The sequence below is a fragment of the Dermacentor albipictus genome, unplaced genomic scaffold, assembly GCF_038994185.2.
Source record: "Dermacentor albipictus isolate Rhodes 1998 colony unplaced genomic scaffold, USDA_Dalb.pri_finalv2 scaffold_16, whole genome shotgun sequence".
Lineage (NCBI taxonomy): Eukaryota > Metazoa > Arthropoda > Arachnida > Ixodida > Ixodidae > Dermacentor > Dermacentor albipictus.
In genome coordinates, this window is record NW_027225570.1 from 9,475,639 (window position 1) to 9,537,432 (window position 61,794).

General features: G+C 47.6%; 1 long non-coding RNA gene across 2 annotated transcripts; it reads right to left on the reverse strand.

The window, feature by feature from the left end:
* Positions 1-20,454: 20,454 nt before the first annotated feature.
* On the reverse strand, positions 20,455-60,065 carry LOC135901718 (uncharacterized). 2 transcript variants are annotated; one of them, XR_011509617.1, is made up of 4 exons: positions 59,801-60,065; positions 46,755-46,866; positions 45,043-45,498; positions 20,455-20,742 (listed from the first exon to the last, which is right to left on the reverse strand). It is a non-coding gene; the product is annotated as an uncharacterized lncRNA (long non-coding RNA). The 2 variants fall into 2 exon arrangements; XR_010564243.1 differs by lacking the exon at positions 20,455-20,742 and having other exon boundaries at positions 44,756-45,498.
* Between the last annotated feature and the right edge of the window lie 1,729 nt (positions 60,066-61,794).

Consider the following 61,794-nt stretch of genomic DNA (forward strand, 5'->3'; position numbering starts at 1 on the left):
ATTTTTTGTCGACAAAGTCAGAAGGGTTTCCTGCGCCGGCCTAATTACGCGACTAGATCAAGCTGCTTCACATTCTTTCTTTGTACTGTGTTCGCGCGGAACACAGTACAAAGAAAGACAGGAAATCAGAAAGAGTAGCGTCAACAGCACCTGCTACTATTTCTGATTTCCTGTCGCGAAAATCGGTAGGATTTCCTCCTCAGGCCTAATTACACCTCTCAACCTAGTTGCCTGATCCTTTTTCACTGCACGGTGTTCCGCGCCCAAATACAGCACCTGGTAATTTTTCTGGTTGTCTTTCGAGGAAATTGGAAGGATTTGCTCCTCCGGCATTTATACGCCTGCATAGCTAAACACTTCATGCTCTTTCCCTGCAATGTGTTCCGCGTCGAAACATAGCGCCTGCTATTATTCCTGATTTTCATTCGATAAAGTAGGAAGGAATTCTTCACCTGCGAACATAGCAACGTCATCTTGTTTCACTGCATTGTGTTCCGCGTTGGGACACAGCTCTTGCTCCTCTTTCTGATTTTATGTGGAGGCAATAAGAAGCATTTCCAATTCTAGCGTATTTACGCGTTCCGAGCTAGCTACTTCATCATCTTTCTCTGGACTGTGTTCCGCGTCGTAACACAGCGCCTACTCTTCTATCTGATTTTCTTCCAAGAAAATTGGGATCATTTCTTCTCCCAACTAACAATATCTCCCGAGAAGGCTACTTTACCCTCTTTCCCCGCACTTTGCTCCGAGTGGCAACACAGGGCCTGCTACTCATTCTGATTTTCTCTGGAGAAAATTGGAAGGATTTCCTACTCTGGTCTAATTACCTCCCTCGAGCTAGCTACTTCATCCTCTTTCGCTTTACTGTGTTCCGCGTGGTAGCACAGCTCATGCTACATTTCCTGATTTTTGGTCGTGGAAATCGGAAGGATTTCCTGCAGCGGCCTAATTACGCCTCTCGACCTAGTTACTTTATTCTCTTTTACTGCACAGTGTTCCGCATCGAGACACAGCACCTACTCCTCTTTCAAATTTTCTGTGTAGGTAATCACAAGGATTTCCTTTCTGGCTTAATCACACCTCCATAGCTAGCTAGTTCATCCCATTTTTCTGCACTGTGTTCCGCGTAGCAACACAGCACCTTCTACACTTTCTGATTTTATGTCGCGGAAATCGGAAGGATTTCCTCCTCAGGTTTAATTACGCATCTCGACCTAGTTACTTCATCCTCTTTCACTGCACTGTGTTCTGCGTCGAAACACAGCGGCTACTGGCTTTTCAGGTTTTCTGTCGAGGAAGTCGGAAGGATTTCAAGCTCCGCCATGACTAAACCTCCAAAGCTGCCTACTTCATCCAGTTTCTCTGCACTGTGTTCCGCGTGGGAACACAGCGCCTGCTACTCTTTCTGAATTTCTGTCGAGGAAATCGGATTAATTTATTGCTCCCGATAAGCTATGCCTACCGAGCTAGCTGCTTCGTCCTCTTTTTCTGTAGTGTGTTCCGCGTCACCACACAGCTGTGGCTCCTTTTTCTGATTTTCTGTCGAGTAAATTGGAAGGATTTCCTACTCTGGCCTAATGACTACTCCCGATCTAGCCACTTCATCCTATTTCTCAGCACTGTGTTCCACGTCGTAACACAGCATCTATTCCGCTTTCTGATTTTGTAACGAGGAAATTGGATGAATTTCCTCCTCCAGCCAAACTATACTTCCCGAGCTAGCTACTTTACCCTTTTTCTCTTTACAGTATTCCGCGTCGCATATCGGCCCCTGTTCTTCTTTCTGATTTTCCGCGGAGAAATCAGAAGGATTTACATCTCTGGCTGAGTCACGTCTCCTGAGCTAGCTACTTCATCTTGTTTCTCTGCGCTGTGCTGTGCCTAGCAGCATAGCGCCAGCTACTCTTTTCGATTTTCAGTTGAGGAAATCGGAATCATTTCCTCCACCAGCCTAATTTGGCCTCTAGAGGTAGCTACTTCATGCTTTTCTCTGCAATGTGTTCCACGTCGCCACACAGCTCCTGCTCCTCTCTGTCATTTTCTGTGGAGGAAATCAGAAGGATTTCCTGCTCTCGCTTAATCAGGCCTCCCGAGCTCGCTGCTTCACAATATGTTTCTGCACTGTATTCCGCGTGGCAACACAGCACCTGCTACCGTTTCTTATTTTCTGTCTTGGAAATTGGAAGAATTTCCTCCTCCAGCTAAACTATGCCTCTCGACCTAGTTACGTCATCCTCCTTCACTGCACGGTGTTCCGCGTCGAAACACAGCGCCTGCTAGTTTTTCTGGTTTTCTGTCGACGAAGTCGGAAGGATTTCAACCTCGCCACGAGTACACCTCCCGAGCTACCTGCTTCATCCAGTTTCTCTGCAAAATGTTGCGCGTCGCCACACACCACCTGCACCTCTTTCTGACTTTCTGTGGGGGAAATCACAAGGATTTACTACTCTGGCGTGATCGCGCCTCGCGAGCTAGCTACTCTATCCTCTTTCTCTGCACTGTGTTCCGCGTGGCAACACAGCGCCTGCTACTCTTTATGAATTTATGTCGAGGATATCAGAAGGACATATTTTTCCAGCTAAACTGCGCCTCCCGAGGTAGCTACTTCGTCCTCTGTGTCGGAACGCTGTTCTGCGTCGCCACGCAGCTGCTGCTCCTTTTTCTGATTTTCTGTGGAGGAAATCGGAAGCCATTCCCACTCTAGCCTAATTACTACTCCCGAGCTAGCTACTTCATCCGATTTTTCTGCACTGTGTTCCACGTCGTAGCACAGCGTCTATTCCGCTTCCCGATTTTTCGTCGGGGAAATTGGAAAGATTTCCTCCTCCAGCTAAACTATACTTCCCGAGCTAGCTCGGGAGGCTTAATCATGCCTCCCGAGCTTGCTACTTCGTCCTCTTTCTTTGCACTGTGTTCCGCGTGGCAGCACAGCACCTGCTACTATTTCTGATTTTCTGTCGAGTAAATTGGAAGGATTTCTTCCTCCAGCTAATCTATACCTACCGAGCTAGCTACGTCGTCCTCTGTCTCTGCACTGTGTTCCATGTGACAACACAGTGCCTGCTACTCTTTCTGATTTTCTGTCAAAGAATTCGGAAGTATTTCTGCCTTCCCCTTGAGTACACCAACTGAGCTAGGTACTTCAACCTCTTTCTATGTTCCGCATCCCCACATGGCTCCTGCTCCACTTTCGGATTTTCTGCTGAGGAAATCAAATGGATTTCCTACTCTGACCTAATTTTAGAATTAATCCGTCAGCATGTTCCACTCCAGCGCGTTTATTCTTATAATCAAGCTCCCTGATATAACGGGTTCTGTATTATGCTCTCAAATAGGAAGAGTCGCCTTTTTCGCAACGCTAAATGGACGAAAAAGCCTGCACCTTGGTTGGCATATAATAATGCTGCCTCTAACTACTCAAAACTGCAAAAATACTAAGCACCAATTTTCAGCAGAACCCTTTCAGTACTATTCAAAGCCAGTCCAAAGCGCTTTTGGAGCGTAGTAAAATGCAAAAGTGAAAATAATATTGCATTAACACAGTCTGGCAGTCAGGTTTGCAGCTGTCTTTGCGCAGACGTCTTGTCCTAGAGGGCTGTAACTTTCCTCCTATGGACCATATTATATTTGATGCAACAGGAATTAAAAAAAAATAATAGAAAAATTTAGAAAAACTTCTTCCTGCGGTGTCGATGAAAGTACCACCAAATGTTTAATTAGCACAGTTGAATATTCATCTATCATATTGGAATATCTATTCTCGCGATCATATACCTTCAAAATGTACCTCAAATAGTACTCAGTAATCAGTACCTTCAAGAAGGGTGATCCTAATGATATGAATAATTACCCACCGTTCTCCGTCTCACCCATATTTTCAAAAGGCTTGGTGAAGCTTATCTATTATCACCTTTGCTCCTTCTTTGATTTACACCAACTTATTGGAGATTCTCAATATGGATTTAGGAAGAACAAATCGACTGAATTAGCTTTGCTGGAACATAAAGAATTTATTTTGTACGAATTTGGAAAAACTTTGTACGAGTTATTTAGGTCGACTTTTCTAAAGGATTTGATTTCATTCATCACTTAACTTTGCTGAAGAAACTAGAAATTTATGGAGTCCGAAGGCATTTTCTTGAACTTATCACATCATATCTCAGTTTTCGACAGCAGTTCGCTCAAATCGATAGGTATCGTTCTGATTTAAAATCCATAGTTAAAGGTGTTCCTCAGAGCAGAATTCTTGGTACGCTTCTTTTCAAAATTTACATCAATGATCTCACTAACCTCTCTACTAAACCTAAATATGTTTCGTATGCCGACGACGCCAGTATATTTCTATCTGCTCCAGATTGCCATATCTTACAAAATGACACGAATTCTTTCCTTACCAAGCTTAAAACGTGGTCGATACTAAACCATCTATACATAGATATTAATAGAACGAAAGCTGTAATATTTAGATATAGATCGAGGCAGCTAAATTCTCACGTAAGCTTACATTATGTGGCGCACCAACAGAAATCACAAATAATATTAAAATTCTTGGTGTTACATTTTCTCAGAGCATGCTATGGCATGGTCGCATTGATGCTGTCCTAACTAAGTTAGCTCGAGCAGTCGGCATTATTTCCCATTACAGATCAAATCTCCCGTATCAAGTAAAGGTCCTGCTTTATAATTCCCTGTTTACTCTCATATTAATTACTGTTTCGTGGTCTGGGGCACAACCATGTATGCAAGATTGCAGAAGATCTTTATACTTCAAAAAAAGCTTATAAGATCACTTTTTATTCTGCCATAGAACAGTCAATCGCAAGGTCTTTTGTCCAAAGCATACACAATAGCATTATTCAATCTTTACAATTATAAGCTAGCACTTGCATTCCAGCGCGAACTAAAATATTACCTTGAATCTCTGCATGAGTTATTACTGAAAAAGAGCACTGTGTTTTACCCTACTCGTCATAAACAGGAGTGTATCGTACCAACTCGTACAACCAATTGCACGATGAAAATTTATCCCGCACACTTTCAACTCTATTAAACAACTGTAAAAAATCCGGGACGGACCTACCTAAAATGTCTAAACGTGAATTACGACAGCTTCACTGCACACCTTATTAGTAACTCCACCTGTATTCGTATAATGTGTATGCTTAATCCTGTGTTTACTCTACATCTTTATACCCTCTGCACTTACTGCATTGATTACCGTTCTATTTTCTTTGTTTATATTTTTATTTCATTTATCAAATGATCCCGTTATTTTTGGTTCTGCTAAATTGCGAAGAGATTATATGTATACTTGTCTTCACTTCACTTTATTTCCTTAACGACCCCACAAGGGGGTGTTACATAAGGGTTGGGTTGTACAGAGATGCTACAAATGCCACAGGTTTTTAACAAGACAGGTATATGGATACACTTTGAATAAAACGTGATGGACGGGGGATTGAAACAATGTCGTGGGGAAGGCCATTCCATTCTGAAGCTGCGCGGCAAAAGAATGATGCAGAAAAAGTAGTGGTGCCAGAACGGGGTCGGGTGACTTCAAGTGGATGACCCGTGCGGGGGTATGTGCGAGCGGCGGGAGCGATGTAAGGCGGATGGCTGAAAGAACTGTGATAAAACTTGTGGTAAAGTGATAGTGTGGCAATCCTGCGGCGAGACGAAAGAGTGGGCAGACCGGAGTCATTCTTAAGGAATGACACGCTGATATCATATGAATAAGAAGAATGAATGAAGCGAGCAGCACAATTTTGCACTGCTTCGATAGCGTTAATCAAATAAACTTTGTGAGGGCTCCAGATTGGTGATGCGTACTCAAGTTTGGGTCGAATTAGCGATTGGTAAGTTAAAAGTCTTACGTGATAGGGTGAGTGACGCAGATGACGTTTTAGAAATCCTAATGATTGGTTAGCCGATGAAATGATATTCGTGACATGGGTGCGCCAGGAAAGATCAGGGGTTAGGGTTATAGCAAGGTATGTATAGGATTCACTTGTTTCAACTCGTATGTTAGCGATTTTATAGGGAAATCGGAGCGGGTTCTTGCGGCGGTGGTAGGAAACTAATTTACATTTGTTAGGATTAAGGGTCATTAGCCAATGGTTAAACCAGTCGAACGCTTTATTAAGATCATTCTGTTGGGCTGTTTGGTCAGATATGTTAGTTATTTTGCGGTAGATAACACAGTCGTCAGCCAACATGCGGATGTTACATGATAAAATATTAGGCAAGTCGTTAATATATATTAGAAATAAAAGTGGGCCGAGGACAGATCCCTGCGGCACGCCAGACGTTACAGGGAGCGAGTCAGATTTGACATTGTTGAGCGAAATGAACTGAGAGCGGTTAGTCAGAAATTGGGCGATCCAGTTTAGAACGCCGTGTGGCAGATTTAGTTGAGAGAGCTTCATTAGTAGACGTTTGTGTGGTACTTTATCAAAAGCCTTGGTGGTCCAGAAAAATAGCATCTGTTAGTAGGTTAGTTTCGAGGTTAGCATTAAGGTCGTGAAGAAAAAGGGCTAGTTCAGATTCGCATGAGAGGCCTTTTCGAAATCAGAGTTGAGATGGACTAAAAAGCTGTTAGAATCAAGGAACTGCATGACCTGAGAGTATATGACATGTTCCATGAGTTGCAGCACACACTGGTTAGAGATATGTGGCGGTAATTTAACGGACAGTCTCTGTTGCCTGCTTTGTGAACTGGAATGACCTTCCTACACTTCCAGCCGTAAGGGAGAATTCCTGAGGAGACTGAATGGGAAAACAGTAATACTAAAAATTCGGCAGATATGTGCTTAGTGTTTTTTAAGGGCTTGGAATTTATTTCGTCCGTACCAGTAGAAGATGACAATTTCATTTTTTTTAATTAGGGACAGGATACCAGACAAACTAATGCTTATGGGTGGCATTTCAGGTAAACTAGCGGAATACAGTTCTGTTTCAGTAGGGTTAGGTTCAATTGTAAAGAGAGACAAAAAGGCTATATTAAATATACTGGCATTTTCTGAACAACTTGCTTCTTGACCAGATTGATTAGTAAGGATAACAGGAGGGTTGTCATGTGGGTTTAGAATTTGCCAGAAACGTTTGGGTGAATCAGCAAGAATTTTTGGTAGTTCAGTGTGAAAGAATTGGTATTTAGCGTTGCGCACTTCTGTTAAGTATGCCTTTTCTGCAATGTTGTATTTGTCCCATGCGCGAACACTGTTTCTAGACTTGGCGACATGAAAAAGACATTTCTTCTTGTTTTCAAGCGATTTTAATTACTTAGTAAGCCAAGGTTTTTGGCGGGTGGGACGGAAAGTTACCTTAGGGATGAAGTCATCAGCTAATCGCTTCATTTTGTTTTGGAAGAGTGCCCAGTTTTCGTTAATAGGTCGTTCCCAAGAACCGTCTTGAAACGATAGAAAAAAGGCATTACGTTCAGTAATGATTGCCCCGTAGTTCCCCTTGTCATATAGTCGAATTGTTTTCCTGCAAGCTTGACGTATTTCGGGAAGAAAGGCAAAATTAGCATGAATTACTTTGTGGTCACTTATTTCTTTTTGAAATGTTATAGCTCACCTTCTAATGCTCACCTTCTACGGCAGCCGAGTGCCAAGGTGTGTTTATTACTTCGGGGGAGAGAAACTCTGCACACCCTACCGAAATGCGGTACAATTCTGCCGTACCTGTGGCACCGTGGGACACCGCACCGACGTATGTCCACAGCCCGACGCGCATGTGTGCCGCTCGTGCGGGGTGCGGGAGCCTGCCGATGGACACACGTGCACCCCCAAATGCGCCATTTGTGGGAGTGATCATCCAACGGGTGACCGCCGATGTCCCAAAAGACTAAAGCCAGTCAGGCAGATATCAAGACCACGGCCAAAGAAACCAACGAAGACCCAGCTACGGTGGTTCGCCACCGAAGACGAGGACTCCGAGCTGGAGTTCCTTCCGGCCATGGATCGTCGCAGCCGCTCCAGAACCCGCTCGCCGTCGAGGAGCCGATCTTGTTCCGGGCAGCCGGGCCAGAGGAGACGTTCGGCATCCCGACCCAAGGTGCCTCAGCAGCAAGATCAGACGAAAAAGAAAGAGGCCCCAAGAAGCAAGTCACCAGGGATCCTACTGGCATGCAGCACCCCACAAAATAATCAGGTGAGCTGGGCGCAAGTCGCATCTCCCACTGCCAATCCTAAGAATACACCTACACCAATCACAGAAAACCCAGAGTACAAGAAAATAGTAGAAGAAAACAAAATACTTCGAAACAGTTTAGCCGAGCTACGAGCCGAGTTTGAAGCTTTTAAGCGCATGGCAAACAACAGCACATCACAGCAACCCACACCAATTGCAGACCACACTTCCAAATCACCACCGCAGACATCACTGCAACAAAGTACCGCCTCCAGCGCTCATTCGTTAACGCTGGAACAGTTAGCACAAAACATGCAACTAATGTTTGCAGAGCTACACAAACTCAAACGAATGGTAGAGGATGTGCAAACAAAAGCCGCGGCTGTCCCCCGAAAGAGGGTCAGTCAAAGTCCGGGAGCTCCTACCAGGACACCGAAAGCTATAGAGCACACTGATAGCGACAGTAATATCCATGGATAATATGGCAAACAACACAAAGACCGGACACATTGAAATCTGGCAATGGAATTGCTGCACGCTACGGACTAAATTGGCTAATTTCACGCACTACATAGAATCGGCGCCAATCCCTCCCGACGTTATCTGTATTCAGGAAATAGGGAAACAAAATCCAAAACTCAAAGGGTACGAGCTTTATGCTCACCCTGACTACCCTCAAGTAGCCACCTTTGCCAAGAAGGATGTCACGATTAGCGTAAATTATTCTTTTCGGGAACCTATTCAGCATCAGATAATCACGATTTGGCCGCAGAAAAGGGGCAAACCTAAAACAATTATTGTCAACGTTTACAGTTCTCCCAGAGAAAAACAGGCGGACTTTGAAAACGTGGTGGCCACCGCGGTGCGACTCGCTCAAGGTAGGGACAAATTAATATTATTAGGCGACTTTAACGCGCAACACTCAAACTGGGGCTACAATAGAGACAATCCCAAGGGCATATTGTTAGCAGACGTTGTAGAGCGCTACGGAGTTTTCCAGCTAACTCAACCAGATCTCCCAACGCGAATCGGGAACAGCGTGTCCCACGACACTTCCCCCGACCTCACGTTCACCAACAACGAAAGTGAGACGCGATGGACGAACCTAGGTGAAAACCTAGGAAGCGATCACTATATCTTAAGCATATCGGTTAATGCAGCCAGGATTCGAAGAGCTATTGGCAAGGCAAGGCTATCCGACTGGACCAAATTTCGGGAAAAACAGGAAACAATCGGCAGCATAACAGACGTAGGAGAATGGGCCGAGCGGATCCGAGTTATTCACTCTAGGGTCACAAAAACATTTGAAACGACAACGGAGGCTCCAGCCGTGGATCGTCACCTCTTGCATCTCTGGGAAGCCCGGAGAGGCCTCACAAAAAGGTGGAAAAGGCAGAAGCTTAATCGCAAACTCCGGACACGGATAGCTCAGCTAGCGCAGGAAGCTAACGAATACGCACAAAAGTTAAGCGACAGCAATTGGCGTCAGTTCAGTGACTCGCTTCGGGGCACGTTGACTACAAAGAAAACATGGCGCATTCTTCGAAGTATGATTGACCCGGGAGGAACAAAAACAGTCGCGAATCGCACACTCAAGCTACTTGAAAACGAGTTTGAAGGCCGGGAAGCTGACATGATAGACAAAATTAAAGAGATATACGTAGGAACTGTACCGACCGGGCAATCCACCAAACCCGTTTACGAAGGTCAGGACCAACCGGAACTGGACGCCCCCATAACCTTTGAAGAGGTTTACGCAGCGGCACACTCCTTCAAGAAAAACACGACCCCAGGGGTAGATCAGGTCACGAACGCAATGATTCGCAATCTAAGTGATGACACGCTAAAAAGCTTGACCAAATTCTTTAACGACACGGTCTGGACAGAGGACGGCGTCCTTCCGAAAGAATGGAAGGAAGCAAAAATTATTCTTATTCCAAAACCAGGTAAGCCTCGTAACATCAACAACCTTCGACCCATCTCCCTAACGTCGTGCGCGGGGAAACTCTTTGAAAAGGTTGTGCAGGTCCGGCTCTCGAACCACATAGAGCTAAACAACATGTTCCCCTCCAACATGTTCGGTTTCCGACCCCACGTGTCAGCGCAGGACGTTTTTCTACTACTAAAACACGAGGTCCTGCACCCCAACAGAGGGTCGGAAGATAAATTTGTATTGGCATTGGACATCAAAAAGGCCTTCGACAGCATCTCCCACAACGCTATTCTGGAGGGACTGGAAGCGGTGAACTGCGGAACGCGAATTTATAACTACGTGCGCTCGTTCCTCAGCCACCGCACGGCCACAATCGGATTAGGCTCCACGAGGTCCGACACCTTCAACTGTCCCGACAGAGGTACCCCTCAGGGAGCTATACTCTCTCCACTGCTTTTCAATGTAGGGATGAGAAAGCTAGCCCTGGAGCTAGATAAACACCCGAATCTCGGTTGTGCGATATATGCCGATGATATTACGTTCTGGGCTCACCAGGGGTCCTACGGGGACAAGCAAGAAACCCTTCAAAAGGCCATAGACGCAGTCGTGGAATACGCGAGGGCGGCGGACATGGTATGCGCACCCGAAAAATCGGAATTCATTCGGGTGCGTGCGAAATACGCAAGAAAGAAGGACTGGGTCCCGCTCACTCTGACTCTCGACGGGGTGCCGATTCGTGAAGTGGAGACACTCCGAATATTGGGGATGTGGATACAGCAGAATGCTGGAACATCTCACACCCTACAAAAACTAAAGGCGGTCACAGGAAACGTGGCCAGAATGATAAGGAGAGTGGCAAAAAGCAGAGACAGCCTAACTGAGGGAGAGACCATCAGCCTGGTTCACGCATTCGTAATTAGCCGACTCACATACGCCCTTCCATATCAGGCCTTGACAAACCAAGAGAATAAACAGGCAAACGCAATAATAAGAAAAGCCTTCAAAGCCGCCCTTGGTCTTCCGGAATGCGCTAGCACAGAGAGATTCGAGGGACTGGGCCTGCACAATACTTTTGACGAGTACGCAGTCGCGACGTTATATGCCCAGAAAGAACGACTTTGTTCTTCAACTCAGGGCAGGGAAGTATTGGCGAGGTTAGGCTTTCCCCTGAGACCCCAGTATTGCGGAGAGGAAACGGCACAGATAGACCGCAATGTTCGATCGCACATCGCGGTGGCCCCAATTCCCAAAAACATGCACCCCAAGTACCATCCCGGACGACGCAGAGCAAGGGTAAAGACCCTTCACAAACGTTTCGGCATGGGACCGGGGGTGTATTATACGGATGCCAGTCGAGCCAGCTCAGACACTTTCAGCATAGTTTCTACATGCAACAACAACATAACAACGGCATCCTTCAAAACCGCCTCGGCATGCGTGGCAGAGGCTGCAGCCATCGCCTTGGCCATTCAGGACGCCGAGCGTCAAACCAATTCGGCTGTCATATTATCCGATTCACAAGCGGCTTGCCGCCTGTTTTTGCAAGGAACGGCACCCAAATCAGTAATCAAAATTTTAGGCACTCAACTGGAGGGGCACCACACTATTGTCTGGTGTCCGGCACACGAGCGTCTGGCAGGAAACGCTAGGGCAGACCGTATTGCTCGAGGTTTGAACGTCCGAGCAACGGCATGGCCTAGCGATGACCTTCCACCGAATTCTCGTGACATCCTCCTGCAGCAAAGGCAGGAGCGGAGACGTTTTGGACATCCTCACTCCGATTTAAACAGCCAACAGGAGAGGGACTGGCGTCGTATTCAGACGAATACATACCCCAACCTGCACCACTTACACAGAATACACCCCACGAGGTTCACTGACGAGTGCCCGTGGTGCACAGACACACCCACACTAAAACACATCACATGGGAGTGTCCCAGGAGGCCTCCGCACATAGACAGTCCCATATTACACGAACATCCACTAATGAGGAATAGGCAGTGGGAGGCATGGCTTGCGGACGAGGGTCGGGAGAGCCAGTTGGCTCTTCTGGACCAAGCCCAGCGAGCCGCTCGTGCCAGTGGGGCCCTGGAATAGGGGCTCCAACCATCGTGCCTTGTTTTATTTATATTAATAAAGTTTTACTCTCTCTCTCTCTGTTGCCTGCTTTGTGAACTGGAATGACCTTCCTACACTTCCAGCCGTAAGGGAGAATTCCTGAGGAGACTGAATGGGAAAACAGTAATACTAAAAATTCGGCAGATATGTGCTTAGTGTTTTTTAAGGGCTTGGAATTTATTTCGTCCGTACCAGTAGAAGATGACAATTTCATTTTTTTCAATTAGGGACAGGATACCAGACAAACTAATGCTTATGGGTGGCATTTCAGGTAAACTAGCGGAATACAGTTCTGTTTCAGTAGGGTTAGGTTCAATTGTAAAGAGAGACAAAAAGGCTATATTAAATATACTGGCATTTTCTGAACAACTTGCTTCTTGACCAGATTGATTAGTAAGGATAACAGGAGGGTTGTCATGTGGGTTTAGAATTTGCCAGAAACGTTTGGGTGAATCAGCAAGAATTTTTGGTAGTTCAGTGTGAAAGAATTGGTATTTAGCGTTGCGCACTTCTGTTAAGTATGCCTTTTCTGCAATGTTGTATTTGTCCCATGCGCGAACACTGTTTCTAGACTTGGCGACATGAAAAAGACATTTCTTCTTGTTTTCAAGCGATTTTAATTACTTAGTAAGCCAAGGTTTTTGGCGGGTGGGACGGAAAGTTACCTTAGGGATGAAGTCATCAGCTAATCGCTTCATTTTGTTTTGGAAGAGTGCCCAGTTTTCGTTAATAGGTCGTTCCCAAGAACCGTCTTGAAACGATAGAAAAAAGGCATTACGTTCAGTAATGATTGCCCCGTAGTTCCCCTTGTCATATAGTCGAATTGTTTTCCTGCAAGCTTGACGTATTTCGGGAAGAAAGGCAAAATTAGCATGAATTACTTTGTGGTCACTTATTTCTTTTTGAAATGTTATAGAAGACAGGCTCCCTTGATCTGTTGTTAAGATTATGTGAAGAATATTGGCAGTATTGGAAGTGAATCGTGTAGGTTGTGATATCAGCTGATTAAGATTAAAGTTTAGGCAAACGTCAAGAAATTCGTTAGCTTCTTTCGCAAGTTAGGGTCATCCAATCGACATCCGGAAAGTTAAAATCTCTAAAGAGAACGATGCGAGTATTAGGGTATTTAGTAGAAAGCCTGGGTAAAATATGAAGTTCGCGTGAAAATCTGGAGTGTGTGTAGGAGGCCTGTAGCAAACACTTAAGAGCGCCGACTGTGGTGCGGAACAATAGATTAACCATATTTCAAGGTAGGAGGATATTTTGATAACAGAGCAGGAAAGCTGTTTGTTTACAGCAAAGAGGACGCCCCCACCACATGTGCCGAGACGATCCCTTCTAAAAAGATTAAAGTTGGGCCAGTCGGATAAAACTTCGCCATCGGTGACGTCAGAGGTCAACCACGTTTCAGCTAGAATAAGTAAATTGCTACTGGATGAAGATAAAAGGCTTGACACGTGGTGGCGTTTAGAAACAAAGCTGCGAATGTTTGTGAAAATAATCGAAAAACTGAGAATAGCTTTGTGACCAGGAACGGAACCATTTAATGATTTGAGATGGAGAGGGGGTAGCTACGATTTTTCTTCGACACTTTCGGTTGCATCGTCGAATACGTAGCGTTTGGAGCCCATAAATAATGTTTTATATCGTAAAAGAAAAGGACGAGATTTTTCTTTAACAGAAGCGAGAAGGTGCTTCCGTGCGTTCCGAACGTTAGGCGACAAATCTTCCCCAATGCTAAAATGTGTATTTTTGAGTTGAGAGTCATTAGCGAGAACAGTTTCTTTGGTTGTAAAAGAGGTAAATTTTATTCTTATGGGGCGGCACCGGTCTCGCAAGCGGCGACCAAGACGGTGGGCACGCTCTAGCACCTTAGATTCAGTGGCTACATCGAAATGGTCCCTGCAAAACGCAGTGATTAGCTCCTCAGAATGAGCGTTTGTCTCGGCTGGCGTGTCGTCCCGCTATGACGTAAAACAACAAGTTGTTTCGTCGGGAGCGGTTTTGCATGCCGTCCAGCCGAGTTTCCAATACCGAGATTTGTCGAGTAGTCCGGAGGTGGTGGTTGCAACGGTGTCTAACTCCGTTCGGAGCATTTGAAGCTGGTGGTAGTACGATTCTAAACTGTCGATTCTTTTCCCTAGTTCGGAAATGGTTTTATCGGTGCTTGAGAGCTGGCTCTTTAGGCTCTGCACGTCTCCAATGAGCTGGGCTTGACCGGAAGACAAGCTTTTTAGTTCATTTAGTATCTCATTTAGGGTAGGGGGTCCTGGGTTAGTGTCAATGTCTCCGGATAACACAAGTAGCAAAGAACTAACACTGTTAATACCATCAGACATGATACAAACACAGAACTGAGGGCTCGGTAGCTGGATAAGGCATATATTGCTCTATTTTTTAGCGAAAAGGCGACACTGGTTACTGACCTGCTTGGTGAACAGAAGTGGTTTAAGCCGTGTCATGGCGCAGTCATTGAGCCCACAGAGCGCACCCTGCTTGCGGGGTTGATTTATACGCAGTGTGCCTGATGAAGTCGATGACGGTGTGACCTTGCATTCCTCTTCGAGCGTCCAGTTTCCAGGTTCCAACGCCGCAGAAACTACAGTGGCCAACGCTGTAAGTAGGCGCCAGTTGTCCACGGTGACGAGGCTAGCAGGGAAAGGGTAGTTCACGTGGATGGCTGATACCGGGCCCAGAAGAACGGGGAACAGCACGCACGAGATAGCGCAAACGAAATCGTGCATGGTGAACAGAAGTGGGTTAAGCCGCGTCATGGCACAGCTACCGAGCCCACATGTGTGTGTCTTTTCCTACTTCGCTGTTGTTGAATTGTAGAAGGGGGCTGTGGGCCTTTGTCAAGCGGCCGTTTATGAGCAGCTTTTACCCACAACCTCCTGCATCATCCTAATGGAAATAAAGAATATTATTATTACATAACTCTGGCATGCTTCCGCTAGATTGGAAAACCGGAAAAATCATTCCCATACACAAATCATGTGACACTCATAATCCATTTAATTATAGACCAATTTCTCTTATCTGAGCACTTTGTAAAATTATGGAACATGTAATCTACATGACGTAGTAGTTCTGCGGAAACCCGCAAGGTCGAGAGAAGTTAATAAAGGGAAAATCAGAGATGCACCAGTTCGTAGCAATTACTACAAAGCATACATTACAATATGTCGTATGGGTTTCTTTTGTAGCACTTGCTACGACGGGTGGATGTCTGATTTTCTCTTTATGTAATCTACATGCATCTGATTAACTTCCTTGACGACAATAATTTCCTTACTCCTCACCAGCATGAGTTTAGAAAAAACGTCTCTTGCGAAACACAGCTTCTAACATTTACAAACAATTTACACTCTCTAATTTTGACGTAGGCTTCACGATGGGCAGTAACCTTTTGTATTTCGCTAAGGCATTTGACAAGGTCTGTCATGTTCTACTCTTACACAAGCTAAGCATTTTTAACATGGACCCTACACTTCTTAATTGGATCTGTAGCCTTCTTACATCGCGCATCAGTTTGCTTCTGCTAATGATTCTAATTCCCCTTTAGTCCCTATCTGCTCAGGCGTCCCTCAAGGATCTGTCCTGGGCCCACTTTTGTTTCTTACATATATTAATGACGTACCTAGAAATATTTCATCAAAGATATGTTTATTTGCAGACGATTGTGTCATATACCACAAAATTTCCAGTGACTGTGATGTAACAGCTCTACAAACTCACTTTAATAAAACAACTGATTGGTGCAGCACGTGGAAAATGCAACTTAACATTAAGAAGTGCAAAACTATGAGGGTTTCTCGTACTAACTCTAGTTCTCCTAATTCTTCTCTAACAAATATTCCACTGGAATGTGTGACCTCGTATCGTTATTTAGGAGTGACCATAACTAACAATTTTTCTTGGAAATTGCACAATGATGTTACAGTGTCCAAAGCTAACCGCACTTTAGGGTACCTGCGCCGAAACTTTTCTCGTGCACCATCACTAATAAAACAATTACTGTATACCACTTACGTTCGCTCGCAACTTGAGTATGCTTCATCAATATGGGATCCCTGGCATACAACTCTAATACATACGCTGGAAGCTATACAAAACCACTCAGCCCGTTTCATCTCAGCCCGTTTCATCAAGATCGTTCACAACGTTCCAAATGGCTTTCTGATCATAATGACTATGTTTGCAAACATTTTTTCGTAGTAGCTAATTCGCGCCTTTTTAATGTCAGATCCTATCTTATTTCTGACCTGCTTAAATTCAACCAAGTAATCTAAGCACTTTGTTATTATGAATTTAGTGAATAGCTTATCTCTTGCTTCCATCCTTTTCAAAAGTGAAGCGTCTATCCATGGTTTTCTTGCCATGTTGTCTATTTTTTGCGCAATAATCGGCAAAGCTAAATTATAATGGTCTATTAACTTTGTTATGAATATGTCGTAGGCATTCAAAGGGTCAGTATTATTGGAAATGCAGCGCCAATCAGTATCAGCTACAACATTCTGGAAATGCTTTATTGTTTCTTGGTTAATTTTTTTTACGCTGTGTAGGATTTGCTGGATTTTGTTCTTTTACGCACCACGGAAAAAATGCAAAAATCGGCAGGTGATCGCTGACTCCAGGTGTTAGGAACCCTGTGCATATCTCATTCTTGTAGTTACTGAACATATATCCAGGGCAGTTTCAGTTAACTGTGTTATCCTTGCAGGTACATGAATTGTGTTTTCACAGCCAAAAGAGAGCAATCGGTCAAGAAAATTTCCTTGTTGCGTGGTGATAGCATATCTATGTTGAAATCTCCTGTAACAATTACGCGTGCGCCATTCTGTTCACAGTACTCAAGCATTTCATGCATTAAATTAAGCAAATCAGATACAGTTCCAGAAGGGGGTCTATATATAGCAACTACTAAAAGGCTTGGACATTTTATCATGACAGATTCAAAGTGAGAGGATATTACAGTAATATCCTTCGACAATATTGTGTTTAACGCTGTCATGAAATCATGAACATAAATAGACACACCACCACCCCTTTGGTTTTCCCTATATATTGATGCACAATTGTTCGTAAATGGCACGGTATCATGGTTATCAGTAGACCACGTTTCAGTGAAAGCTAAGAAATCAAACTGGTTATTCTTTCTTTTTCTTTTGAAGACTTTGCGCATTAAGGTGAATCAGTGATAACTGTTTACTCTGGCGTGAAGCAACTTTCTGGAAGGCCTCAGCGTCATAGTAGGTTGTTATGTTTGTGAAGAGAACGTGATCACTTTTTGCGATTAGGTGTCTTTCATTTTCGCGTATTTTTTCTAGACCATGCATTGTTGCAATTTTAATCACGCTATCAATCCTGCTGCGGCGCACGAAATGTTTGCCATTCTTGTGCCATGCGAAATCGTACTTATCATCAAGAGACCTATTTTTTATTTCCCAGGAAAGCTTCTTATTGCAGGCCGTGAGGTTTTCACTGAAGAATGTAGCTGACTTTCCTTTCTTCAATTCCCCTTTCTTTGCAAGCCATTTTTCTTTAGTCTGACGAGATGAAAACCTCGCCATCACACTACTGGGCTTGTCTCCCTTCCTCTCGTTTCTTGAAGCTAGTCTGTGGGCGGCTTCAATGTCAGACTCAGAAAGCTGTAGAAGCCCAAGACCAGTCGCCAGTTGGTTGATCTTTACCAGAAGGTTCTCATTTTCGTGATGGGCCAAGCCATTCACTTCAAGATTTAGGCGCCTGCTGTACTGATCTAGCTCATTCAACTCACGCTGAAGTTTTTCCACGTCTGTTTCTTTAGCGTGGGCCTCAAGCTTCACAACCCGCTTTCTTAGGCCTGAGTTGTCTGCGGACTGCCGTGTCATCTGAGTGAGAACTTCGTCATATTTACTGGCCAAAACTTTCATAGATTTCTCAATGTTATCAATAGTTGCTTTAATTTGGAACAAAGCGTCAACCTTTGATTTGATGTTAGCAGCTCAGTAAGCTTGCGATGAATTGCCGCGAGCTCTGTGGTGAACTTCTTTGCTGACGTCTCATACTGCATTTCCGAGGAATTGGCGCCTCATGTCGACGCTTTGCAGGTCATGCATATCCAAGATTTTTTTGCAGCAACAGACTTCTTTTTGTAAGCATTGACAGTTAGCGAATGAACTTTTGTAGTATACTTACCATTTGTCTTGCCTACGTTTATGTATCTTTCTCCATTGCAGCGTTTTCATCAGCATCATGATCAAAAAGCGTCCAATGCATTTTGTAAATCTACTATACATATGTTTTTTGAACCTCTTTACCATTGTGTGCACCGCATTTGTATTTGTATCTTTTGCACCTCTGCTTCTTAACATCGGATGTCAACTAAAAATTTGGAATTATTACTGCTGTTATTTATTTTGTTTCAGTTACCTTTACCGATGTTTACTTTGTATTCTCTTAGCCCCTCCCCTCTATAATGTACTATATACCTTGAGGGTAAAATAACTGAAATGAAAAAACGCCTCCCGAGCTACCTACTTCATCCTCTTTCTCTGCACTGTGTTCCGCGTGGCAACACAGCACCTGCTACCCTTTCTGATTTACTGTCGAGGAAACTGGAAGGATTTCCTCCTGCACCTAAACTATGCCTCCCGAACTAGCTACTTCGTCCTCTTTATCGGCACTGTGTTCCGCGTCCCCACATAGCACCTGCTATACTATCTGATTTGCTGTCGCGGAAATCGGAAGGATTTCCTGCACAGGCCTAATTACGCCTCTCGACCTAGTTCACCCTCTTTCACCGCACGGCGTTCCGCGTCGAACCACAGCGCCTGCTACTTTTTCTAGTTTTCTGTCGAGGAAAACGGAACTATCTGCTCCTCCGGCATTTTTACGCCTCCAGAGCTAACTACTTCATCCTCTTTCTCTGCAGTGTGTTCCGGGTGGCAACACAGTGCCTGTACTCTTTTTGATTTTCTGTCGAGAAAGCCGGAAGGATTTCCTGCTCCAGCTAAACTATGCCTGCCAAGCTAGCTAGTTCGTCCTCTTTCTCTTTACTGTGTTCTTCTTCTTCTGCTGCGTTCTTCTTCTTCTGCTTTTACTGTGTTCTTCTTCTGCTCTTCTTTGTGATTTTCTGTGGAGGAAATCAGATTTGATTGGATTGGATTCGAGCCATCTTTATTTGTGCCTGCAGTTGGCGCTCGCGCGCCCCTACGAGGACTAAGTCATCTACGAAGTCGCCGTTACTCGTTGTGGGTCTCCGCTCGCCGTTGCCGGCTCGCCGGGTCCCTGCCGTTGGAGCGCCCCGAGGACCTGCTGGACCGCCCAGAGCTTTCGTCTCGGTCGTACCTGTTCGCGGCTGCCTCGAGCCGCGGGGAGATAGTTCTTTATTTTGCGTCTTCCGTATTTTTAACGCAGTCCCACGAGATGTGCGTGTAAACTGCCGTCTCCCTCCGGCAGATTCTGCGCTTATCGCTCGGATATGTCTCGGTGTACATGCGATGCACCAGTCCTGGGCTCGGTAGTGATCCGGTGTGGAGCTCTCTCAGTAGTACCGCGTCCACTCGACTCAGTCTCTGGTGCGGAATGGGAGAGTCCTGCTAGCCAGGCGGTGGGCCTTCGTGGTTTCGTTGTAGTCCGCCATGGGGTTCTTGGTTCCGAACCACATCAGATGGTCCGACGCCGGGGCGCGGTTGGTTAGCGCTCGCGAATCTGCGTGTGCCATCTCATTGTGGTTCTCAATGCGTTCCGGCATGTCATCCGCACGCGCCGGGAACCAGTTGTCTTACTTTTCTGTCTTGTAGTTTGGCCGCTCCCAGTACGCGCTCGGCTACACATTGCACATTGCACATGCACATGCAGTTCTGAAAGCAGTTCAAAAGCCATCATGTCACTACTCCTTCTATTACTCACTGACAGAGTCGTCTAATACTAAGAATGGTAGGTTATTTCGTCGCACCCTGTGACTAGTATCTATTCTTGCAGTTTTTAGGGCTCCAATATCGTTGCGAATCTGAGTTGTTTGCTTGAAATGCTCGTATTTCTACGATTTCTGCTCGAATTGCCTCTAACAAAGGGGTTAGGGCGGTAGCATTAAGTGGGCCTGGATTCAACTCGACATCACCTGACAATAACAGCATAATTTCGGAAAGCAGTTCAAAAGCCATCATGTCACTAGGTAAACAAATCACAAAGGGCCAATTTATGTGAAAATGCGAGACACCACATTGAGAAAGTGGTCACTACTACGAAAATCCTTTGAGTTGCCGAGGTGACAAACCTGGAACGGTACGTGGATCAGCATGGTGTGCCGAGCGGTGTCGTGCTCCATTTAGGCGCCATTCCAGTCCCGGTTATGTAGTGCTTAGTGCGGTCCTTTGACAAGTGACGTAGGTGAGGCAGGGTGTTGCCAGACGGGCACTTCCATGCGCGCTGGAACTGGATTTCCAGTAGAGAAGGTGGCGAAGAAGGGTTGGTTGGTGGTGACGAGTTCAGTTGCGTTGACAGAAGATGGCGTCGGCAATCGTAACGGGTCCGGTAAAGTGCACGGGAGGACAAAGGAGGCATAGCAGCACCTGGAATGATACGTGGATCAGCATGGTGTGCCGAGCGGTGTCGTGTCAGAACGGCAAGTTGGGCTAGTTGGTTGGGATTCATGATAACGTTTGTAACAGTGCACCCAAGACAAGGACAACAGAAGAAATAAAATGACAACACGGCGCTGACTGTCAACTGATATTTTATTGAAGATATGTCCAGCATATATATAGGTGCCCTTTGATAACCATGACATGTACAGGACACAGAGATGCGTCGAGGCAACTGTGACAAATTGAAGCATAATCGAAAGTGACTCAGGTAACGGACTTCCTTCTCATGAAGAGTGATAGATGGTTCACTGATGCACGCTTTGTCACTAATATTCATATTGTGAGCTTGGGCCCACTGTTTTCACCATGATTTCCATCATGCCCTTATGATTTACATTATGCACATTATTATTACCAGTACCCACCCTGCTGAATTTTCCGATAGGAAATTACCAGCCTTCCACGTGACTATGCCGTGAGTTTTTTTTTTGTGCCTTCATCTGGTTCGCTTTACCGCTCCGGGCGTGCAGTATATTTTCTTTTCTGCTGCGCTGGGCGAAGGTTGTCTCAGGTGGCCGCGGATGGTTGTAATTTGTTTGTGAGTGGTCGTGTACGTCGATTGCCGTCCTCAACAATAATAGCAACGGTGCGCGCCGATACTTTGGGACCATTTTTGATGCGCAGGAATAGTGCCCGGCCGATAACCATTCACAAGTGTTGGTAACTGGTAGAACATCGGCTACGAAGCTATTGGCCATTCTCACCAGTGCACATAGAAAGGAGCTTAATAACGTAACGGATTGAAGCAGTGATATGACTGGCCCATTGCGCATGTACACGTTTAGTCTCGATTTATTTATGTGTCCTGTTACCGGCAAGCTAAATCTATCGCTAAATAGGGTGCCCTTTCCACTGAGGCGAGGATGGCGGGAGAAGGTAAATACGCCATTGTGGACTCACTTCACTTATAGTTGCAAGTAGTGCCTTGTCCTGCCTTTGTCCTTCCTAGTGTGCCATCACTATTGGCGCTTCATCTATTGAAAGAGAATGCAACTGGTTACCAACAACCTAAGGACACCATACTAGAGTCCTTTCGATCAACGTGGCCAGAGCTGAGCTTCCCTTATGAGCTTCCGAACCACAGCCCACCGCAGTTCCTCGACATTTTACTTCATGTCATGCCCTTCATGTCAAGCCATTTCAAGACTGTAAAATGGGCAATAGCGAGTGCAGCGTTTAGTTCAGCACTAAAGAAATCATTCGAGCATCAAAATAAACAAAGTTTTCAGCTGCAGTTAAGTAGGCTGAAAAATGCAGGGAAAAAGCTGCCGTGTCAATGCTAGGCAGCATAGCTGAAGGCCTCGTACAGAAGATTAAAAGAAAACAAGAAAGAAAAAGCGGACCTGAAGTTGTGGATGTCAAAAACAATTGTGCAAAAATTACATATGTGCATGGACTGACCTACAATCTCATCAAGATTGGTAAAAGACACGGTATCCGAGTAGTGTACTCAGCACCAAACAAGGGGAAAAGTATGTGCGCGCGAGTGAACAAGCAAAAAAAGGAACCACAATGCCGGATCACACATCAGAGCAAGTACTGCGATTGTGTCAAAGGAGTAGTGTACGCCATCCTCCTGTCCTGTGGAAAACAATACATAGAGCAAACAGGAAGATGCCTCAATGTTTGAACAAGAGAGCATGCATCATCACTTTCAGGGACCCCTGGCAGCAATCTGGCCTTGCACTGCAAACGTTGCGAAATGACACTAACAGTGTGTACTCAGATATTAACAAGAAACAAGCAGCTGTGTGTCTCGCCCATGCAAGGTGCTCCCATCCCTCAGTATAAGACTGTATACTTTGCTTACTCTAGAAATACGCCTCAGGATTTCTGCTGTTCAGACCAATGTCCCCATGACAAAAATGAAGTGCCCGAAATTTGCGTTCGTGAGAACACTTCATATAAGCGCGCCCACATTTCACGACAGTGCGCATGTACTCATGTAACTTTTAAGCTGTTCCTTATATTGCCCTCATTGATTCAAAACGCCTTCATAGCACAGAAATAACTTCTGAAGAACACAACAGATACGTGAACGAGGCAGAAAGGGCCGGAACCAAAACTCGCCCGCAACGCTTATGCACGGTTCACTTCAGAACATATGCATATTGCAACGAACACTTATACGCCTAGCACCACTGCGACACATTGCACGTACACATCACAGTACACTTACGCTTCGTAAAAGTAAGAACCCTAGCGCTCGAACGCTTTGTACGTGTTCGCGGTCGCCAATGCGCACCGCAGTCTGCAAAACAGCTCAAACGAAGCAAGACACAAACAGCACATTACGAATGACTGCGATGAGGCGGTAATGAAGCTCATCGCTACACATCGTGCCATCACTTCTGAAACACAAACCAGTACTGCACAAGCTTGCAATCTTGGTATCGATGAAGCCCGCACACACAACACCTACGCACACCATATGCTGAGGATGGCGATCGCAATCTTTTCATTTTGCCGCGCACTGAACTTGTGTCATGCCTAGAATTCAGGTGTAGGCGAGAGCCTTCGCGTTTGTAATCCACATGCAAAAAACGGCAAAACACGAAATCGCGGGCTTCATTCCTTCCGGCCCTCGCGAAAACACAACACACATCCGTCTGTTTCCTTTGGCAATTGCACGGACTGAAGAAGTCAGGAAGAGTACGGCTGCTTGTTGTGTTAGAGAAATAGCTTTGCAGGTACTGAATAGCTCTTGCAATGGTGACAATAAACCACACAAAAAACAAACCGCCGCTGCAGCCTATAACGGTCTAGGCCTCACGCTTAGCTTCATTTCGAACCAGCGAAATGTTTATGCGGTCGCCGCACGGCGGCGAAAGTTCACGACCGCCTCTCGTGACGTCGCGTCAGCCATTACTGGCGAACCGTTCGCTTGCGGTGCGGCGTGCGGCCATGGGCGGTTTGAGCGCGAATTAGCCCAAACCGAGCGAACGAGCACAGTGAAAGATAAGAGAACGCGGCAGGGAGACGGGCATGAAAACAGCGGCGAGAGAGAAGAGTTGGAGTTTGAATGTGGAGAGGAGGGTGCAGCGTAACCATGAAGTTGAAAGCGGAAAAGGGTGTGGCGAAAGCATGAAGAAAAGCGTAGTGTGGCTACGGTGCTACTAGATGGCGACAAAGTAGCACGCGTCTGCATCACGGAGTCTGAACCAGGCTACGTTTATCGCTAGAATGTTATCCGGTGAGGCGAGTCTAGCAGTGCTAATGGAGGTGTGGCGACACACTCTGCGCATATTTCTGCGCACCTTCCATCTTATCATCTGGCCAAGCATACCACAGCTGCACGCTGGATTGCATGGTCGATAAAGTATAGCGCCACCGCCATGTCACCCGAGGTATGCGTCACCGACGGTGGCTATAAAAACAGGCTGCCTGGCTGAGAAAAGCCGCCTTCTACCACCCGCTACTGTGACAAACGTAGCGTTGGTATGCCCGTCCACTGACATCGTTCGCCGAATAAAGACGCGTTGCGTTTTTATGTTGGGATTCGTCCTCCGCTAACGGCGACATCCCCACATCTGGTGACCCGGACAACGAACAACAACGCATCGCCATGGACGAACAAGACGCCCTTCAACGACAGCTGGAACTCCTCAACAGATAGCTTCACACGCAGCAATAGGTGATCCAGAGGCAAGAGCAACAGCTTCAGGAACGGCACGACCAGCTCAATGGTTCCGTGCAGCAGCATCCTGCCGGTTCCGCCGAGGACGCCACAACCCCGGCAGACGACATCCCGCACGCTGCCCCGCACGGCGTCTGGCGTGTCGCTGTCAAGCTTCCGCCGTTTTGGGCCGACTCGCCCGAGGTATGGTTCACCCAAGTCGAGGCCCAGTTCTCTCTTGCGCACATCACACAAGACCGGACCCGCTACGACTATGTCGTCGCCCACCTCGATGCCCACTACGCCAGCGAGGTCCGGGATATCCTTGCCAATCCACCAACGGTTAACCTTTACGAACACCTCAAGACGGAACTCATTCGCCACCTGTCACTCTCGGACGACCAGAAGGTGCGACAACTTCAGTCCGCAGAACTTGCCGAGCGTAAGCCTTCGCAGCTCCTCCGCCACATGCGTGCTCTCGCGGGCAACATGGAAGTCAAGTATTCCTTACTGCGAGCACTTTGGCTTCAACGACTTCCACCGCACGTCCAGGCAATTCTGCAGGCTCAGCTTACGCTACCTCTGGACCAACTCGCCGGGATCGCTGCCCGCGTCATTGAGGTCTCTTTGCCGCCGTTATCGCCCACCGTCCAGGCTGTCGCCGCACCGCCGAACACCATAGAGCTTGCGCGGCGTATCGACGATATCAACCGACAGCTCGGCTCCATTCAACGACGCCTGGATCAACACTTCCCGATGCGCCACTCGCAAAGCCGTGGCCAGAACACTACCCCATCGCAGCAGCCTGGTGACGACGACCGGTGTTACATAGACGCTTCGGGGACAGAGCACGGCAATGTCGACCGCCCTGCTCCGTTAGAAATCAGGGAAACGCCAACGGCAGCTCGTAGCCACGGCTGCGAGCTGCCAACCTGGAGGCCGTCGCATCTTCGTCACCGACCAAATTACAAAGCAGCGGTTCCTTGTCGACAGCGGTTCCGACATTTGCTGCTACCCGCGAGCCCACCTTCAAGGTCCCCGTCCTTCTACGTCTTTCGAGCTCACCGCGGCAAACCGGTCCACTATCAAAACTTACAGCTCGCTCCGCCTGCACGTCCAGCTGAAAAACCTACGCCGTGACCTTCATTGGAATTTTGTCATCACCGACGTCACAGAGCCAATCATCGGCTCAGACTTTTTGGCGCACTACAACCTCCTTCCGGACTGCCGCCACGACCGTCTCATCGACGCGACAACGAGACGTTCTGCGCCAGGACAGCGAACGACCACCCACCAGCCAAGCATCAAAGTACTCAGCGTCGAACATAATTCACCGTACCACGCCATCCTCGCCGAATTCCCCGGTTTGACGCGCCCCAGCGGGTTGCCACGTGACGTGCAGCATACCACCTTGCACTACATCCGGACCACCCCAGGGCCCCCGGTTTTCTGTCGCGCCCGTCGCCTTGCCCCGGACCGCATGCGCATAGCCAAAGCAGAGTTCGAAGCCATGCTCCAGGAGGGAATCGCCCGCCCCTCCGACGGCCCATGGGCCTCACCACTTCACCTCGTCCCCAAGAAGACCGAAGGCTGGCGGCCCTGTGGGGACTACCGTGCCCTCAACGCCCGCACAATTCCGGACAGGTACCCCGTTCACCACATAAAGAACTTCGCACATCGCATTTCCGGCTGCCGCGTTTTTTCCATGCTAGACTTGGTCAAGGCCTACACGCAGATACCCGTCAATCCGGACGACGTCCTGAAAACTGCAATCATTACTCCTTTCGGCTTGTTCGAGTTTCCCTTCATGAGCTTTGGCCTGAGGAACGCTGGACAAACCTTTCAACGCTTCATCGACGAAGTCGTCCGTGGCCTCGACTTCTGCTTCGTCTATCTTGATGACATATTGGTCTTTTCCCGCAACGCCGACGAACACCACAGGCACCTTCGTCTCCTTTTCCAACGCCTCGAGGACCACGGCCTTCTCGTCAGTGTCCCAAAGAGCACGCTCGGCGCTTCAGTCGTCAAATTCCTCGGCCATGAAGTTTCATCATAGGGAACTCGACCCTTACCTGAACGCATCTCAGACATGCAAAATTACCCTCAACCAACCACCGCTAAAGACCTTCGCCGTTTCCTCGGCATGCTGAACTTTTACAGGCGTTTCTTGCCACACGCAGCCGAGTACCAGGCTCCCCTCCATGGTGCCTTGGCTGGTCTACGAGGAAAAGAACCCATCACGTGGACACCGCCTTTAACAGAACTTTTTGAAAAATGCAAAGCTGCCCTTTGCACCGCCACACTTCTCTCCCATCCTGTGCCAGACGCTCCCTTGGGGCTCTTCACGGACGCCTCTAGCATCGCCGTAGACGCCGTCCTTATGCAGCACGTGGACAACAACTGGCATCCCTTAGCGTTCTTCTCCAAGAAACTCTCGGCTCGCAAAACGACCCCTTCTGCGGCCAGTTCCACCGACGAAACCACGACCCCCGCGCCGTCGAGTTCGCCAACTTGCTACAGAGAACTTCTGGCGATATACGAAGCAGTTCAGCACTTTTGCCACATTCTTGAAGCACAACACTGCACTATCTACACCGACCATAAACCTCTGACCTACGCCTTCTCTCAGCGCCGCGACAAACTCCCACCGGTTCAGCAGAACCAGCTCTCGTTCATCGCCCAGTTCACCACCAACATCCAACATGTCAGCGGGAAGGACAACGTGGTCGCCGACGCGCTTTCACGTGTGGCAGCTATTAGCCCTTCACAGATAACAGCTGATGCCCTCGCCGAGGCTCAGACTACGGACGCTGAACTGCAGGAGCTTCTTAAGGGCGGGTCCTCGCTACAACTGCAGCAAGTCCCCATACCTGAATCGACAAAGACTATCTACTGCGACATGTCAACAGCACGAAGCAGGCCTTACGTGCCCCTTTCCCATCACCGTGGCCTCTTTACCCAGCTGCATAATCAGCCATCCCGGCATAGGCGCCTCTGCACGCCTCGTGGCTGACCGCTATGTCTGGCCCTCCATGCAGCGGGATTGCCGCACTTGGGCGCGCTCCTGCATTGAATGCCAGCGCGCTAAAGTGACCAGGCATGTCACTTCACCACTCGGCGCATTCCCCCATACCTCTGGTCGGTTTCAACACGTCCACCTTGATATCATAGGGCCCTTGCCTCCAGCTCGACGCTATCGCTACTGCCTCACCGCTGTTGTGTCGGCAGCGGCAGGCAAGCGGGGGGCCCCGACCAGCAAACGCTCGGCTAACGCCGGCGCAGTAAAGGAGACGCGGAGCGAACTGCTCCCGTTGAAAACCGGAACGAAGACTCGGCCACGCTTGGCCGTTTATTGCTAATAAAGGGTTCATGAGCGAGATGACACCTCCCAATTGGTCCAATGTTCGTCACATGACAGAAGGGGGTGCGCCATCTAGCTCAACAACTACAAAACATACATATGCGATGGCACATACATCTGACAGGGGGCGACACTATACTACATCATCCCCCCCTGGAAACAAAGTAACATACAGTGAAACGCGCACACACGACGCGCACTTAAGTCCAAAGAAGATTTCAGTTCATTCCCCCCATGTTCACACACGCGCACCAGTTGCACACAAAGCACGCACTTAAGTCCACAAAAAATTCAATCCGTCCCCGCCCAAGTTCACATACACACGCACCAGTCTTGGGCACTAAAAAAACAGGCAGTCACTGAAACAAAGTTCAACAAGGAACACGGCACAAAACTCACTGTACCGCAACAAGGAACACATTTTACCTGTGTGAACGAAAAAATGTGAACTGCCTCCCAAATGTCACAGCGAGGCCCCTAGCCGTGGCATTTCGAAGACGGCAAAACGCTCTGCATTCAGGAAACATAATCATCAAGCCGCGGAGGCCGTTTTTTTACACGATGAGGACGCGTGCGTACCTCAGAAGAACTTTGGGGGTTGCGACGCGTTTCGGTCGACTTTAAAGACCCAGTCGTCCCACTACTATTTCCCTCCCCCTGGTTGAAAAGTTGAATGTGGTTGTCGTTCGAAGCTGGAGAGGGTTGCCCAGGACGCTCCTCACGAAGTCCCAACAAGTCCTGGGATACTACCGATTCCCCCACGGAATCTGAAACTATTGCTGACTGTGTAGACCCGGAAGCGATACAGTCAGATGCACTACTTAAGCGGTGCCTATGAAGGGACGATGTCACGCCAGACGAGTCATCTGAATGACTATCCAGGTTTGAATACGAGTACAAAAAATCTTTGTCAGTCGTGGACAATGTACTATGGTTTGAATTACCGACTACTGTGGTTAACTTAGACGCATTCCACGTCTTCCCATCACTGAGTACAAAAGAGGATGGTCCTACCTGGGCCTTAACTGTACGAGGCGTACTGTACTTAAAAAATCCTTTCTTGGCAAGTTTTACTTTGACGGTGTCTCCCACCTTGATACGAGTTGCCTGAGCACCTCTACGTTTGTCTACATACTGTTTAGTTTGCCGCTGTTTCTGCGAGACTCTCTCGCGAACTTGCGGAAGAGAACTGTCCTGAACCGTTATGTGCTTACGCAACCTGAAGTTGCTAATATCTATCTTTGAACGAGGTTGACGACCATGAAGTAGGAAAGCTGGGGAGAGACCCGTTGTAGCATGTGGTGTGATCCTGTAAGAGCCCAAGAATTCTGAAATGCTTTTCGAAGCATCTCGACCTTCAAGCCTGGCTACCTGCAGGTGTTCCTTAATGACTCGGTTGAACCTTTCTATTTGACCATTACCCTGAGGATAATAGTTGGAGGAGAAAAAATGAGCGATTCCTTTTTCCTTTAGGTAATCTTGGAATTGTTTTGAAACAAACTGTGGACCATTGTCTGTAACTATAGAGTCTGGCAACCCTTCACGGCTGAAAGCCCAGTCAAGAAGCTTAATGACATCATCTGTGGAGATGGAATTAGTACCAAGTACTTCTGGCCACTTTGAGTAGTAGTCAACAAGGGTGACTAGATACCTAGGGTAGGACGTGTTTAATGGGCCAATGATGTCCATTCCCAATTTCTGCCAAGGCCCGCTCGGCCATTCAACTGGTTGCAATGGAGCTACATGAGGCTTTGCAGACTTGTCTGCCAGCTTACATACATGACAATGCTTTACATACTGTTCCACAGTGCTATCCATCTGGGGCCACCAATAGCGTTCACGAAGAAGCTGCTTAGTACGTACTATGCCCTGATGATTTTCATGTGCCAGCTGTAGAAATGTAGGTATGAGGACACTGGGTATTACCACACGATCACCACGCATGAGTAATCCATCTACAAACGACAATTCTTCATTCACATGAAAGTAAGCTATTAAAGCATTGTCTATGTTTTTCTTAGAAGGCCAACCTTCTGCTAGGCATTTACAGACCTTCTGAAGCGTCTCATCTGTACTCGTTGCAAGTTGCACTGTTTCCTTGTCAACGACTGATGTGACCAAGGATACTACTTCTTCCTCCTGAACTACATTCTGCGAATCCTTTACAGGAAGTCTAGACAAGGCATCAGCGACTAGGTTTTCTGATCCTTTGCAATATTCAATCTGAAAGTTGTAATACAGGAGCCTGGCTGACCATCTTGAAATGCGAAGAGGTCGACGACCTGAGTCGCCAGCGGACAGTAATGCAACTACTGCTTGATGGTCAGTTCGAAGAGTGAACCGTCTACCCCAGAGGTACACATGCCATTTTTCACATGCGAACAGACATGCTAGCGCTTCACGCTCTCCTATAGAATACTTTCGTTCAGCTACAGACAATGTCCTAGATGCAAAAGCTACAGTTTCTAGCTTAGAACCATACGGTTGCTGTAACACAGCACCAACACCAACATCAGATGCATCAGTCGTGACTACCACAGGCAATTCAGGGTTGAAAATCTTAATGACAGGGGAACATGTAAGACGAGCTTTCAACTGATTGAAGCTACGTTGTGCATCATCAGACCAAGCAAAATTTTGCCCTTGCCTGAGCATGAGGCGAAGTGGTTCTACAAGTTCTGCATAATGATCAATGAACTTGGCATAGTAACCAGCTAATCCTAAGAAGGATTGCAATGACTTAATATCTGTAGGAGCAGGCGCATTCAGGATTGCTTTTACCTTGCTCTCTGTAGGCGAAATGCCTTCAGCTGAAATTTTATGGCCCAGAAAAGTCAGTTCTCTCACAGAGAAGACACATTTTTCATTCAGTTTCATACCACTGTTTGAAATGCAAAGCAAGACTTCTCTTAAATTGGCATCATGCTCAGGTTTTGTCCGACCCCATACCAAAATGTCATCAAGGTAACAGACAACATTCTTACAACTCTGCAAGATTTGTGACATCATTTTCTGAAACACTGCTGGCGCAGATGCCAAGCCAAAACAGACACGCTTGAACCTGAATAAGCCTTCATGAGTTATAAATGTAGTGAGATCTCTACTACCTTCTTCCAATAACAGCTGGTGGTAAGCAGATGCTAGATCCAGCTTAGAAAAATATGTGGCACCATGAAACATTTGCAATAACTCTTCTACGTGCGGCGAAGGATACCCATCAATGACAATTGCCTTATTCGGTTCCCGTAGGTCAACACAGAGCCGGATGGCTCCATCCTTTTTGCGCACCACGACGAGTGGAGACACCCATTCAGACGCCTCGACGCGCTCGATGACGTCACAGTCCTCGAGACGTCGCAGTTCATTCGTCACCTGGTCACGGAGAGCCAGGGGTAGTCTGCGCAACTTTGATGACACTGGTTTCATACCTTGCCGTCGATGTATTCGGTGCACGAAGTTTTTGACGAGTCCCAACTCGCCACTGAAGAGGTGATCAAAACCCGGAGGTACACCTGTGGGGCACTGTACTGGAGGAAGCGTAGCCAGGCAGCATGTCAGCGATGTACCGTCGATTTGTATACCCAAGCGCTGGATGGCGTCAAGACCCAGCAGTGATGTTCCTGTAGATGTTACATGGAACGTGACTGAGCACGACCTTTGCAGAAACTGGACAGTGGCTTGGAATAGGCCTTGAATGTCGATGCGTTGCCTGGAGAAATTCCTCAAGTCCACTGCTGTTTTTGACAGTGTGTGCTGTCGACCAAAGTGCTTCCCAAAATCTTCAGCAGTCATCAAGGAGACAGACGCTCCTGTGTCCACAAGCAGCTGCATGGCGACGTCGTTAACCATGACCGGGACTTGTAAATCCTTTTTAGCTTCTAAAGTGCTCACCGTCAAGACAGACGCGGACGGCTGTCCTGCGGAGGTTGAAGACAGCGTCTCTGCGGAAGAGACGTGCTGAACAGTACGGGTTTTTCGGCATACGGACGCAAAATGGCCCAACGTGTGGCAGGCGTTGCACCGCCGGTTCCTTGCGGGACAGTTCCTGTATGTGGCAATATGCCTCGTGCTGCCACACCGGTCGCATGTACTGCGGTCGAAATTAGGGTCCTTTGCATCCTGTGCTTCGTTGCGGGTCCCGGAGGAGCCTCGCGGAAAATGTTGATAATCTCGGCGGCCTCTTGGAAGACGTCGGCCATCTTGGCGCCTCCTCGGAAAAAGTCGGCCATCTTCATGGCCTCCCGGACTGCGTCGGCCGACTGCCTTGCTGCTTCGCTTGAAGCTGACGCTGCGCTGGTTAACTGCCTTGCTGCTTCCTGCTCCTCGGCTGCGAAGTGCTTCCGTTGGCCCTCACGCCCGAGAGCGCTGACGAGCGCAGACGCTCGCCGTGCGTCCGTCCAGTCGCCGCCGCCGGCCGCTTCGAGGTGGGCCTGAAAAATTTTTTTCCAGCGGTACCAGGGAATTAACGGAGGGCCGGGCACTTCAAGAAAAACGGGAAGGTTCGCCATAAATGCCATGCCGGGTAGCGTCCAGGAGGCAAGCCGGAGCTCGCCGCAGGAATAGGCAAGGAAGAGCAAGGGGGAGAGTAGGCCTAGGCTCGGAAGCCTCGCGACGCCAAGTGCGTCGGCGGCGTTTGCCGGCCGTGCAGACACGGAAGGGACGCTTCACTCACGAAGCTCGTTGGTTTCCCGGGGCTTCGGTCGGAACCGTTGCGGGAATCCCATCCTCGTCGCCAATGATGTTGTGTCGGCAGCGGCAGGCAAGCGGGGGGCCCCGACCAGCAAACGCTCGGCTAACGCCGGCGCAGTAAAGGAGACGCGGAGCGAACTGCTCCCGTTGAAAACCGGAACGAAGACTCGGCCACGCTTGGCCGTTTATTGCTAATAAAGGGTTCATGAGCCAGATGACACCTCCCAATTGGTCCAATGTTCGTCACATGACAGAAGGGGGTGCGCCATCTAGCTCAACAACTACAAAACATACATATGCGATGGCACATACATCTGACAGGGGGCGACACTATACTACAACCGCCATCGATCGGTACACTCGATGGCGTGAGGCATGGCCCCCCGAGGGAATCACTGCGGAAGACGTCGCCTCGGCCTTCTTCGCCGTCTGGATTGCCCGCTTCGGGCCCCCTCGCCGCGTCACCACCGACCAAGGACGACAGTTCGAATCGCACCTTTTCCGGCTGCTCGGGCTGACCATCGGGTTCGAACGCTCGCGGACCACCAGCTACCACCCATGCGCCAACGGGATGATCGAACGTTTCCACCGACAGTTCAAAGCAGCCATCATGTGCCACCCGGACTCAACCTGGCCTGAAGCCATCCCAGCCGTCACCCTAGGTCTTCGCGCCACCTTTAAGCCCTACATTCAGGCTACGCAGAGCTCGTCTACGGGGAACCTCTCCGTCTCCCAGGCGAATTTCTCGCTGCACCGCCATCTACCACCGCGACGTAAGATCCCACCGATTTCATCGCCCGGCTCCGACGCACTATCGCTACCCTCCGCCCGTCACCTGCAGCTCACCACTGTAAGACCGCGCCCTTCGTCTTCGAGGATCTGGCAACGTGCTCACACTTTTCTCCACGACGACACCGTCCGCCGGCCTTTACAGCCACCTTACAGCGGACCCTACCCAATTATCCGTCGTGACAAAACCTTCACCCTGCTCATTAAAGGGAACACCATCCGCGTCTCTATCGACCGGCTGAAGCCGGCCTACACCGATTCCGCCGAACCAGCGAATACCAGTACACCCACAGACGTCCATCCACGACCGCCAACAACGCAGCCTGCTTCCGTCATTACGCGCAGCGGATGTCGCGTACGCTGCCCAGATGTTTTCAAGCCCTGAGGGCTCTTCACTCCGCGGGGGGGGGGGGGGGGGTTTGTGGCGACACACTCTGCGCATATTTCTGCGCACCTTCCATGTTATCATCTGGCCAAGCATACCACAGCTGCGCGCTGGATTGCATGGTCGATAAAGTATAGCGCCACCGTCATGTCACCCGAGGTATGCGTCACCGACGGTGGCTATAAAAAACAGGCTGCCTGGCTGAGAAAATCCGCCTTCTACCACCCGCTACTGTGACAAACGTAGCGTTGGTATGCCCGTCCACTGACATCGTTCGCCGAATAAAGACGCATTGCGTTTTTATGTTGGGATTCGTCCTTCGCTAACGGCGACATCCCCACAGAGGTATTAAAGGGAAGTAAATGGGATATAATAGGGCTCAGTGAAGTTAGGAGTACAAATGAACCACATACAGTGCTAAAAGCGGGCATCTCCTGTGCTACCGGGGCTTAGCGGAGAGACAAGTGGAGTCGCATTCCTGATTAATAAGAATACAGCTGGTAACATACCAGAATTCTATTCAATAGGTGAAACGCCAATAGCGGCAGCACACAAGAATGAATACAGACCAGACAAGGGCCTTGTCCTGTCTGTATTCTTTCTTGTGTGCCGTCGCTATTGGCGCTTCACCCATTGAAAGCTATGCACCAACTAGCCCCCCCAGAACGTGTTTTACAAGAATTTTATAGCATTAACGAGAGCATAGCAGGTCTTGTGAAACTTAATGACAGGTACAAATTGAAGGTTGTACAGGTCTACGCCCTTACATCTGGTCATGATAAACAGGAAGTCGAAAGCTTCTATGAAGGCGTGGAATCGGCAATGGGTAAAGTAAAAAAAATAGACTATACTAATGGGCGACTTCAATGCCAAGGTAGGCAAGAAGCAGTCTGGAGATAGGTCAGTGGGGGAATATGGCACAGGCACTAGGAATATCAGGGGAGAGTTATTAGTGGACTTTGCAGAATAGAATAATATGCGGATAAAGAATACCTTCTTCCGCAAGCTGGATAGCCGTAAGTGGATGAGGAGGAGCCCGAATGACGAGACTGGTAATGAAATAGGCTTTGTACTCTACGCCAACCCTGGCATCATACAAGACGTGGGGGTGCTCAGCAATGTGCAGCTGCAGTGACTATAGGATGGTAAGAACTTGAATTTTGCTAGACTAGAGGAGGGAACGGAAGAAGCTGGTACATAAGAAGCTGATCAATGAGTTAGCGGTAAGAGGGAAAATAGAGGAATTCCAGATCAAGCTACAGAACAGGTATTCGGCTTTAACTCAGGAAGAGGACCTTAGTGTTGAAACAATGAACGACTATCTTGTGGGCATCGTTAAGGAGTGTGCAATGGAAGTCGGTGGTAACTCCGTTAGGCAGGATCCCAGTAAACTATCGCAGGAGACGAAAGATCTGATCAAGAAACGCCACTGTATGAAAGCCTCTAACCCTACAGCTAGGATAGAACTGGCAGAATTTTCGAAGTTAATCAACAAGCTTAAGACAGCTGACATAAGGAAGTATAATATGGATAGAATTGAACATGCTCTCAGGAACGAAGGAAGCCTAAAAACAGTGAAGAAACTAGGAATTGGCAAGAATCAGATGTATGCGTTAAGAGACAAAGCCGAAAATATCATTGCTAATATGGATGATATAGTTCAAGTGGCTGAGGAGTTCTATAGAGATAGATACAGTACCAGTGGCTCCCATGACGATAATGCAAGAGAAAATAGTCTAGAGGAATTCGAAATCCCAAAGGTAATGCCGGAAGAAGTAAGGAAAGCCTTGGGAGATATGCAAAGGGGGAAGGCAGCTGGGGAGGACCAGGTAACAGCAGATTTGTTGAAGGATGGTGGGCAGATTGTTCTAGAGAAACTGGATACCCTGTATACGCAATGCCTCGTGACCTCGAGCGCACTGGAATCTTGGAAGAACGCTAACATAATCCTAATCCATAAGAAAGGGGAGGCCAAAGACTTGAAAAATTATAGACCTATCAGCTTACTGTCCGTTGCCTACAAACTATTTACTAAGGTAATTGCAAATAGAATAAGGAACACCTTAGACTTCTGTCAAGCAAAGGACCAGGCAGGATTCCGTAAAGCCTACTCAACAATAGATCATATTCACACTATCAATCAGGTGATAGAGAAATGTGCGGAATATAACCAACCCCTATATATAGCTTTCATTGATTACGAGAAAGCGTTTGATTCTGTCGAAACCTCAGCAGTCATGGAGGAATTACGGAATCAGGGTGTAGACGAGCCGTATGTAAAGATACTGAATGATATCTATAGCGGCTCCACAGCCACCGTAGTCCTCCATAAAGAAAGCAACAAAATCCCAATAAAGAAAGGCGTCAGACAGGGAGATACGATCTCTCCAATGGTATTCACAGCGTGTTTACAGGAGGTATTCATAGACCTGGATTGGGAAGAATTGGGGATAAAAGTTAATGGAGAATACCTTAGTAACTTGCGATTCGCTCATGATATTGCCTTGCTTAGTAACTCAGGAGACCAATTGCAATGCATGCTCACTGGCCTGGAGAGGCAAAGCAGAAGGGTGGGTCTGAAAATTAATCGGCAGAAAACTAAAGTAATGTTTAACAGTCTCGGAAGAGAACAGCAGTTTACGATAGGTAGCCAGGCATTGGAAGTGGTAAGGGAATACATCTACTTAGGGCAGGTAGTGACGGCGGACCGGATCATGAGACGGAAATAACCAGAAGAATAAGAATGGGCTGGGGTGCGTTTGGCAGGCATTCTCAGATCATGAACAGCAGGTTGCCATTATCCCTCAAGAGAAAAGTGTATGATAGCTGTATCTCACCAGTACTCACCTACGGGGCAGAAACCTGGAGGCTTACGAAAAGGGTTCTACTCAAATTGAGGATGACGCAACGAGCTATGGAAAGAAGAATGATAGGTGTATCGTTAAGGGATAAGAAAAGAGCAGATTGGGTGAGGGAACAAACGCGAGTTAATGACATCTTATTTGAAATCAAGCAAAAGAAATGGGCATGGGCAGGACACGTAATGAGGAGGGAAGATAACCGATGGACATTAAGAGTTACAGAATGGATTCGAAGAGAAGGGAAGCGTAGCAGAGGGGGACAGAAAGTTAGGTGGGCGGATGAGATTAAGAAGTTTGCAGGGACGGCATGACCACAATTAGTACATGACCGTGGTTGTGGGAGAAGTATGGGAGAGGACTTTGCCCTGCAGTGGGCGTAACCAGGCTGATCATGATGATGACGCACCTAGACTCTGCCGTGAACGCAGATCGCTCTCAAGATACGGCCGGACGAGCGCGCACAGCCACCACATGCGCAGCTGCATCCGAAGTAGAATGCCACCTCATCTACCTCTCCCCCCCTCCCCGCCCACCCCCGCCGGTGCCTCGCAGGATTGGGTGCCTGGTGCACTACGGGGGACAGCGCGCTTGCTGCCCACTTTCGTATGTTCTGCGCGGGTCAGATTAAGCCGCGATGGCTTTTGTCCCCCCGCAAACCTTCCCCCGCACAAAGAACGTAGGGTGCGACTTGATATGCAACCGCACGGTGACAGTGAAAATGCACTTCGAGTTCATATAATTGCTGTCGCAATAAAATAAATGTGAGTGCCATACAAATGAAGAATTCGATGCCTGTTGAGGCCACAACAATTTGGGAATACGTTGCGTCGCTATATTGCTTCAATGTTAATCGCACAAATGTCGACAGTGATCGTGAATTGGATTTTGCCGGAATTTCTTACTTCGCGTCACAAATTCTCCGCCGCCATGACATTGCCACAGCTCAGGTTTCAGAGTACGTTCTTTATTGGAGTCATTCTGGTGCAGTAATAGTTCTCAAAACAAACTCACTAAAATCTTGGCTACCCTAGAAGCTGACGCAGTCCACTTTCTTCGATAAACAGTTGGAGGACGCCCAAGCTTTGCCTTCAAGGGTGGAGCGCGATATCGTTATCGCACCCTGGTCGCACCGCCCACTCATTCGCTCTGCATGCTCTTGAGTCGCACAAATACATAGTTTTCATATACAACACTTCTAAGTCCAAAGCACAACTTTTTTCAAAATATTTGGTCTAACAAGTGCTTCTCACAATCTACATTACCGCACTGTGTTGTGCACACTACAATGTTTCTTGGTCCCCTGTTCCTTTAGCGTTCACACGCACTGAGTATCTCGGTCATTCCGAACACACATACATACACACCACACTGTCATTTTCAATCATTGTAGTGTAAGTCATTGTGGACTCCTTGAAATCGCTCTGCTGGCATGATACACATGGATGAATGTCGTGCTCGGCACAACGATCACTTACAAGGCGCCCCGCATCGGACTTTGCACCCACGAATCACGCGTTGAGCGCCGAGTACTGTTTTTTCAATGCAAAACATTTGTGTTATTAGGCATGTTGCAAGGCAGGTACTACTTAGGGAAATGTTGCTGTATATGAATATTGAACTTAATTTTCGATAGCAACCTTCTGGAAAGCATCAGTCAAGCTCAACGCACATTGGAAATTTAGGTAATGGGGAGGCTCGCAAACGCAGCTGTAAAGGCACATTAGTACAGTTTCTGTATTCACTTATATATTATTGCCGCTGTCTAATTCAATTTACAGGCTTTCGTGACAATTTCATCCCTCCAAAGCAGCTTTGAGAAGCCTGGCGGCCAAATCTTACGCTGCACAAATGCTATCGTCTACTGCAGAAGCACTGTTCTCCACAATCCGGCAACGAATGACGCGTCGTCCTTTAGGACTAAAGGTGAATCCAGCGATCCACGGCGAAGCGTGTACTCGAGTCTCTCGGGCAGGAAAAGCGCATTAGCACGTGCCGCGATGATGTGACCCGCGATAACGGTCGCCCTCTGCCGACTCAAACGATCAGTGCGTTTTCCGCCTTTTTATTTTTTCCTTCCAAGGTGAGAACCGATAGCTTTGAAAGCATCGAGCGCTGAAGAAAGCCGCCTAAGGCAGTATCCCACTGCGCCTTTGCGTCTCATCGATCAAACTGGCATTTACCCGTCTCTGACTGGCGGTTGTTGATATGCGGCTCACAATGTTTAGCTTGCACTCAAGTGAAAGACAGCTTTGCAAGCGTCCTGCTGTTCTTGTTTACTTCATCAATAGTGCTGCTGCTGGCAAGCGCTGTGTTGGTGCTTCCTCTAGGGCGTGTCGTTAGGGGGCGTTCCCACCTGGGGGCATAGCGTTGCTCTCGCCCCTCCTCTATGAGTTCCCGTAAACGGTGAGCACGCTGGTGGAGGGGGCCGGGTGGTGAAGCGCTAACGATGCTTCAAACAGCAAGATGTATGGGAGTCGATAAAATCGGCGCCCCCTTTAGGCGCCGTGACGAAACGATGTATGGACCAGCCTGCCGACACACGAGGTGGAAATGGTGGCGCTAATGAAGACGTCAATTTGCCGCTCCCACTTTTTCTCTGGCTGCTTTTCCTTTGTGGCGTGGCCCACGCAAAAGAGAAATTCATACAGACGGTGCGTCCGCATTGAGTCTCGCACCCGAAGTACTTAGCATTCATTCTCACGGAGTAGCTTATACAGCACCTAAAGATGTTGTGCCAATGTTTCTGCGTCTTTAGTAAGCGGATATGTAGCCATCACGGGAACGTCGCAATGCGCCAGATTGCCGTGAAGATAGTTTTATTCACGACAGTGTTCTGCGTGAGCAAAAGAAATAGATCAATACAGAGCATGAGTGAACCAGGTATGCCCGCACAATAGACTTTAAAACGGACGCTAAAAGTGTTGAAAAACAGTTGAAATGGATAACTCGTGTGCACGCAACAGTAAATCAACACCTCAAGATCAAAATAAGAAATTGAATTCGGCGGCGAAAATTTAGTGCCGCACGTCTTTGTATAATATCACAGCTATTAGAGCGAAGCTGCTAGCCTGTCGGTGGTCGGCATTTTCGCGTCCATCCGTGAGTAGAAATTATCATCCTCTGTAATGGCTCATACGCTCCTAAGCAAATAAAAAGGCAGTGGCTCATTCCTCTGGTAATGCAGAGGCTACAAGCACTCAGCAAAGTGCAGCAAACAGTGCATACATTCATTGGAATCACACATGCAACGTATAGAACAGCGTACGGTTCAATAAACAGCAACCTCAAAACAAGCATCCGCACTATAAATTAGGCATTGTATACCACCTCAGCAGTTGTAAGGGTGGTTTAGCAAGAGCTTTGCAGGACATCCACATTGGAGGGCCGGGATGGCGAGTCTATTTTTTACCTTAGGGGTAAAAAATAACACAAATTGAAGAAACCGTGGCAGCCGAGGCGCCGCATTTCCCTAATTCTTAATAGCGCAAGTGGCATCACTGTTGTAGGCCAATTCAAGTCTGATCACGGACAGAGGTTGGTGGACCAATGCTGCACAATTGTTTCCGTGCTGTGCCATCACTTGGTTACGCAGGGCATATGTCGTTGAAACAAGCACGTGTCCAGGACTTTATTTTTCGGGGGGGAGGGGGGGCAACACAAGGTAACCTTTCTATGAAAATAAGGGGGGAAGGCTACTTCTACTCGTGGTAATGTGAATAATGCCTACCTTTCGCCATCAAGACTTGTAAACTGGCCAAATACTAATTAAATGATGTGTATCTCACAGGTACGCCTGTTAGATACACCACTCCTTTATTTGACAAGCAAGGAACCGCATCAAATGGACACCCACAGGAAAGAAGCGGAGAAAGAACACTGCCAAGAACCAGTAAACAAGGGAAAGTCTAAAATAAAGATTTCTAGTAGCGTTTTTTAAATTATATTTGGAGGAATCAAAAAGAAATACATATTTGTGGAACAATCACAGTTTTCTTTAATGCATCATTTACTGCTCTACCAAGTGGCAAAGCCGACTCGTGTTGCCTAACGATGCGAGGCCGCCGGTCCCGCGCAAATGCGTTGAGCGCCGGACGCTGTTCTAGACGTACTGCACCCACCGCGGAAGGTTAGAAAAACACCCGCATAAGCACAGCGGAGGTGTGGCCACATTAGGCGGCTCAACTGATAAGTGTAGAAGCGTCTTTCAAAACACACGGAATCATTCTCCAGTTCCAGCGACGGTTATTCTACTTTCTTATTAAATAAAACGATGTTGATCCATAAACATTTACAAAAAGGGTTAAATTTGTTAAAGTTCACATTTTCTTCTTCTTTGGCTGTTGCATCGCATCTCTCCAATAGTAGATCGCGTAATTTCTAAACTTCTTGCGACTCTTGTTTCCAGTTACCCATTCTTGCGAAAAGTGTTGTACAATTAGGGAAAAACCAGACGAGGTAACGGTTGTCATTCATATTGCTTATGGGTTTAACGGTTACTGCAGGGTTTGATCGCGAGCGCTGTTTCGCATCATCGGATTTTCCATCTTTCCAACCTACATCACGGTTCCGAGGATGTGCCAGCGTAGCGGCGAACCGTCACTCGAGGAAGTAATGAGGCAAAAGGAAAAGTTAGATGCAGCTGGCGTTTTTTTCGGCCGCAACTCTTTCCAAGAGCATAACGACCAGCTTACTACAAACTGAATCGCCTTCCTGGTCCCTGGATGAGTCTAAACAAACAAGGTGGAACTAATGAAGAAACAGCAATGCGCGTGACCGTTGAAAGAGATGGTCACAACTGAAAGTATCTCGAGTTAATCGCGTGGGCACCGAATCGATGAGAAAACTGGCCTTCACACCGCAGGAGATGCCGCTAGCCACCGCCATCCAAAAGGAGTCAAAAAGGCGGGCAAATGTTTACCGCCGAATAGGTGTCAAGTCTTAAGCTTGATTTTGCGGCGCTTTAGGAATGTGTGGGAGAAGAATGTGTGTGAGGAGCTAGGGGGCAGGTGTGCCCCGTAATACAGAGTTAAAGCAGACACTCTTCTGGACAACCTGCAAAAGGAGGATGTTCAGCATGCATGCCTGTAACCACTTGCGTTCCAAGAAGGATTAGTTATAGCCCGCAAAGAAGCTTCAAGTTTTCTCATTGCATTTTACGAGTGAGAGACTAGTTTGATGGACGTGTGGTGAAAATGAATCTTGCTGAAATTCTGAGAACAACCTACTACTGCGTAAACATTCCTTAGCTCCTCTGCTTCGCTTTTGTTTACTTATTTGGCTAGCTCATGCATGTCTATCAATCGCTACGAATAATTTAAATTTTTACTGTTATAACGAATACATGTGGATTTCTTTATTTTCCTATTTTGTTACGACTTTGCGCGACGATGGCGACGCAACCAGTCTTTTTACCTAACGCTAGGAATCATCTACTCTCACTATTATAACTATTATATGTCTTGACGAATTATGCATGTATTTACCGATATATGGAGACACGGAGTGGACAGATTTTGCTTGGGCACTCGCCAGATAATGCTTACGTATTACTGTAGCACAAAAGGAAACTAAGGACATTGAGAGAAACCTCTTAATGTCCTTCTAACTTGGACCAGGTGTAATTTAAACTGAGGCCAAAGGAACTTTCGCTCCCATGATTGTTGCGTCGCTCACGCAGATATCCATTGTTTGAATCCTTTCAGAGGTTTTTCTTTATTGCGATAGCAATTAAATGGACACTCCAGGCACATTTCTGCCATCGGCGTCGCCGTAAGGTTCTGTATGGGTGCAAGCTTGTGAGGGTGAGCTGGCCAACGCGGTTCAATCTCGCGTGCGCGAGCGAAGAACGCGGCCTGGATTGCTGCCCTTTCCTGTCGCGCGCAGGGCGCGGGGTTCAGGCGAGGGAGGAGGGGCGTATTCAGGCGGCTGCTAGGGTATTAGCGTGGTTGCTTGGGTTAGTTGGTTATTAATGATAAAAAATGATGTACAGCGCGAAGGACAAGTACTGCGAGACTCGACATACACTGCTCTGCTAGGGTGCTTCGATGTCCTTCTCGCCCGCTGCTCCGTACAGTGTGGAGAAAACCGCAGCGTTTGCAACGGCGTTGTCCATGCGAATCGTGGACGCCGTAGTAGACACCTTTGGTGGACGCCGTAGGGGCTTGTTGCCAGCGCTCGTGTGCCTTGAAAGCGACCTGCGACGGGGTCAAATTGCGCGCCCGCTCGGGCCTCATCTCCAAAGCGATCTGCGATGTTTGCAGAATGAGCGTAGTGCTGATAGCTTCATATAATCTGGGATTTCGACGCTTGGCTCGCGTTGAAGGGAGAGATGCATGAAGGTGAATTCGCTTGCTGCTGCCGCGGTTCCTCACTCCATAGTTTTGACAGTGGGTTTCCACGCTAAACGACCGAAATGTGTTTATGTTTACCTGTGCGCCCGTGAGACCGTGCTCGTTAATTTAGTTAAAACACGTTAGCGGCCAACTTGGGTTGAATTCATGATAGAATAATTAAGCGTGATTGAACAAGGACGCAGAAAGAAGCAGACACAATGACAGCGCTGTCTCTGTGAGTCTCTCTTTTTACGTCGTCGTTTAGTCCCGCTTACACATTCTATCATTTCTAATTTAGTTAGTTAGCGAATGTTTACCAGTTCATACGGCCGATAAAACTACTATTTTTACATTGTAGAGCTATCTACTAATTTGCTATCACAATCAGTGCTTGGCCTTTCGGGCGGAATGGATGGATGCATACATGCATACAACTTTATTAAACGTCCGGCAAGGTTTAACGCAACGCGGGCTTATGTTTCCCACGGCAGGAGGTCAATGCAGTGCCTCAATACCGCCTCAAGGGCTTGCTGGATCACCCACGTCTGGATGACGTGGTCTGAGCTGCCCAGAGCGGCGGCCCACCTCGACGACAGAGTCTCTCGAGGTTACTGTCATCCTTCCTATAATTACACTGCACACCTACAACATGTGTTTGACTGTTGCTGGTCCTTCCTGTCACAGTTTCAATGTGTCGCCGTGATGCTTATCTGGTAAGATACGTTACAGATGGAATGGGTTAGGGAAGGTGTTTGTGTGGAGCTGTCTCCAGGCGATGGCATGCCTCCTGTTCAATTTGGGACTCGGTGGTGGGTGTACCTTTCTGGCGTTCAGATATGAATTGGTTATGTTCAGGAGAACATTGGTTACAATGGTTATGTCATTGTATTTAGTGACCCTCTCCCATTTGGGGCGAGGAGTGTTTGCTATCGTACAAGGCGTTGGCCTGTTAGGCGGGGCGGGTCATGTGTCGCGCCGTCCGGTGCGCCATCTCGTGTAGGTTAGGGGGCGCGTCGCCTTCCCTGGTGACGTGCGCGGGTTACCGTACGATCTTTGAGCTCACGGCTTCGTATTTGCCCGCTTTCGCCAGAATGGGCAGGGCTTTCTTGGAAATTCTACCTCTGACGTATTTCTTTACAGCTGTTTGCGACTTGCTTAGTAGGACTTCACATTCCTGATCTGTGAGGGCCAGCGCGATTGCTACTTCCTCCGCTATTTACGAGTATTTTGTGTATACGCTGCATGCGATTGTGGTTTTGGTGTCTGTGACTACGGAGGTGAATTTATTGCCGCTCGGATATTCGGCAGCATCCAGAAAGCGCGCGTTTCGCTCCCTGCCGAGGAAACAGAGTGGAGCCGCGGCTCTTGCCTTTCTTCTGCCTCGGTTGCAATCAGGGTGAACTGCCATTGTTTAAAGCGCACCTCCTAGACGCCCGTTCCAGGCTTGAGCGTCGCCACCCCTCGTCGTAAGCGCTTGAACTTGCTCGTGCCACTGTTCGCGTGTTCATCGTCGTCTTTTTCCAGAGGGGGCGCCAATGCCGCGCCTCATGACAGGGTTCCCATACTGCCCCTAGCGCTCGTGCCACTGCTCACGCCTTCGCCGTCGTCGCCTGCAACAGCTGGCTCCGATGCTGCTCATCATGCCAGCGTTCCCCTACTGCCCCTCCCGCGGCGAAGGCGCTACCACCAGTGGCCCGCTGCTAGTCGTGCGGTCATTACGCTCTCAAATGCCTCGCCTCAATATATCGGGAAACGAAAACACGTATATGGCTTTGTTCGAATTTCGCATTAGCGAGACACAGTTTTTTTTCTAACGCTACCAATTATATACGATTACACTACTATAATGATTACATGTGTTAGCTTGAACAATTAGGCATTTAGTTTTCAGACATAGGCGTCACTGGAAGGACAAATTTCGCTAAAGTACTGGCCAAAGAATGCTTACGCGTTACTCTAGGACTATTGGAAACCAAGGTGTAACGCTTGTTCGTCACGTATCTCAGTGTGCAGTCAAGCGGTAATGAACGTCACAGACGAGAGCACAGACGTAAACCAACATTTATCAAAGATGTTAGAATTAAAGCAAAATAAGCAGTAAACACAGAGTCGAAATGAAAGTCGCTAAAACAAACACATGCCTACATTATGTCCTACGCGTAGCGTTCAGCAAAGGAGTGAATGCGTCTCACAGGTTAAGTTCCGATGCTGACGACAATCGGCAGTAGAACTGTCGTGACAATTCTAGTTGTAGGGGAGCCAAGGCGCGATGATCCTCGTTGGAGGCGAGCTAAGACACGGTGACGGCATTGGTCATCAGATGAGGCAGGCGACAGGCCCCGGCTGCATTACGGTGGCCAGCGCACTCGAACGGGTGTCAGGTGGGCGGCTTCCACCGCCACAACGCCCCATGCCACCTCGAGCAAGGACTTCGAGCAAGACAGCCTCGGTTGGGCCTCAATCAAGCTTCGTCCCAGACACAGCCTTAGCTGCTTCAATAGGCGGCTACGAGCAGGTTACAGTCAGGCCTGTTCCAAATGGCGTCACATCAGGCTCCACTCGGCGTCTGCACCAACAGGCAGGCGAGTCCTCTGGGTCGCTTCAGGTACCACAGCAGGAGCTCCCGGAACAGCTCACTGGCCCTGCGTCTTACAAATCACGAGCGCCTCGCTTGCTTATTTGGCACCCGCCTCTACTTCATACTTTTCTCTTCAATTTTGCTGATGCTGCCAAGCACGCAATCTCTACCTGGATCACATTCTGCTTCTTCTTTCTAATCTTTTTCGACACAATATTCAACCCTCAAAAGTTATCACAAAGTCCACGTTCAGGTAAATTAAGTAAAATTAAGGTCTTGCACTATAGTTATCCGCCCACCTAAGAAAGTTGTTTTGGAAACGACTTGTCCACAGTGCAGATAACTGGACAACAAACACAAACATGATTTGCATTCTGCTGTACACATCTGTCGCATAGTAACGTTAACAATAGCAACGATAGTAACGTGTCCAGAAGTCACGAGTACAAGTCGTTACAGCTGCATTTTTATGAGTATCTATATGTTGCAGAATCAAGGAAGGTGTTTCATGTTCTTACGCCATGTACAGCTGGCCCGTAACCAGTGGCGTAGCTAGGTCGTCTGGCACCCGGGGCCCTTAGCTCTTCTGTCAACCCCCCCCCCCCCATCGGGTGTAGTCGAGGAAGGCGAGGATATCGACAATTTTCGGGTGTCTTCAGACATATAAGACACAACCCCATCCTCCTGGCCCCGTGCACCTGGGGCCCACGTCCCCCCGGCCCCGGCCCCCTGTTGCTACGCCACTGGTTGAGTGTCATCAGCCAAACATCGCACCATTCTTGTACCCGTCTTCACTCGTCTGTTATTGTGGAACGGTAATAGCCTATTTATTTATTGAGCTGAAATAAAACGCTTGCTTCGCTGCAGCTATTTACTGTCAAATTTCACTTCAGTTGGCATTGAAGTTTCATGGATGCAGTGAAATAAAGTGTACCGTGGACTTTTGAAGAGTGAAATACTCAGACTTCATACACTTTGTCCACGTCTGTTGCACACCTCCTTGCTTCCACCGATGAAAGGACTCCTCAAGAGCAGCAGATGCTCAGGAGGTATCAAGTACGACGTCATTTGGAAAACGTCGCATGACGGCTTCGTTTGCTTCTGTGATTCGCTAACGGACTAACCCCGGGCGGTTCGTGTGCCTTGGTTGCCAACTTTTTTTAAGTTGTGTCCTACTATAGTAGGCTGGGGTTAGCGTTTGCTACACCAAATATTGTGTACTTTGGTTCCTGTCAACTAGGGAAGCTATGGGTCAATGATTACTGCAATACACAAGTTCTCCTCACTGTCTCAGAGGATGTGACGATCTCCTGGCCGCTCCCTCACCTTCATCGTGGGTGGAAGTGCTGCTTAGCTCCAGCCCGGACCTGCAACTCCGAGCCGTGGAACGAGCCGAAGAGGTCGCCGTCACGCATCGCCTGGCGGTCATTTGGCCTTCCTGACGGGCCCATGAATTAGCTCCCCACTCAGGCGAATAACGTTGCCTCTCTCTCTGTATACACAAGCTCATTGAAGAGTCAGAAAAGTTTCGCTGCTAGGGTACCGACTGTGGGACACTACTTTTTTCATTTTATTATAAATTTATATATAGGCCCTCTAGAAGTTTCTGTTAGCATTTAGTTGCTAATGCTTCATTTTGAATATTTGCCTTCACCCCCTTTTGGTATTTCGTTAGATGCACTTTTCAATCAACCCAGTGTGGTTAATCCCACCAGTGGGGTGGGTACGAGCCATGTTTTGAGGCAACAACACTCCAAGAACGAAAAGGCACATCGATTTTACTCCATTTTAGGAGTAACTGACCCGTCACAAGCATTCGTCCTCTTGGGGTGTAACTGCAAGTGTGTGAACGGTATACTCCCCACACGCTTAAAAAGTTTCCACCCTTCTGGGCGTAACTTGTTCCACAACAGTAATCGTTTGCCCGCATTTCCTTTCTTTGACGCTGTGAGCCCAGTACTTCCAAGTCACGAGCGGCATGTGCGTTCTCAGCGTGACATATCATTCTTGACAGGAAAGTAGCGGACACAGCGTTTTCAAGATAGGAAAAGCAAGCGAGGCAGATGACGATTATCGTTGTGGGACAAATATACGCCCCAAAGGGTGCAACTGTTTTGAGAGTACACTCTTAGAAAAATTTACACCCTTTGGGGCCTATCTTGTCCCACAACAATAATCGTCATCTGTCTTGCTCGCGTTTCCTTTCTTTAACCCTGCGAGCCCGGTACTTCCCAGTCACGAAGGGCACGCGCGTTATCATTGTGACGCAGCATTCTCGACAGGAAAGTAGCGAGCGCCCAGTTTTCAAAAAAGGAAACGCAAGCTAGGCAGATGACGATTATCGGTGTGGGACAAATATACACCCCAAAGGATGCAACCGTTTTAAGAGTGTACTTGCGGTTACTCCTTCAAGGACTACCAGTTACTCTTTTCCTATCCCAGGTAGCACAAAAGAGATACGTAACGTTTTCGTAGCGTTTATCCAAGACGATAAAAACGAGTTAAAGAAGACACGAATGAGAGAACTTCGGCGGGAAAACGTCGTATATCTCTGCTAATGTCCGGCTTAATTACTTTCTTGAGACGATCTAGAACAGGTCTGCAAGACGTATTCGAAAAGCTTGTCTAGAAATAGGATTGCGAAAGACACAAGTAATCCCTTTGGCAAAACTATTCGTAACCAATTTCTAAACGTTTTTAGGACGTTATCAAAAAGCTGGTCTAGAAGCGGTCATGAAAGGTTTACGATCATCTGAAGCTCATTATCGCGGGTGACGGGCGCGATCAGACATCGTTGTTCAAAACACGCGTTTAGTTTCGCCTCACGCGACTGGCCTATGCCGCGCAGACGTCGTCAGCCGCACCCGTTGGCACGGCCTAGGCCAATCGCGTGAGGTGAAACTGATCGGGCGTTTCGAACAACGATCTCCAATCGCGCCCCACATGAGTAGAAGCGTCGGTGTTGACTGTAAGAGCCATGGCGCAGTGCCAAGCACTGTTCCCCGCATCGCCGGCGCATCCTCTACCAAGTCGCACGAAAATGAGCATGTTAGAAATAATAAATCATTAATACCGCCTTTAGTAAGCTACGATGCTTACAACCACAATGGGAATGACATCCTGCAAAGAACAAATTGCCACGTCTTGGCAGGTGGCCAGACCAAGCCCTTCATGCCAAGAGCGCATGAAATGAGAACATTGTGACAAAGCAAAAACACTTTATTAAAATGTAATTCTTATGCAAGGTTCGAATAAACTGTGTGAGAAATGCAAATAGAAGTAAAGGTACATCAAAAATTACAAAAGTCGCAGAAAGGATTCGTAATGAACTCGAAAGTGAACATTCACTAGCACATAAAAAAATTTCGAAGTACACATACAAAAATGAACAGAAAAACCTAGAGTGTACTAAAGTGTCTAATTTATCATAGTAAAGTGCACGTGCTATTAGATGGACTAGAGTTATGCAGAAGTGACATCGGAGCGAATGGAAGAAGTAGACTGAAAAATGCAAGAGTATGTATCGGATGGTAACTGCCTCCAAGCAAAGTTACCAATCAGCTATAAGCTGATTACCATTGCATACCATCATAAAACAATCCTGTGACAGAAATAAAAAAAATGGGAACAATGCAAAATTGGAAATATTGCCTTTAAGATATATCAAAGAAGGTAATGGCGAGAAAAAATAACCATACAACAAAAAAGCAAAACATGAAATTAGTACAGAATACTTAAACGGGGGATTCAGTGTAACAAGTGAACACTACTGTAGTGCAGCGAACGATGAGACAGTAATGCTGTATCTTGCCACTCCAGAACATGAGAGATGAATATGCAAGCCTCATATTAGAAACTTACATAAACATGAAAATAAACTGGAATGCACTGGGAGCTGCATTTGTGTAACAAAGGAAGCAATGGTCATAAGTGTTTATCTAAAAAGCCCTTTACAAGAGGCAAAGTTGTACCTCCCTGGATAAACAAAGTTGCAACGAATAATTTGCAAACCAGCAAATACATTAATTAGCCCATCGACATGTCACACTTTGCGCACATCTCCAGTCTCCTAAAGTAAAAAAAAGCACTCTGAATGAGAAAAACGCTTAACACAAGTAGCCCAGAGCAAATTCTTTGCCAGTTCACTCACACTTTCACATCCAAAAACATTTGCCACAAAGTCCAGGCACAGTTCCACTGATGTTTACCAATTCACCCCCACTTTCACGTCCAAAAATGTTTGGCACACAGTCCAGGCGGAGCTTCGTAGATAAACAGCTTGAGAACACCCTACTGATTATTGTGCAGTCCCGCTGCTGGAAATAGAGCTGCCGCACATGCTGGTAGTGGTTTCAATGTAGGCACGCTTGCTGCCCTGGACAGGTATGCTCAGATATCTGCACTGCATGGTGCTTCATTTTTCGAAGTAGACACATGGATGCACTACGCTGGTAATTGAAATGTTTTGAATGCACAATTATTGGCTTCACCAGAAAAACTTGCCCACATACCACCACTGGCATATATATGCACTTGCTCTTCACTCAGTAGCATTGAACTTAAAGTGTTCCCTATGTGGAAGCCATGTGTAAAACCGGTGTCACAAGACCACTCTCGGTCGCGATCACGCCAGATCCGGATCGGAATTAACGATGCGACTGGCTCACTCTCGTAGCTTGCGCAGAGGAGCCAATCACGACCGAGAAATTCGATTTGTAACGGACTGGACAGCGGCTAAAAGAGCCCCGTGTGAAACCGGTATCGAATGATGCACAGACGTACGCTAGGAAAAGGTGTTGCACAAGGACAAAGAACTGAGACATGCCAAGTTGTGCGACGCGCGCGAATAGAACACACACACACACGCATATATATATATATATATATATATATATATATATATATATATATAAACTGCGAGAGCGCTTCGCGAACTCCATACGCACACATGGCACCCGCACGAACTCGGCAGGCCGCCGTAAAGCGCGAAGGGCGCACAGCGTACATTCCGACCCATGTCCCAAACTGCAAACAATCGTACTACCTAAAGCATACAAGTTATTTTATACCAAGGGCATACTCGACTCACGTATGCAGTATCCACAAGCGAGTTATGCAGCGTACATGCTGTATCCATTCGCCACATAGTAAAATTGACAAAAAGCACAAAGCTACAAGGGACTCAATATATTACTACCATTTGAGGCGTCAAATAAAATCGAATTTGGCCGTTTCATATATTGGACACAATATATGGGCACATGCGGTACCTGGTAATACCATGAAATACCCATCACGTGGGTAAAGGGGGCAAAAACACAATCGAGAACCTGAAGCGCAAACGATAAAAGCACGCTATGGTCCACGCAAAATTCTGTCAGTGCGCTGTAGCGCGAGGGAAGAAAATAGGGCGAGCACTTGACCTCACCTTTTGGGATACTGCACTAGTACTCAATCATTAAAAAAAGCCTGTTTGAACCAGTTCCCTTGTCTGCAACACTCTTGCTAAACGGGAGACTAAAATACCACGATGACGGCTCCATTGCGGAGATCGGCAAGGTCCGCACAGAAATTTTGCCGCCTTTCTTCGCATTCTGCAAAATGCTTTCTTGTTAGGATCACGCATAGCGGCCGATCCCGACGCTAGGGACACACAGGCACGATTTCGTCCCTCTGACTTTCATCCTTATACTGCCCTTAACGCCTTAATTAAAGCGTCAGTGAAAAGGCGCCTCACATAACATGACAATGAACTTGAAGAGCTGATTAGTGCCCTCCACTCCGCGCCCTCCAATTGAAAACACTACTGATTTCCAAATTAAACTACACAAACAGTTCGCACAACCCAAACTAATCATAGAACGTCGTTTTCTTGACGACAAAACCCTGCAACACTTACATGACAAAGGGCAGCGGCAGCACATTCAGAACAGGCGCTATCATACCACAGCGCAATGCAAGTGCGATAACGCTATTATGCCGGCTCAAACAGATCGCACAACCCAAACTAATCACAGAATGTCGTTTTCTTGACAGTAAAGCACTGCAACACTTACATGACAAAGGGCAGTGGCAGCACATTCAGAACAGTCGCAAACGGACCATACACTCTAAGAAGAATTCCGGGGAAAATGGGAGTAACTGTGCAGTTCGTCCCAAAAAGGGCGGTTTCGTCCCTCAAGGGAGTAACTGCATAAATGTGCGTGCCGTGTACAAATTTTGGAAAGTAAGTGTTTAGTCCCTAGTCGGAAAGAGAGCAACGGGAGGACGAACGGCAACAGTTACTCCCCATGCGCTCCGCTGTTTTCGTCCGTGTCGTGCAGTGATGCGGCAAAAACTGTATTGTCTATACATTTAAAATAGTTCGAAGTTCGTGCACCGTCCATTGAACTACATGCAAAGCAGCACTTTGCCTCTTCGTGAGAAAATTGCGTGAAATTTTAAGTTGGAATGTGAAGAGCCATGCCCTTCGTGCGCGCCCCATAAGTGAGCGATCCACATTAAACGCGCAAGTCATTGATAGACTGCCAGATTTTGCTGGTCAATAGTACCTAAGTTCCTTCCGTTCCAAGGAGATTACGAACTTAACTGAAGCGATGTGTAGTTCAAACGGGACACACTAAGCGACAGAGCAATTGTTCGTCTCTGTCGTCTTAGGTTTCCCGTGTGAGCTCGCTACACGTTTACATCGTGTAGTGCCTCAGTTTAAAGCACCCTAAGAATACTCGGGCATATTTCTTTTCGCACTCGCCTATAGTTGCAAGTACACTCAACGTTACACTCTCCCCGCACAGCATACAGAAAATGCCGAGTCGCTTTTACATTGCCGCACCTACAGCGGTACTTTCCGGCCGCGGTAACAGGTCTTTTGACGTTGAGAACGAGTATGAAGTTATATTGCCGAACCTTCCTACAGGTCGAGTTATTTTGAATACAGTTTTTTTTACATGCTGACGTCCGTTCCCGGCAATATCGAGTGGAAGACTTCCGCGACACACTGGCTCGACTGACGCTGCTCCCCGAGGTTCTTGCCTTAGGGGCGTATCGCATGAGCCATGTGTGGGTGGTGACGTTCAAGAATATGGATGCTGTGAAAAAGATCCTTGGCGTCAGTGACCTCAAGGTGAAGAATTCTCGCTGCCTTGTCATCGATCCAGCCAACCAAGATGTGCGGATGAAGGTACACTGGCTGCTCCACAATGTACTCGACGAGGACTTGAAACGTGCGTTAGCGCCGTACGGCCAAGTGACGGAAGTCAGCAGGGTGCGGTGGCGGGTACACGGCGTGGCCGACAAGGGCTCGACCACCCGTCTGGTAACGCTCAGGTTGAAGGTGGGCCTTAAAATTGACGACCTTCCTCATCAAGTGAACGTGAACGGTGAGCAGGCCCTTGTTGTTGTGCCGGGAAGAGCGCCCATTTGTCTACGCAGCCGAGGAAAAGGGCACATTCGTCGTGACTGCCGAGTGCCGCGTTGTGGTAGCTGCCGGAGGTTCGGTCATGAGGAGCGCGACTGCACGCTTTCCTATGCCAGCGTCACCGGGCCCGTGGACGGGGGTGACGCGTTCGAGCTACTCATGGGCGAGGCTGACGCTGAAGACGCAGCAAGTCCGGGTGACAGAGGGTCCGACAGAGTGCTGGTGACGCCAGACCCGACCACACTCAAAGGGCCGAATGCGACAACAGGGCAAGAGCCCGCAGAACAGCCGTCGGAGCTACAACCTGGGAATGCAACGGCCTCAAAGGGGCCAGAATCGTGTGAAACTTCTGCCAAGGGAACAGAGTTTACAGCTGGACAGGACAACATGGACGACAGCGAGAGCGCAGTCGGTGGCCTGGCTGGCAAGCGCCCTTGGGACGAAAGTCGAGACGAGACAAGTATTTCCGATGGCGTCGAGGCTGGAGAACCACCGACGAAGACAACGGGGATTAGGCGCCCGTCTTTCAAACCGCGGCCAAAAATTCTGCTCGACCCACGGGCAGAGGCCAAGCCGCCTCTCCCGTCTTCATTACCTGGGTAGGTGAGACTGTCGTGGTTTCTGGAGAGACAGTAATATGTGAAAGTGTTTTGCGGGAGCCGAGACGTAAAAACATGAAAAAAGTCGAGATGCCCGTAAGTTATGCAAATTCCTTGTTTTCTGGCGAGCACCCATTTGAAGTATAAGCCGTGTGGTAGGCCTACTCATAGCGATAACATGTCCTTTAAATTAGAAACAGCCTTATGCGTAGCAACGCTCAACATTAGAGGACTTGGGTCTAGGAGGCGACAGTATCAGGTGCGGCGTTTGTTGCTTGAGAATGACGTTGATATTGCTGCCGTGTAGGAAACGAAAGTCGAGTCCCAAGAGCAGACAGACCGCATGCTTTCGCCTTTCCGCTCCCTATACAATGTATGTGTCAGCCATTCTCATGGTACATCTGGTGGCTGCTTGCTTTTTATGAAGAACAGCATTGGTATTGTAGTAGAGTGTTTGCATATTGACGATTTGGGACGATTTATTGTCTGTGAATTTTCTTTTTCTGGAGCGAATTGGCGGATTGTTTGTGTCTATGTACCAAATAGGGAGCTAGAGCGCAAAATATTTTTCGAAAACCTTGAAGTGCACCTGTCGTGTGATAAGACAATTATTCTTCTCGGAGGCTTCAACTGCGTTTGCATTCCTGAAGACAGGGCAAGCAAAGCGCCGGTGCGTGATTATAGTGCCTTATTTTTGAATGCAATGGTTCACGAGCGAGAGTTGGATGACGTAGGATATGTGCTTTCTCAGGGCACGCAGTTCACGCATTACCATCGTAGCAGTCAGGCGAGGCTTGACAGAGCCTACGTGTCTACTGCGTTACTTCCTTGTGCCGAGATTACAGTGTGAAGCACGTTTCTTTCAGCGACCATAGTCTAGTCATGTTCACCATCAATAAGAAAGAAAAGCAGAGGTTTAGCTGGGACCTATGGAAATTGAACAACAAGCTACTCGATGATGACATGTTTGTAGAAAACGTTAAAAGAGAATTAGAAGAAGTATTCGAGTGTAACGTGGGCAATTTAATTCATACATGGGATTCTTTTAAAGCAAAAGTAAAAATGAAAGCGATTGAAAGAGCATCTTGTATAAAACACCGCCAAATGAAAGAAGAAAAGCAGTTGCAGTGCCAGTTAGATTTTTTACTCTGTCAAGAATGTGTGCAACCGGGCATGCGCAGTAAAGAAATTAAAGACGTGAAAAGAAAGTTGGAGGCTGTAGACGTAGAAAGATATAAGGGAGCTGTGGTGCGCGCACGCGCCGAAGGGCTTTGGTGTGGCGAGATGCCCACGAAACGTGCGCTGGCAGACGAGAGGAGCTACGCGACTAAAAATGAAATCAAGGTGATAGAATATCAAAACGTCGTCACAAGAGATAAAGCAATAATTGAACAAGCGTTTGTGGAACATTATCGCGAATTATTAGGAAGCATAAGACAGGGCAGTAGCACATTCAAGGATGAATTCTTATCACTTATGCCGCAACTCGACGACGACATAAAGGCAACCTTAGAGGCACTTATCACCGTCAAGGAAATTGAAAAATCAATTGAGAAAATCACCTCTGGAAGGACACCTGGTCCAGATGGCCTAAGCGCAGCTTTCTATAAGAAATTTAAAAGCCCAGTGGCAGCAGCCTTATGTGAAGTTTTGCACGAGGCATATGAAAAGAAAGAATTACCAGGGTCCTTCCGCAGATCACACATTGTGTTGATTCCCAAAACAAGAGATCCCGCGAAACAGCAATTTATTGCATCGTATCGGCCCATAACCTTGGCCAATGTTGATTATAAACTGTTTATGGGTGTGTTGGCCAGGCGACTTCAAACTGTTATTAAAGAAATCGTAGGGCCCCATCAGACCTGCGGCATCAAAGGTAGATCTATAACGACGAATATTCACGTTGCAAGGAATATTTTGGAATGTTGTGAAGATTTTGAGAGTAGGGTAGCGATGTTACAGATCGATCTCGAGAAAGCCTTTGACCGCATGAGTCACGAGATCCTTTTGTGCATCCTCGACTACGTAAAACTGGGATCTGTGGTTTTGGAGGGGGTACGAATGGCATACACGGGATGCACTACGAGGATTGTAGTGAGCAAACAGCTCAGCGAAAGCATACAAGTTTTATCAAGCGTAAAACAAGGATGTCCTGCGTCAGCATTACTTTTCGCCCTCTACCTAGAGCCCCTTTGCCAAAAAATGCTTCAGAATGAACGACTTCGTGGATTCCGCTTGATGACCGCGGAAGTCAAAGTGCTTAGTTATGCGGATGATATCGCAGTGTTCTGTGATGATCAAGAAAGTGTGAGAGTGGCAGTAAATGATGTGAAGACATTCTGTGGGTGCACCGGTAGTAGAATTAATTGGAATAAATGCCTTGGTATCTGGCATGGAAATTGGCGAAGTACACCCTCACTGTTTGAAAATGTTACATGGACGGTGACGCCTGATAAGTATCTAGGCGTACCACTCCGACACTACCGGAACACAACAGAATATTGGAAGAATGAAACGGAGCAACTACGCGAGAAGACCCAAAAATGGGGTGGCCGAGAATTTTCAATGTTTACGCGTTCAATTGTGTGCAACATATTTCTTGTTTCACGAGTGTGGTATGTTCTTCAAGTGTTATCTATGACACGTAATGCAGTTCAAAAGCTACACAGAGTGATTGCAGTATTTGTTTGGAGTTCTACGTGGGAAAGAACCAGTCGCACAAATTTGTTTCGATCTGTCCGCAGTGGGGGGCCTGGCCTAGTCCACCTTTTCTTGCGGCAGATCGTGGCTAGGTTTATTTTCTTACGCGATCAAAGCGATTGCTTCTTGAGAACAGTGTTACATGTGCGATTGTCAAATTATTTGAAGGAATTTATTGTTTCAACGGTCAATGTCGAACAAAGACGGCCAAGGGGTTATATGCGTGAAATCATTAGTGCTTTTGAAATCCTAAAAGTACGCTTTTCAATGGAGTATCTCTCTGTGGTGACGCGTAAGAAATTGTATAAAGATCTTGTAGAAACCATGTTACCGCTTCCTGTATACCGATCATTGTACTCAAGGGGTCCAGGGGACGATGTTTTAGTAAGAGTTAAAAGGATGCCTGTACGACCATCAGTAAAAACGTCCTTCTTCCAGCTACACAGTGACACACTCCCTACAAAACCTTGGCTGCGAGAAAAGGGCATTTTTCTTGCCTGGTCTGTGGACTGCATCATCTGCAAAAAGCCGGAGACAGTTGAACACATATTTCTGGATTGCTGTGATGCAGTCTTTCTCTGGGACATCCTCCAGAGGACCTTGAAGAAAGACTTGCCCATTACCCCGTACAGCATCCGTTTTCTGCCTGCCAAGAACGTAGGGGGTGTGCCCTACGACATGTTCATGGCACTAGTACTCCACAGCGTGTGGAGGACGCGGATGGCCGTGCGCAACGAGGACTTCAATTCGCGACCGGCGCGAGAGTATTTCATTGAGAGTGTAGAATACTTGAGAGAAGTGTGCACAGTTCAAACGGAAATGCCTGAGTGGTACCCCCTTTTAGGGGAACTCTCTATGATGAAAAAACTGCGTTTTTAACCCCTTACGTGCTGAAAGTGATGTGACAGCACTTTTAAAAGTGACAGTGCACTGCATCTGCTTTTGTTGTATGCCTAGCAGGCTATAAAGAAAAAAAAAATTACCGACGATTACGTTACTCCCTAATGCGAAATTTGAGCGCAGAAAATAAGCTGTTTCACCTTTTCGATAGATTGAGGTGAAGAACACAGTCTGAATTGACACAATTCCGAGTTGGGAAACGCACACCGGAGATTCTCACGGCACGTATCCGGAAGCGGTTTCACGTCATTTTGGAACCAGAGCCGACCACACACTGGACACAAACTTCCAAACGGATTGTCTGTAAACTGTCGCCGCAAATCATTTGTTGCACCCTGACTGTTTGCGAGCCTTTGTTTGCGTTTGGCCTCGGCCTCGGCTGCGCGAACGGTAGAGTCTTCTCTGCGACGGCGATGAGCTTCTGCTTCAGCCTCGCTTACTGCTGGTTGCTCTCGACGGCGGCGATGAGCCTCCGCTTCGGCGGCGCGAACGGCAGGGTCTTCTCGGCGGCGGCGCTTAGCCTCTGCTTCGGCGACGCGTACTCCTGGATCATCTCGACGGCGGCGACGGTAAGCTTCTGCTTCGGCGGCACGCACCTCTGGATTCTGACGGCGACGGCGCTGGGCCTCTGCTCTGGCAGCTCGTTTAGCAGCAGCAGCAGCAGCAGACGGAGGACTTCCATCGGTCGTCTCGCTCATGGCTCAGAAAGAACTGGCAGATAATTTCGCAGTGGCGAGCGGCAGCGGCAATTTCGGCTCGGGCGGTGCACATATACAGATCCGCCGTCACCGATCTAGCTCTCTGATTGCCACCGCACAGGGCGAACGGCAGCGGCAATTTCGGCTCGGGCGGTGCACATATACAGATCCGCCGCCACCGATCTGGCTCTCTGATTGCCACCGCACAGGGGTTGCATTGGAGGAGGAGCGAAGAAAGGAATTAAGTTCGAGCCGGCGCTTTGACAACCGAAGCCTCGCAGGAAGAGGGGGGAGGCGTGTACACCCAGCGGCAAACGATGGGGGCAGAAGCGCGCGCAGCAAGCGGACAACACGATAAAGGGAGGAGGGAAGAGATAGCAGCGACTGACTGATGCCGCTGACGCCGATAGTGAGTCAACCCCAGCTGCGGAGTTGGTTTCAGGGACAACGCCGCCGATGCCCACACAAACAATATGATACCCTCGCTTCCGCAGCGCTAAGAACCAGGTCTAGCCGTGGGAAGGTGGTCACGTAATCGTCGACGTGCCGGGGCCTACGTGAAATAACCGGCGCGTCGGCAACTGAAGAGCACCCTATCCGCCACACAAGAACAGGGGGGGGGGGGGTACCCTTTCCTCCTCTTTCTGCATGGCGGCGACGGTGTTCTATGCAGTCACGTTATCTTGACTCTCTAGCGGCGTCAGCGGCATCCAGCGGTATCAGTCGGTCGCTGCTAGCGCTGGGGGGATGAAAGGGGGGCGGAGCTGGTTACGAGGCCGACGACAACGCCGACGACGACGCGAAACCCAGGAATGGACGCCAAAGAGCTGCGCTCTAAAAATATGCCGTGGTGCAGTGGTTAGAATAGCTAACACGGGAGCGCGAGGGCGTGAGTTCGAATCCTGCTTTCACGCACCTTTTTTTTCTTTTTTTTTCAGCTCAGTAATCTTTTTATTAGCGCATAAATGGCTAATTTTATTAATTCCACCTTTGCGGAGCATCGGAAATAATGACCGTTACTCCTTTGAGGAGCATCGGAAAAGAGCAACTGTTAGTCCTTGGAGGAGTAACGGCATGGGGAGTAACAGTTCATCCCCTCGCACTTACCCCCTAAAGGGAGGAATGGTGGTGGCACATCAGTTGCTCCCCTAAAGGAGTAACCTCAATACCCCATTTCCTCCTTTTCTACTTAGAGTGTATAGTGCCATGCGAGTGCGATATCGCAACTATGCCCAGCTTCACGAATAACATGGCCGCCTTGGTCACATAACAATTGAAAACACTTCTGATTTCCAAATTAAAACCACACAAACATATCGCACAACCCAAACTGATCACAGAATATCGTTTTCTTGACAGCAAAACACTGCAACACTTACATAGCAAAGGGCAGCGGCAGCACATTCATAACAGCCGCAAACACACCACGGTGCAATGCGAGTGCAGCGACGCGACGACGCCATGAAGGCGCGACTATGCCCGGCTGCCCGGTATCACGAATCACGTGGCCACCTTGGTCACATGATTTGACGACGGTATCGACACCTTGCGCAAGGTTGAATCGCGTTGATGGGTTGTTGAATATTGTAGAAGCCGCTAAAGAGGCTGACACGCCGTGGTGCGGTGGCGGCGCCTTGAGTCGTTTTCAAAACGTATTCGCCCCAAGTTTTTAAGCTGCCTGGTTTCCAACGTTATCAGAACGTATTCACCCCTCGTTTTTAAGCTATCTTGTTTGGAACGTTTTTGATGCGTCGATTTTGGTCAAAAATCCGTTTCAGACGTTGAATCCCTTAATACGACGTTTTCAAGACTTTGTGTGCTACCTGGGATGCTCTTTAAGGGAGTAGCGGTCATTCTATTAGTAAGATCTTGATAAGGGCTAGTTGGTTCATACTTAGAACTATGCTTAGAACTATGCATGCTCTTAGAACTTAGAACTATGCTCTATGCTCCTCAAGTAAGCAAATAACAACGTGAGCTATTTATATGCTGCTAAAATAATTGTTAAGCTGAGAAAACAAGAAAATAAAAGCGCCCCAAGGCAGGAATCGAACTCACGTCTTCCCAGCGGCCCGGCGTTGATGAGAGACAATACTGAGAGCATGGTAAACATTTCAGCCTAGGTGCGGCAATACGCAAGAAACACGGCATTTTGCATACGCTATGCAGGAAATGTCTAACGTTGATTGCGCTTGCAAACATATATGCGACTACAAAACGAAAGCCCCCGATTATTTTTAGGACGAACTTAAGAATAGTGGCTGGCCGGGCTTTTTCGGTACGAACACATACTTTAGGAAACAGCGCAAGTAATGGGACACAAAGAAGGGGGCACATGACACAGCCGCTGACTTCCAGCAAGTATGTTTATTGCGCGATCGCTTAATATGTAGGCAGAGAAGCAAGAATGAAAGCATAAATGGCGTGATAAACGTGAGTAGAATGACTTGAGCTTGCAGGTGGGCGGAATTTGCAGATACGTGGCTTCCTTAGTCTAATAACTGGATGGACGGTTAAGTAATGCATGAAGGAGCAAGTTGGATGATGGAAAATGCCTCGATAATTTCACGCGTGCGCTTGTCAGCGTGCTTTTGGATGACGATGACCTTTCTAAAAACAAGCGATGCATTTGCAAGACCTGCAATGTAGAGCAAGATTGCTGCTGTATTTTTGTTTTATGTTAGCGTGCTCCCTGAGGCGATCATTGAGGCAGCGTCCCGTCTCGGTCGACGTGTCTGCATAAGGAGTTCAACTCGCCTGGGCCTGAAAACACAACCGAAACACCCAACCTTCAGGCGGCCTTCTTCAGTCTACACTATGGGACATCCCGTGCAATTAGGGGATGACAGCCATTTTTAAAGTATTGATCTCTGTATTGCGTGGCATCCTCCTTCGGTGCATTTCCGCTAACATTTCATCTCGCATAGACCACCGCCAAGAGGTAAACATCCCGCACTGCAACACCGTCGGCTTTTCATATTCATTTCTTCCACAAACAAGCAAAAATAGGAATAACTTACCCACATTACTTACAAGCATAATTGACACCAATAACTTTAAAAGCACACTTAAAAGTTTCATGTTATAAATTAATGTTGCGTTTGCTTGTTCTGTATAGTAATTGCTTTTTATGCCATTATTTTACTTTATAGCTTCGATTTTTATATCGTATGTTGTTTCCTTTCTTTTTTTTGTTACACCATGTATTTTTTGCCACGCTTACAAGTTTCTATTTACCATTCTTATTTTGTATACGATGTTTCTTGCCATGTTGTTTGCCTTCCTTCCTTATCTTGTGATTTGCCTCTGTATTTACTTTGCCCCTCCCCTCTGCAATGTACAACCGTACCTTGAGGGTATTAAAAATTAATAAACAAATAAATAAATAAATAAATACACATGTCTGCCGCTAGCTGTACCAGGAGCACGCTCCGAAAACTAGCCCGCAAAAGCAGCTGTACCTGGTCTTCAAAGGCCACTTCAATCTCGGGTACGCACGATCTTTGCAGTGCATTACGGAAGGCGGCTTTTACGATTTCCCTCTTCACTAACTTAGGGTGAGCCAACGAAAAAGGCAAGATGCTTTTTGCTGAGCGGGCCGCATACCGCCAGCATACATGTTCTTTCCTGAAAGAAAGGAAAACGTTCAGAAAACGCAGGGTGTTGTCCTCCGGTAGCTCCTTTGTGAGGCTGATACTTTTCATAGCATCTACAAAAATGTAGATACGGACGCTGTCACACGGATGCTGATTGCCTACCCCGTCTGCCTTCGCCTCGCACTAAAGCTGAGGATGATAACTTCGATGACTACCTAGATTCCATCTCTTACGACTTTCCAGACTTGCGTACCTTCGAGAGCGAGCAACGTTGCGACCTTACCTTGAGATCCCTACGGGCAGCTGCACGTGAGCCGGCAGGAACAACACCGTTTACTTTTTGTAATGGTTTGCTGTACAAAAAAAAAGATTACTCGGCTGATGGTCCCCGATTGCTTCTAGTTGTGCCCGAAAACCTGCGCCCTGCTGTCCTTCGTTCCATGCATGACAATATCA